This window comes from Salmo salar, chromosome 12 (assembly GCF_965601325.2).
Source record: "Salmo salar chromosome 12, fSalSal1, whole genome shotgun sequence".
In the NCBI taxonomy this organism is placed as follows: Eukaryota; Metazoa; Chordata; class Actinopteri; order Salmoniformes; family Salmonidae; genus Salmo; species Salmo salar.
This window is the reverse complement of record NC_138302.1, coordinates 27185001-27252500: the sequence shown is the minus strand read 5'-3', so window position 1 is coordinate 27252500 and position 67500 is coordinate 27185001. Positions and strand designations below refer to the sequence as shown.

At 42.5% G+C, this 67500-nt stretch overlaps 6 protein-coding genes across 15 annotated transcripts in view; 1 reads left to right on the top strand and 5 right to left on the bottom strand.

Annotated features, from left to right (window-relative positions):
• Window positions 1-17533, bottom strand: part of LOC106588706 (regulating synaptic membrane exocytosis protein 1) — a 203930-nt gene extending 186397 nt beyond the window's left edge. For all 8 annotated transcript variants that reach the window (XM_082958806.1, XM_082958799.1, XM_082958803.1 and 5 more), the window contains exon 1: window positions 17123-17533. In XM_082958806.1, coding sequence (XP_082814932.1) covers window positions 17123-17292 — 170 coding nt within the window. In that variant the 5' untranslated portion in view covers window positions 17293-17533. The remainder of the gene's footprint in view (window positions 1-17122) is intronic.
• A 2582-nt stretch (window positions 17534-20115) lies between these two features.
• Window positions 20116-22389, bottom strand: LOC106588700 (uncharacterized). Its single transcript, XM_082958798.1, has 3 exons — window positions 22175-22389; window positions 20480-21708; window positions 20116-20341 (listed from the first exon to the last, which is right to left on the bottom strand). The coding sequence occupies exons 1-3, from the start codon at window positions 22245-22247 to the stop codon at window positions 20252-20254; spliced, it is 1392 nt and encodes a 463-aa protein (XP_082814924.1). The 5' UTR covers window positions 22248-22389; the 3' UTR covers window positions 20116-20251.
• Window positions 22390-23966: 1577 nt separating this feature from the next.
• LOC100286439 (stromal membrane-associated protein 1) lies at window positions 23967-31365 on the bottom strand. Its single transcript, XM_014177993.3, has 10 exons — window positions 31077-31365; window positions 30428-30561; window positions 30079-30164; window positions 29844-29919; window positions 29355-29423; window positions 28292-28367; window positions 27734-27861; window positions 27190-27415; window positions 24748-25109; window positions 23967-24468 (listed from the first exon to the last, which is right to left on the bottom strand). Exons 1-10 carry the CDS (start codon window positions 31192-31194, stop codon window positions 24334-24336), a joined length of 1410 nt encoding a protein of 469 aa, XP_014033468.3. The 5' UTR covers window positions 31195-31365; the 3' UTR covers window positions 23967-24333.
• A 305-nt stretch (window positions 31366-31670) lies between these two features.
• On the bottom strand, window positions 31671-37479 carry cenpk (centromere protein K). Of its 3 annotated transcripts, none has more exons than XM_014177999.3 (11): window positions 37304-37479; window positions 36725-36760; window positions 36492-36629; window positions 36330-36386; window positions 35963-36026; window positions 35791-35837; window positions 33356-33438; window positions 33158-33256; window positions 32783-32918; window positions 32537-32590; window positions 31671-32231 (listed from the first exon to the last, which is right to left on the bottom strand). In XM_014177999.3, the coding sequence occupies exons 1-11, from the start codon at window positions 37304-37306 to the stop codon at window positions 32076-32078; spliced, it is 873 nt and encodes a 290-aa protein (XP_014033474.1). In that variant the 5' UTR covers window positions 37307-37479; the 3' UTR covers window positions 31671-32075. The 3 variants fall into 3 exon arrangements, with proteins under 3 accessions (XP_014033474.1, XP_014033488.1, XP_014033511.1); XM_014178013.3 differs by having other exon boundaries at window positions 36749-36760; window positions 37304-37478; XM_014178036.3 differs by lacking the exon at window positions 36725-36760.
• Window positions 37480-41289: 3810 nt separating this feature from the next.
• On the top strand, window positions 41290-43160 carry LOC106588801 (uncharacterized). The gene is made up of 3 exons (XM_014178240.3): window positions 41290-41375; window positions 41832-42994; window positions 43128-43160. The coding sequence occupies exons 1-3, from the start codon at window positions 41306-41308 to the stop codon at window positions 43158-43160; spliced, it is 1266 nt and encodes a 421-aa protein (XP_014033715.1). The 5' UTR covers window positions 41290-41305.
• An 8224-nt stretch (window positions 43161-51384) lies between these two features.
• Window positions 51385-54080, bottom strand: LOC106588738 (transcription factor LBX1). Its single transcript, XM_014178062.3, has 2 exons — window positions 53360-54080; window positions 51385-52869 (listed from the first exon to the last, which is right to left on the bottom strand). Exons 1-2 carry the CDS (start codon window positions 53685-53687, stop codon window positions 52370-52372), a joined length of 828 nt encoding a protein of 275 aa, XP_014033537.1. The 5' UTR covers window positions 53688-54080; the 3' UTR covers window positions 51385-52369.
• Between the last annotated feature and the right edge of the window lie 13420 nt (window positions 54081-67500).

The following is a 67500-nucleotide window of genomic DNA, read 5'->3' as shown; positions in this document are numbered from 1 at the left end:
CGCACGCACGCACACACACACACACACACACACACACACACACACACCTACCCTGATCTCCAACACCCCTCTGTCTGTGATGTAAACCATTAGTCTTTGTCGATCTGGAGTAATGACTGCCCAGCCCCTAATCCCCTCACTCTAACCCTGCCTCGGCCACAAACCATTTCCTCTTTCCTTCCTACTACACACTTCATTCTGAACTGTACACACTTCATTTCTGTGGCTGGGCCATACAGGAGTAAATCCGGGCTTTACAGGGGGGAAAGACTATAAAGCTGACTTGGGATCAGTGTATTGATGAAATGTATTCTAGTCCTCCATCACTATCCAGACAGACAGACTACACACACACATGTACAAACACACACACACACACACACACACACACACACACACACACACACACACACAAACACACATACAAACACACACACACACACAAGTAAAAATACACCCAGTATATACACTGAACGTACAAAACATTAATAACACCTTCCTAATATTGAGTTGCTGGATGTCCTTTGGGTGGTGGACCATTCTTAATACACACAGGAAACTGTTGAGCATGAAAAGCCCAGCAGTGTTGCAGTTCTTGTCACAAACTGGTGCGCCTGGTACCTACTACCATACCCCATTCAAAGGCACTTAAAATATTTTGTCTTGCCCATTCATTCACTCTCTGAATGGCACACATACACAGTCCATGTCTCAGTTGTCTCAAGGCTTAAAAACCCTATTTAACCTGTCTCCTCCCCTTCATCTACACTGATTGTAGTGGATTTAACAAGTGACATCAATAAGGGATCATAGCTTTCACCTGGATTCACCAGGTCAGTCTATGGCATGGAAAGAGCAGGTGTCCTTAATGTTTTGTGCACTCAGTGTATAGTACGTAATGCATAGTCAGAATACCCCTCATAAAGAATGAACACACGTGTTAAGAAATGCTGTTGGAATACATGTGGAAACATCCACACACACACCCACACCCACACAGAAACCAACACACACACAGAACTTGTGGGCAGCCCAAGCGGAATGCCTGCTCATTAAACGTTCATGCTGTTGAGTTCTGGGAGCACTAAACAGGATGCTCACCAGCTCTCTCTCTCTCTCTCTCTCTCGCGCTCTTTTTCTCTACCTCTCTCTCTCTCTTTCTCTCTACCTCTCTCTCTCTATCGCTCTGACTTCTACCTTTATCAGTCTCTAACTTTCTCTCACTCGCTCGTTGTTTCTCTGTCTTGCTCTCTCATCTCTCTGTAATCTTTCTCTCTTTCTCTCTCTCCCTTACGCTGTCTCTATCCCTATGACTCTCACCTTTATCCCCCTGCCTCTGTCTCTATCCCTATGACTCTCAGCTTTATTCCCCTGCCTCTGTCTCTATCCCTATGACTCTCACCTTTATCCCCTTGCCTCTGTCTCTATCCCTATGACTCTCACATTTATCCCCCTGCCTCTGTCTCTATCCCTATGACTCTCAGCTTTATCCCCCTGCCTCTGTCTCTATCCCTATGACTCTCACATTTATCCCCTTGCCTCTGTCTCTATCCCTATGACTCTCACCTTTATCCCCCTGCCTCTGTCTCTATCCCTATGACTCTCAGCTTTATTCCCCTGCCTCTGTCTCTATCCCTATGACTCTCACCTTTATCCCCCTGCCTCTGTCTCTATCCCTATGACTCTCACCTTTATCCCCCTGCCTCTGTCTCTATCCCTATGACTCTCAGCTTTATTCCCCTGCCTCTGTCTCTATCCCTATGACTCTCAGCTTTATTCCCCTGCCTCTGTCTCTATCCCTATGACTCTCAGCTTTATTCCCTGCCTCTGTCTCTATCCCTATGACTCTCAGCTTTATTCCCTGCCTCTGTCTCTATCCCCATGACTCTCACCTTTATCCCCTTGCCTCTGTCTCTTTCTCTGTCACATCCTCTCTTCCTCTTCGTGTCCCTCTTTCACCCCATCTTTCCATCTCCCCCATCTCTCCATCCCCTCCTCTCCCTCTTCAGTCACTCTCACATACTCCTCCCACCCATCCTATTCACTCTCTCTCACTCTCTCTCTCCCTCCCTCTCTCCATAATGTTGTGTTCTCGTCAGTGTGTTAAATAAATGAAGAGGGCTCTCTCCATATTTCACCATCTGCTCCAAGCCCATTCCTCTCCTCCCTCTTCTCCCTCTATTCTCTCTCCTCCCTCTCATACTTCACTTCACTCTCCTCCTTCTCCCTCTCCTCCCCCCTCTTCCCTCTATTCTCTCTCCTTGCCCTCTTCCTGTCTCTCCTCCCTCCCACTCTGGACACAGAGGAAAGGAGTCTGAGATGACAAATGGGAATGTAAAGGTCATATGGAATTGTCTTCATATCAATGCTGATCATCTACTGAAAATGGTCCATTATCTATGCATTATCTCTAGAACACACACACTGCTTATGTCAATAAGGTCCACTGTACTGGTAGTGAGGGAGAATATTAATTATTAGGTATGTTCAGGAAAATGGTTTGCTCATACAGACAGTGAGTCACGTGGCCGTGGCATACTATATAAAGCAGGCAGACAGGCATCAAGGCATTCAGTTACTGTTCGATTGAACGTTACAATGGGCAAAACAAGTGACCTAAGCAACTTTGAGCGCGGTATGATCATTGGTGCCAAGCACGCCGATTCCAATATCTCAGAAACGGCCGGCCTCCTGGGCTTTTCACGCACAACAGTGTCTAGTTTTTACCGAGAATGGTGCAGCAAACAAAAACATCCAGTCAGTGGCAGTCCTGTGGGCGAGAACAGCTCATTGATGAGAAGTCGAAAGAGAATGGCAAAAATTGTGCAAGCTAACAGGCGACCACAAACAGGCAAATACCGGTGCAGTACAACATTGGTATGCAGAACGGCACAAGCTAGAACTCGCACATTTTCATTTCACTGGTAGAATCGGGAAGTTTCAACTCCCTGTGTATTCGCCTGCTCATAGTGAACCACAAAGTCCGGCATTCATAGCAAATGCTTATACCGCACGCTAGGTAGAGGGGGCATGCCCACAAACCTGAATAATGGTGTTGTTTACTTGGAACGACAAACACACAGTAATCTCAGAACTAATCTAGGCCATATCTTTTTTGAAACGTTTGTTTTTCACTATTGTTGTCATCATGCCCATGTGGTGTGCATGGTTGTGCTATTTACAAACAAGCAATAAAATGTGGTACCTTTTACCATTCTACCTACCAGGGATTCACCCTGATTATGCAGCTGTCAAAAATTATGCGGTGACCAAAGATTATCAGAGGGATTTTCAGGCTGAACTGATGGGTAATCCATTTAGACGACAGCTGAGAAGTGATGCGATACCATACATTTTTTCCCTTCACAACAAAACGGAAGATTGTCAACTAGAGGTAACCTAATGTTAGCTAGCTTGCTAGCCTAGCTGGACTAGCTGGTAAGTTAGCTAGCTAGCTAGCTAAAGTTACAGTCCTGTATTGAACTCTGAAAGCCATCAGATAAATCATATAGCTATATTTCGGGTATACACAATGTCAATCAATTTAACTTATGCCATGGTAGTCACTGCTAGACTGGTAGCTTCCTTCAGTAAAGTAAACATGTTTGTTTGTTGTTTCTATCTTTGACTGACGTTAGCTGCTGTGAGCTAGCTAATGTTACTCTTATTTGGTATTTCAATTTGGTAGTCATCTATTCCAGACTTGTCTGGAAAGCACTCCGTTACTAAAAATAGAATTATCGATTTAGCTAACTCACTCTCTGTTTGTGTGTTGGTAGTAACGACGAACGTGTATAAATCGTCTATGGTTGGTTAGTTTGTTCTCAGCCCGTCTCAGCTGGCTAGTAATCTTGCTGCCAATTTAGTGACGCTAGTTAACTAACAGCAAGCTGACAACATTGAAATATCCATGTTAGGTATGCTTAGCTAGCCAGTCTAATAGAGATCAATACAATGTGTGTGGTGGTTAAATTGTGTATTGTTCTGTATTTTGTTGTAGGTGGTACAGAATCTGATTCCACCAACATGCGCTTCCAACCTCTAGCTCTGCACAAGGCTAATGTAAGTTGGCAAAAATATTTACAAGCTGACGGCTAAGATAGCTCAATTTACAGTATGCATGTTATAAACATGAACTGGGCAGTGTTTGTATGGTTTGTGTTTGTGTTATGGGGTTACAGGTGGTTAGAGGTAGCCTGAGGAGAGTACCTTCCAGACAGAGTACCTTCCAGACCATGTCATCAATTTAGTCCACCCCGCTTTTTACCTTTTCTTTTTGTAAAACTCAGGTTATCTGGAGTCATTCCACAGTGCCCTGCTGAAAAAATATCCCAAAGCAGGGGCATTGTGTGTACACAAGCATGAGGGAGCAGACACACTTTGCGGTTATGGAGAACAACAAGATTGTGGGACAGAAACCAACAAGGGACACTGACACAACCACCTCATTCTTCTCTGCAGATTCTCAAAACACAATACAAAGACATGTCTTCAAAATTCCTCTGCAAAGGGATACTATTGACAAGAATGATCTGTCATTGTCAATGGGATGGGGGAGGTTTACAGACAGTACTTTGAGATGAGAAAGGGTTTTTTGGTTGTGCTTAAGACAGTAAATGTATTGTTGTGTATGGGAGCGATTGAGGTGCCATTTCTCCTCAATCTCCCATACACAACCATTTATATTGTGTAAGAACTGCCTTCCTAGGACTTTTCACGGCCTTCTTTAGCCCCCCCAGCCCATTTACTTTGTTGACTGATCTTTCCTTTCAAAAGCAGCTCCCAATGTCCCCTCATTGTCCCTAAACAAGACTCTAGCCGGTCCCATTTGGTTGATACCTTTACCAACAAAGGCGTGTTGCCCTACATTCCATCCACAAAGAGTATAAAATGCAGTACCAGCAAATCTTCTGCAAGAGGACCAAACAGTTGGTGGTTAAGAGGCCCTACACCACTTTCGGCAGAGTCTAATCCAGCTGGCCATTCACCGCAGACAGGACAGGCCCATCACCATAAGCACAAAGAGTCTCAGCTTCCCCAGCTCCCAATGCCGAACACAATTGCCAGTGTACCTGAAGCCAATTAGTGGAAAAAAGGTCTGAATTGGGCTGCCTGTGTAAACACAGCCAGTGTGGCAAAGCATAAGACCATGTAGAACCCTGTTCCTGGAGATCTATCCTCCTGTAGGGTTTTTCGCTCCCACCCCAGTTGTAACTAACCTGGTTCACTTTATCAACCAGCTAATTATTAGAATCAGGTGTGCTAGATTAGAGTCGGAGTGAAAACCTACAGGACAGTGTCACACCAGTAATAGGTTTGGAGAGCCCTGATGTAGAACCACCATCAAATAAATATGTTTTTTTTCTATCAATCTTTGAAAATTGTCTGCCCTTCTGGATTCACAGAAGATATTTATATAAGCTGAACAGATATTAGACATTCAGATATCCCCCCAAAAATTGTTTATTTGTCCAATTCTAAAATGCAGGGGAGTGTACACTATTTAATGCTAACTCAAGAGAACTGGGTATTCAAGAAGAATGTTATATGTCCCTAGTGAAACACCATGGGAGAATGGAGGGATGTATTGCGAGAGGAAATGGTCGATTAATGATTTATTGGGAACGATCTGTGATTTATTGGGGTTGATCTGTGGCTGTCGGAAGGGTGGAATTGATGAGTGTTGAAGTAACTATATACAGAATTGTACAGGGTAAATGTTTGAGGTCCTCCAATCAGGGGTGAGGATGGGATTATTGTTATTATTTATTTATGTTTTGTGGTTTGGCTTCATGATGTGAGTGGTGTGTGTGCTGGTGCTAGTGGTTATGGGTAGTTTCATGCTGAGAGCGGTGTGTGTGCTGGTGCTGGTGGTTATGGGTAGTTTCATGCTGTGAGCGGTGTGTGTGCTGGTGGTTATGGGTAGTTTCATGCTGAGAGCGGTGTGTGTGCTGGTGCTGGTGGTTATGGGTAGTTTTATGCTGAGAGCGGTGTGTGTGCTGGTGCTGGTGGTTATGGGTAGTTTCATGCTGTGAGCGGTGTGTGTGCTGGTGCTGGTGGTTATGGGTAGTTTCATGCTGAGAGCGGTGTGTGTGCTGGTGCTGGTGGTTATGGGTAGTTTTATGCTGAGAGCGGTGTGTGTGCTGGTGCTGGTGGTTATGGGTAGTTTCATGCTGTGAGTGGTGTGTGCTGGTGGTTATGGGTAGTTTCATGCTGTGAGCGGTGTGTGTGCTGGTGCTGGTGGTTATGGGTAGTTTCATGCTGTGAGCGGTGTGTGTGCTGGTGCTGGTGGTTATGGGTAGTTTCATGCTGTGAGCGGTGTGTGTGCTGGTGCTGGTGGTTATGGGTAGTTTCATGCTGTGAGCGGTGTGTGTGCTGGTGCTGGTGGTTATGGGTAGTTTCATGCTGTGAGCGGTGTGTGTGCTGGTGCTGGTGGTTATGGGTAGTTTCATGCTGTGAGCGGTGTGTGTGCTGGTGCTGGTGGTTATGGGTAGTTTCATGCTGTGAGCGGTGTGTGTGCTGGTGCTGGTGGTTATGGGTAGTTTCATGCTGTGAGCGGTGTGTGTGCTGGTGCTGGTGGTTATGGGTAGTTTCATGCTGTGAGTGGTGTGTGCGCTGGTCCTGGTAGTTAGGGGTGGCAGATAGCCTAGTGGTTAGAGCGTTGGGCCAGTAACCGAAAGGTTGCTGGATTGAATCCGTGAGCTGGCAATGTTAGAAAAATCTGTCGTTCTTCCCCTGGACAAGGCAGTTAACCCACTGTTCCTTGGTAAGCCATCATTGTAAATAATAATTCGTTCTTACTGTAACTGTCTTGCCTATTTAAATAAAGGTTACATATTTTTTTTATGTATGGGTGCGCTCACTTCCATGCCCACCCAGGCATCATGCAGGGCTTGGTTTTTCCAGCCCTTGGAAAATGTATTTGGGCCGAGGGCGGGGCCTTACCTTGCCGCCGTCTCGGGCGGGTGGGGGTGAGCGCACCCTCTGACCAGAGCACCCACTGTGATTGCCATTCCAAAGAAACATACAGTAAGTTCTGGGAATACATGTAAAGCTGTGGGAGGAGTGTTGTTATGATCAAACTGCCGTTCAGCTCTTCATGAGTCATCTGCTTGAAATCCAGCATAATGTCTAATCCCTCAAGAGGGATACAGTACACGGGATACAGTTCTGCTACATTGACACACGCAGGCAAATGAATTATGCTTCTGTATCTAGAAGCCACAACAAGAAGAAGCCCAGGCACCACACGATATTGTCTTTAAGACAAAAAAACTAACTCAAATTATACTCCATTATACAGTTTGAACAACCATGTCAGCATAACATCACCATTATGGTAGACTAGTTGAACATGCAAACATATGCACAGGCACAGAGATCACATTTACAACAATATCTAGCCTAATAGAAAGAAATATGGCATATCACCCAATCTTTTCACAGTGACCCGACTTTACAAATGAGCCTACATAGGCAGACAGTATCTACCTTCAGCCATGTCTATCAAGCATGCTTAGGCAAATATTTTTTATAGTAAAACCAGCTTTGGTTTTAGAGATTTACAACAATAAATTGTTATATTATTGTTTCTCCTCACTGATGGCTAGTAAAGGTAGCTAGCTAGCTTGCTGGATATGAAATACTTGTTATTTACATCTGTTTGGAATCTTATCTGGCGTCATGCCTATTTGTGAGATTGAAATGCATCCACGGTCGTAATCATAACCAATTTCAACCCTCATTAATTATGTGACATAGTGTGAGAGTGAAATTACAAGATTATGTTATAATGTTGTTATTGCATCAAATGGTTGTTTTATGCAACAGAATAGGGGGTTCTTAGAACTATATTGTGTCTGTGTGAACTGAGAGTGGGCCTCTGGGGCTTCATGCTGACAAGTAGATTTGCAATGCCTTAGGCCACATTCCATTCATGTGAGGGAGATTGCTCCGGTTTGACTGGAGGGTACCAGGGAGCGATGGCTCGGGTATGGATAATTATGAGATGAAGCTTGTGTTGGGGGCCAGACCCTGGTTTCTACACAATGACAACAGTCTTACAGCAGATACTGTCTGCTGTGAATTATTAGTATCTTTCATACAGACCCTAACCTTGTGACTCATTCCACACATCTGCTGTTTGTCATGTAGACTAAGGGGGTGTATCTTTGCTATAAAAGGTGTTTGTATCCTTTGTGTCGGGGCTCTCAGCGAATCATCTAAGTGGTTCGTTGACCAGCCATTGTTATTGTAAAGCACTCACATCATTCACTTGTGTGGGTGTGGTGTGACCTGCTCTCCTTATTAATTAATAAGTGAATAAAGATTTCGTTTAAGTGTAACTCTGACTTGTGCGATAAGTTTGTCTGTCCTCATTTGATAATACCGAAATTAACCACCAGAATAGCTAGCTAGTAAAATTATTTTCAGTTGTCGAAGTTACTGAGATGCAGTGCCTTAGACCGCTGTGCCACTTGGGAGCTAAGCTTCTAACGTTAGCTAAATGCAACTCTTTGTTTCGAATCCTCCTTGCTATATCCAGTTGAAACTTGGTTGAATGTCACCATGAAGCTAATAGATGCTCCGACGTCGAATTCGTGTTGATGAGAGGAATCACTTGAAGCCATTGTGTTTGGTCAGTTCTTTCGGTTTTGCCCAAAGGATTGTTGTTACAGTAGTGTCTACCTCCTTTTCAAAAAGCCAGCATTTGTGGAGGACCGGGGCCAGAGCATGAAGTACCGCCCAACACAAGTTGTCGTTTTTCAGAGACTGAAATGTTGTTCTCTGCTTGTATATTTAGCAATGAATCCGCCAACAGGAACATCGCTGAAAGATGTCCAATGGCTCTTTCGAACAAGGACAACCATATCTATACCTACAGAAACGTATAGTGCGATCAGTATAACATGGAGCCTTTGTGAAATGCCACAAAGCGGGACTACGTTACTTTTTAGATCTCACGCCCCATCATCAACACACTTGAAGCCGTCATAGGGTGTATCATTCAGCGCGCGAAGCCCTGACCTGCCTTCCTCCTGGGAAATTATATGTGAAACACATCACACTTGCCTAGAAATGCCTCAGACATGCTGAAAACAAGCCCAGATCTCCCCAGGGTGAAGTTCTCCTTTAAGTTTAGGCATTAACTAAGAATTTTTAAAGGGTTAAATTTAGGCATAATCTTCGAAGTCTTAAGGTTAGGCCTTAACTCGGAATGGTTAAAGTAAATGTTGGGGACAATTTTCTAGCACTGGATTCGAACATGCAACCTTTGACACCAGAGGCAAGAAGAGGAAGCAGCTCCAGCGGACACACGATCTCCAACACTTGACTATTGAGGAGTGGAAAAACATTGTCTGGTCCAACGAATCCAGGTTTCTCTTGTGTAATGCTAATGGCAGAGTCAGGATTTGCCGTAAGCAGCATGAGTCTATGGCCCCATCCTGCCTGGTGTCAACGGTACAGGCTGGTGGTGTAATGGTGTGGGGAATGTTTTCCTGGCACACGTTAGGTCCCTTGATACCAATTGAGCAACGTTTCCATGCGCCGGAGAATTCAGGCAGTTCTGGAGACAAAGGGGGGAGGTCGAACCCAGTACTAGACGGGTGTACCTAATAAACTGGCCACTGATCAATTGTATCTCAACAACACACTCTATTCAAATATCAGGAGGAGTTGAGTACGAGGAACAGAAAATGATTAACCAGGATGCAGTGGAGCCCAGGTGTAACCACACAGTCAAAGGCAGGAGGCCTTTTCCCACCAGAGCTAGAGGGCACACACACTGAACTACTAATGACCCTAATAACGTACATAGTGTACACAAATAAATACATACCTTGAACTCTCTATGATCCTGATACATACATACACACACACACACCACAGTGAGTATGACTCTGGCAGTGCCAAAATTGCTCCACCAAACTTGCTGTGGAAACAAAATGTTGCAAGACAAAATGAACAGAATGGGCAGCTATTCTTTGACATGCAGCCGAGTTCCACCTGAGCTGCTTGCCGCATAGAGAAATTACACCCCACTGAGAAGACAGCCGTGCACACACACACACACACACACACACACACACACACACACACACACACACACACACACACACACACACTCTGACACAACTCACATAGACACACACTGACGCAACTCTCTCTCTCACTCACACACACATACTTTGTCCTTCCACACATGATCGTTCCTCCAGGTGTTTCAGTTACACCCAAGTGCCTCTGAGTTATTCTAATTAAAAGAAAAGATTGTGTGAGAGCCAACATCCACTAAATACAGACACATCAACCATAGTGTGTGTGCGTGCGTGTGTTTGTGTGTGTGTGTTAGCAGGGAGATGCACCGTTTTTTTGCAGCAAACCAGATGCTGGTGTGTATAATAAAAGTTGCTGACTATTTGAACAGGGCCCCAGTCTTCAAGAATGGAAGTTTCTATGAAGACGACTGGGGCCCTGTTCAAACAGCTCAGAAACGCATCAGGTAGACAGAACACCACATCAAGGTAGTTTTGATCTTCTCATAATAAGCGTTGAGGCATTGACAAGTTACACACACACATACATACACACACACACACAGACACACACACACAAACACACACACACGCACAACCACTGACGGATGCATGCAAGTACTCACACACACACACACACACACACACCACACACACACACACACACACACACACACACACACACACACACACACACACACACACACACACACACACACACACACACACACACACACACACAGACATAAACAAAGCCATGCCCAATAAATATACACTTCAAATTAGGAGAAATTCAACAGCGGAGGGGAAACTCAAACAGGTTAAAGATGTGGGACATCAACAGCACAGCCAGAGCAAGCAAACTGTATATTTAAATATTTCAGGAGGCCGCAGCTATTTCCAGAGCTGTTCCATAATTCAACATTAACATTTTCCTCCCGGAAACCTTGAAACCTTCAGCTCTCTGATTAAGAAAAAATAGCAGTTTGTGTTTATTTGAGCTGTGAGATATCAGAAGCGAGGGAATACTTTCATGTCTAGAGACAGAGGGTATTTATTTTCCCTCATGGGAACGATTTGGGGACGTGTTGTGACGCTGTGAAGTGTCTGGCCATATAAGTCTTTAGAACCTGGCTTCACATGACTTCCTGGACATGTATCCCTGAAGAGGTAAGGCTGTTTTTCTACCCAATTAATGTGTGACCCCATGTTTAATGGAAAAATCCCCAATTCACCAACCAGCTGTCACGGATGCCAACAATATTAAATAATATGAAATAGGATACAGTCTCTATAACTCACAGTTCTTGTGCCAGAAGAAATGTTAAAGGCAGAAACAGGAGACCTACATAAGTCAGGAAGAGTTCAGAGTTCATCACCAAGGACACATCCTCCCTCCTCACCATTCCCTCCAGCCGTGAGAATTAAACCACACAGAGAAATCTCCACGCTCATTCTCTCCATTTCCCCTATCGCGTTCTCCCTCCCCTCCCCCTTATCCCTCTCTCTCTCTCCACCTTCCCACAATGCCATCTTTCCTCCTCTCTCTTTCCTCTCTCCTCCCCTCCGCCTCTCTCTCCCCATTCATTCCCCCTCTCTCTCTCTCTCTCTCTCTCTCTGTGTATGTGTAAGCATCTTTGTGTGTGTGTGTGTGTGCGTGCGTGCGTGTGTGTGTGGCTATGGTCAGTTACCTCCCTCCAGCCTGCAGAGGAAGCTCCACAGCAGAACAGCACTAATTGCTGGGAAGAGGAGAGTAACCAGCCAGAAACATGAGGACATTGAGACACAGCAGGAGGGTGGAGGATGGAAAGAGTGGGGGGGTGGGTGAAAAGGGGTTATTTTGGGGGTAGACGGAGGCAGAAGTAACCAGCCAGGGACACTGAGACACAGCAGGGGGGAAAGGGAGGTGGGACGGAGAGATGAGAAAGCAGAAGGGAATAGGAGTTGACATGGACAAATAGTTACAACTGCAAGACTTGACGAGGGAACTCAGAGCCCAGGTCATTACCATTACATTTACATTTTAGCAGACGCTCTTATCCAGAGCAACTTACAGTAGTGAATGCATACATTTCATTACATGCATTTTTTCTTTTGAACATTTCTTTTTTTGTACTGGCCCCCCGTGGGAATCGAACCCACAACCCTGGCGTTGCACACACCATGCTGGCGTTGCAAACACCATGCTCTACCAACTGAGCCACAGGGAAGGCCATGGGGGGGGGGGGGTTACAGAACATACAGTATCTCGATAACAAATCATAAGCATTACTACTCATAATAAAATGCAGAGATGAATCTAAGCATTTGATATCATTACATCAGGGACCAGTCACAGGATGTGTCACAGCATCTATGTTAGTATAGTAGCTGAGTACGCAGTCTGGAACAAACACACCAGGTGTCTCAGTCCCATTGAAGCACTAGCTGTGTGTGTGTGTGTGTGTGTGTGTGTGTGTGTGTGTGTGTGTGTGTGTGTGTGTGTGTGTGTGTGTGTGTGTGTGTGTGTGTGTGTGTGTGTGTGTGCGTGTGTGCGTGTGTGTGTGTGTGCGTGCGTGTGTGCGTGTGTGTGTGTGTATGTGTATGCCAGTCAGAAGCTGACAAAAGCCAAAATATTCCCAGGGAGGACATAGCTAACCCCCAGCAGCCCCCAGGGTGCACCACCAAGTCTGACACCCGCTCCACGTCAACATCAACCACCGATCCTGTCTGTCAATCAATAATCACATCACAGCCCTCCCGGCTCTGCAGCTGACACAGCTGTGGATACACACATAGTGGGTTTGTGTGTTAGGTGGGTGGGACGGTGTACACAGAGCATGTGCATGTTTGAGAGACTTGTACATGTATGTGAATGTGTATTTATGTGTATTTGCAAGTGACTGTCTCCTACACAACAGTCTTCACGTCATAGTAGCCTCAACACAGAGGGGAAAAATAACTGGATATTCCAGACATCCATTCCCATCTCCTCCCTACAACCTCCACACTAACCTCAGCTACACGTCTTGCCCTTGTATACCTATCTAACAGTGACCTATGGCTGGGTGGTGATGTGGTGCCTGCATGGCCTTCTGATGCACTCTGTGCTCTGGGGGCCCTCGGGAGCCCTGTGAAGCAGAGATTGGCACAGTGTGTGTGTGTGTGTGTGTGTGTGTGTGTGTGTGTGTGTGTGTGTGTGTGTGTGTGTGTGTGTGTGTGTGTGTGTGTGTGTACACTCGCGCTCTCCCTGGTACCCCTCTAATCCTAAACCCTCCAAATCCTTCCATCCACTATACTCTAGGCTTCCTCTCTTCCGCCATCTTTGATGATGAGGGCTCTTCCTCTCTCTCTTCCTCTCTCTCCCTCTGCTTCATACACCCCTCTAAGAAACTCTACAACCTCTGTTAGCTCATCAATATTTGAAAGGGGTTTCTATATTTACTTTACGGAAACCACAAATGCTCTAAGGGGGAGATTTCCTGTTTAGTTAGCGGGTGTTGTTTCACCACATTGGGGCGGTAGCTAACGGCTAAATGCTAAATGCTGAAAATTCTTTGAGCATGCTAGTTCAGTGTTCAGTTCAGTCCTGCTCATTAGCGTGTTAGAATGGTGCTCAGCACTCCTACTGCACTCTCAACCATGTCTATAGTGTCCAGTAATACCATCTCTCTTAAGCCACGTGTCCAACACCCTGATTCAGAGGATAGTAATGGTCTTGCACGTCAACATAGTGTGAAGTTGCTCATTTCACACCTTCTTTGAAATCTTTTACATAGGACAGGATAGAGAAAGTCAATAGACCACATCCTCTTTCTTCACCTGCTGCATCTGCTGCAACAACACCTCCAGAGATGAGTCACCCATGGTACAGATACAGTAGCACCAGTACTAGGACCAGAAGCTCCAGGTGCTCTGTTCCCACAGGCTGACCTAAGGGGTAATCATTAGCCCAGGACGAGGCCTCTGGGCTGGGCAACAGACCTGGACACACTGGCCTCTCCCATGACGGAGGTGGAGGTGGTGAGATACAGGAACCTATCAGTTTATCACCAGCTGCTTAGCTCCCAGGTACCATAAGAACACCTGGGTCATATTCATTAGTGCAAACCGTAGCAAAAGGTTTTGCAACGGGAAACAAAAATGACAACTTCTTATTGGACAAGTTCAGGTAGCCCCTCTCCGTTTCGGTCCGATTGCTTCCATTTGGTGTCTAATGAATACCACCCAGAACAGTCGGGAGGGCCTGTGTGGCCATGTTATATCATTATCACGACAGACTAGCTTGATATCATCTATTGCACGCGTAATAATCATGTGCTACATTGCTCATTGTTCATCGGAAACGTTCACTGAGCTGAAGTGAATGGGGAAAGTCATTTGTTGGATGGCCGCATGCCAAGAACGTGGGCCCATAGGCCTAATGCTTGCCCTGTCTGTTGAAAAAACCTTGATCACAATGCCATACTACTAGACTGTATTAGAAGTTAAATGCTCAATGGAAATATATGAGTTTAGTAATGATGCGCAACAACCCACTGGGCACACCCTGTTGCATCAACGTTGTTTCCACATCATCTCAATTAAATGACATTGAACCAACGTGGAATAGACGTTGAATTGACGCCTGTGCCCAGTGCGAATGGTTCTGATGTTGCGTGTCTGAGTAATGTGCGTCTCCCCAATGCATCCCATGATGCACAGCAGGGGAGCAACTTTCACTGGGGACGGGGACATGTCCCTCCCCCACATTCTGAAATGGCATCCCACCCCCCAGTTTTATCATTAGAATGTGATACAAAACGAGGTGTACTTTAGGACCATGTGGACGCCTCCTAGCAGTCTGGTAGGCTGTTTGGAGTGTTTATCCGACTGGATAAAACAATATATATAATTAGGTCCCCCCCACTTCTAAAACCAAAGTTGCACCCCTGATGCACAGGAAGAATGGGAATGCCCGCAGAATCCATGGAAAGTTCACATACATCCCCAGTCTCTCTCTCTCTCTCTCATTCTCTTTCTTTTTTCTTTCTTACATTATTCATTTCTCTCTCTCTCTCTCTCTCTGTCTCTCTGTCACACACACACGCACACTCTCTCCATTCCCTATCCTCCCACATGCCATAAACATTCCAGACACAAGGCTATTGTGATTCTATACCATTTCTCTTGGAAGCACTGAACCACTACATACAGGCCATAACTTGAGAGCCGCCAACACATGACAGCTTCTCATATTCAAAGGGAATAGTGTGCAACTGTGCACACAGAGCCACAGCAACAGCACAGCAACTGGCCATGACCTTTGGGTGTGCATGGATCATCATATAAATGATTGGCTAAATGATGAGGGCATTATTTACAGAAGCTGTGGATGGCTCACGCCTCATGGAACATTAAATACATCACTTCCTCTCCTGAGGCACGAGACAGCTCCAGTCCTGGCTCCCCCATATTTCAACCAGGAAATGAAACAGTGCAATGTAATTGCAGCAAACAAGGATGTGATAAAGCACTTTGAATAGGCTAGATATCTTACATAGTGTATTGCTGTTGGAAATTCGACTTGATTGAGCCTTCGGTGAGGATGAGCAAAGTTAATATTTGTGACACAGCATGAGTCACGTAGTGCACTATGGATGTTCCCTATTACCATACGATCTCGTTACGATGCTCTTATGGAAAATTATACAAGTGACTTTAATTCACCTCATTGCATTGTGTTGGGAACCGACCGGTGGGAAAAACCAAAGAATAACCTATACATCAGTTCACGGGGGAAGGAGCACAGAATAGATATTTTAGGCCAACAGTGGACTAGAGGTGAACACGAGAGGCGCACGGTACCTTCACGCTGCATACACGTTTTCCGAATAAAATAGGCCCAATAACTGATTCATTCGATATCAGTTGAATTGATACTGGCTTGAGGCGTTTTAAAACCAGATATTGGCTATAACTGGTCGAGCTGCAATTCCCCCTATCATGCTTAGCTCGAATGCCCGGCTTTACATCACATGGTGAGATTTCCAACCAGTGTAACCACACCCACTCTCACTCATCGCCGAGGGAAGGGGAAAATGGCACCACACCGGTGTAACACGATTGTCGGGCATAAAATACGAATGGTTTGTGCCAGGCTCGCAATGAAGCATCATTAGAGTTTTAATGTCAGCATCATCTTGTTGGACTACGACGCTGTCATAAACAGCAACAGGTGGCATAAACAGCAACAGTTCGATATCTTGCACACCGTTGATGTTGTGTTAAGGACAGCTACCAAGCCTTGCCAGCCACCAAGCTGCTTCGGTAAGGTGGTGATGTCGGTTGTGTATGCGGCCGTGTCAAAGCAACGAAACAAAAAAAAATACTTTGGGAGAGGAGAAAGAGATGGAAAGATTCAGGGAGGGAGGGGGGCACGCAGTCCTGTGGTATGATTCATCCAGTGCTCCCCCACTGGTACACCCCGTCTCCCCTCATCCGCGCGAGGCTACACCTGGATCTCGTTTAACCCGATTTCCCCGTTCTTATCAATGACTACCTGCATCACCATCGACTGTCACGGCGAGGATACCTTGATTATCTATTCACCTTGTAGGCTCGGTCCACACTAGGATGAATTTCAATCTTATAGGCTAAGCTACACCTGCCGTTCCTTATGGGGGCTTTGGAGAAGAGCGCATAGCCTACAATGGATTTGAGTAAAGCTAAAGCATTGACAGGCCTATAAACTGTGATTTTTTTCCCCACTCATGAATAGCCGAATCCCAAAACGAACCCCAGTATCCAACCTGGTGTGAATTATTCATACAGTGGCAAGCAAGGGAACACCGTTAGCGTGGGCTATAACATCTGTAGGCTATACGGAAATTATAGTCCAGTATTAGTGAACAATGGGGGATGCAACGGGTTGTGGTGGTTGAATGGGTGTGAAAGGTGACTACAATGGTAAACGACAGGCATATTGGTAACATACTGGGACTAATAGGTGGCGGATGGCCGCTCGTGCGTCTGCCTTCTGGACACAGACACCTCACTCGTGAATGGGGGTGTTGCGTTCGGGGTTCCACCGACCACCGTTCAGGGAAAGGAAATGTAGCCCTTACTTTAACACGGCTTCCTCTTTCTCCTCTTCCTCCTTCTGCCGATCCATCACGGCCATGATTATTTTCCTCTCCTCCTCGGTGAGATGGCTGAGGTCCGGCAGTTCGGGAACCGTCGGCGGCGCAGTGGGTGGGCGAGGGCCGCCCTGGGGCCCCACCGAGGCGGACGACATCTTTTCCACCAGAACCACCCCTCCTTGGCTTGCTACTGTCGTTTCGACTGACAGAATCCCTGCTGCTTAGCGTTGCGAGCCACACCTCACGACATAGTCCACGGGTAGAGCAGCAGCTCTGGTGAATAGGGCAAGCCGCCGCTGCTCATGGTTGTTGCAGGCACCCACGGTTGTGCTTTTGTTTCTCGTCCTCCTCGGCTTTTTTTCTCTCCACCTCCTCACTCTCTAGTCTTTCGCTTCTCCCCACCCCCCACCCCCGCCGGCCCGCCTCTCCCCTCCACCACCGCCGGTTTTACGGGAAGCCCATCTCCACGCCAAGAGATGACACAAGCAAGCCGAGGGACCCTCTGGATGGACTGGCTTTGAGCTGTGATGCCCTCGCGCCACCGGACACGGGCTCGGTGAGGTTGGACCGTGGTAAAGTTAGGCGGAGTCTGTGTGTTGCGTTTCTCTCTCTCTCTCTCTCTCTCTCTCTCTCTCTCTCTCTCTCTCTCTCTCTCTCTCTCTCTCTCTCTCTCTCTCTCTCTCTCTCTCTCTCTCTGTGTGTGCTGCCACCGCCTCGGCACTGCTAATGTTGCTGCCACTGACAGGGAGATGGAACAGTCAATGAGAATGCAGCCCCCTAGAGCTCGCGTCTTCCTTCCTTATGGTTGTGCACGCGCTTTTACGAATTTGAGAATGGGTCTCTGTCTCTCTCTCTCTCTCGCCACATGCAAGAACAACACTTTTTCCCAACCTCACTTATTTCAGGAGTCACGCCACCCTGGCTGGCACCACACACACACACCTGCAAATATGACCCAAAAATAGTGCGCGTTCCCGTCGTTATAGCTCCAACATTAATTGACCGTTAAGACCGTAAAATATTGATCCACAGGAAAGGCTAAACTGGGTTCTGTCTGAGAGTTCAACGTCCTAGACTTTAATCAACGTTCAGTTTGATTCCTGAAAGTTGCGTCAGAGATGCAAATGACAATCACTCTTACCAGCTATATTTCAAACAATATTCAACATAACATATAGCTGGATGAACATACAGTGTGTATCAGTAGAATCGAATAACATCTTTGATTGTCAATAAAATAGGATCAGTACAATGAACATCCTGCAATGCGTTTCTCAGTCACGATAAAGAAAAAACATTTCAGCACCATGGACAGAGACATTTACGCACAACTCATAAGTATCATAATTGCAACAGTTTTACATCAGCTAATGCTAGTTTTTGCTATCTATCCATTCACTTCATTGTCGAGCCCTTGTCTTTTGAAATATATTGGTACTGGCTAGTCTATACAGCAGAATTTACATACACGTCAATGAACTGAAGACAAAACCCCTACGCTGTTTTGCTGACTGTGCAACTATTTTCTCATTACCAATGAAGCACACTCAATTAATTTGAAACATTCTTAGTCACAAGGTTCCCCAAAACTCTCCAGAAAACGCCTGAAGCATATTGAGTACTTATTTAAGAATTTACTGTAGCCTAAATGCGTATTAATTGTAGCTCAGGTTCTTACTGTCGAGTATCAGTTCTAATGGTCGGCTATTCATCTCTTTGTATTCAAACCTAGACCCAAACACTGGCATCGGTTCCTTTCCAGTGACGTAATGTTACGGGGCTCGAGTCGGAGTCCATCCAGCAGATGGCAATGCTACCGATCGAGTCCGTTCGATTACGTCACCGAGGAAGTGACTGTACTGTATTGACGTCAACTACCAGTGGTGCAGAATTTTGTCATAATTTAGGTCGTGACTACTACCAGTCAGAACTGGATATTTTTAGCCTCTTGCTGTAACCTAAATAATGGAGATGGCTATTGGTATCAGGTTTCATTCTCATAACATTGTTTTGTAGAAGAGCCCTCAGAAATGGAATGGAATAGTGAATGTAATTGAGAACAGGGTTGGAATTTGTTGGTGGTGGTTTGAAAAATGAGGGAAAACGTAAACTATAGCCATGTCACACCATCTGTTATATATCTTAATCTGACAAAGAACAAACGGAAAACACACTTACATTACATAAACACCTTGTCTACATTATGCCTGTGCTTAAACTCCTACACACACATGGGTTATTTCATGATGCATCAACGTGATGTAATAGATTTCAATACCATGAGTCAGTCATGTCTAAGGAGACAACTGCAATGTGAACCTCATCATAACAGAATCATAACCTAGGCTACAATCATATGATGGAAATACTCGGTAGCCATAGACAATCCATGCACAATGTCCAATTATCATACTTATTCACGGTATAAATCTCCCACAGGAATTCCTAATATGGGAATATCCTCACATCCAACAGCTGATAAAAGCATCATTATGAGGGGAACCATTATAATTGTGCTTACTACTCCATCTTGAGGCGCTGAGCGAGAACGCCTGTTATTCTCCGGGAAATGTGGACAGAACTGATCGCATTAGCGTTGTTACATGGTTACAAACTTTTCACCTAATTGCATATTTCTGAAGGTCACAGTTGCCCTCCTGCTGACGTCTTTGCCTCGGTTGTCTCAATTCGGAGTTTGAAGGTTAACCAGTGATTTATTGACAAGTAGTTGAACTACGAAACCCCTTCTCTTTTCAATGACAGTGATCCCAATGAAAGACAAACGCAATCGAATGCAATGACAAAAGGTTTACTGAAGATAAAACGGGTGGGGTGGGGGAAAGGGATTGGGGATGAAGACAAAGTGTGATAAAAAAAATAGGAACACCATTGTGGGTGCCTGCATCAGTGATCTCCCTGTGTAGTGTTGTGGTGGGTGTGCCTGCATCAGTGATCTCCCTGTGTAGTGTTGTGGTGGGTGTGCCTGCATCAGTGATCTCCCTGTGTAGTGTTGTGGTGGGTGTGCCTGCATCAGTGATCTCCCTGTGTAGTGTTGTGGTGGGTGTGCCTGCATCAGTGATCTCCCTGTGTAGTGTTGTGGTGGGTGTGCCTGCATCAGTGATCTCCCTGTGTAGTGTTGTGGTGGCAGGTGAGGCTGCTCACATCCTTGTTGATTTCATCCTCTTTCTTGGAAGACACTTTAGCCTGAAAAAAACAAAAGGTAGAAAATATAGAAAACCTATTTCACAGACAGCCATTAACACTGGATATTAGTATCAAAATAGTTGATAAATGATTATATTAAGTACAAAAGAGACTAAGAGTATATGAGTTAGTACTTACAGGCTTCTTGTTCTTCCCCCTGAGAGCTCTCCAGAGAGATGAGAATAATCCACACCTCTTCTTCTTCTTGGCAGCAGTTGAGATGTTGTTGACATAAGTGGTAGAGGTAGACATTTTCTCAGCAGATTGCTCCAGGCTTGTAGCACTAGCATCAACTTCATGTAGAGCAACAAGGCAACTCTTGGTTGAAACCATAGAAATAGTGATGGTTAGACTACTTCTCTTGGTTGAGACATCAGCCACGTGGATCTCAGGTTGGTTGGAGTCTCTCAGTGTGGAGTCATCATCCTGAGACATTAGGTTTGTAGCAGACTGGATCAGGTCGTTTTCCACAATGGCAACACTGGTGGACAGAACCTGAGATACTAGGCCTGCAGCAGACTGGATCAGGTCATTCTCCACAATAGCAACACTGGTGGACAGGACCAGGGAACCTAGGCTTGCAGCAGACTGGATCAGGTCATTCTCCACAATGGCAACACTGGTGGACAGAACCAGAGACACTAGGCCTGCAGCAGACTGGATCAGGTCATTTTCCACGATGGCAACACTGGTGGACAGAACCTGAGACACTAGGCCTGCAGCAGACTGGATCAGGTCATTCTCCATGATGGTAACACTGGTGGACAGAACCTGAGACACTAGGCCTGCAGCAGACTGGATCAGGTCATTCTCCATGATGGTAACACTGGTGGACAGAACCTGAGACACTAGACCTGCAGCAGACTGGATCAGGTCATTCTCCATGATGGTAACACTGGTGGACAGAACCTGAGACACTAGGCATGCAGAAGACTGGATCAGGTCATTTTCCATGATGGAAACACTGGTGGACAGAACCTGAGATACTAGGCCTGCAGCAGACTGGATCAGGTTGTCTTCCTCGATGGAAACACTGGTGGACAGAACCTGAGACACTAGGCCTGCAGCAGACTGGATCAGGTTGTGTTCCTCGATGGAAACACTGGTGGACAGAACCTGAGGAGTCTGCAGGAGTGTCAGTGGCTCCCACTCATCCAGGAAGAAGCTCTCGACAGAGGGGAAGCTTCTTCCTTTCAGAGCTGGGGGAATGTAGGGGGTGTACCCAATAGTCCAGAGCAGAGAGCTGTCAATGGCATTCGCGTAGTGGTACTTGTCACCAAGTTCCTCTGCAAAGCTCAGACGGATGTTCTGACTCTTTGACTCTGGACCTTCAAGGGTGTTGAGTTGGGTCACCATTGAGATCCACCCTGAAAGAAACGCCATGACAGCACAGGGTAAACAAAATAGATTTTTTGCATTTTAAGGAAGGGATATTCTCCTTTTCACTCACTGCAAATAATGTGTGCCTTCCAATAATATCTCAAATTTCCTTAAAGTGTGCACTCATTCACTAGTTCCCCGACATCTTAAAACATTGGATTGGTGGAGGCATGGGCTAGTGGGATTTTCAACCATATTTATTATACCAGTAATTTCCCTTCAATTCAGTGAAGTGAACAAGTGCGCACTTTGGGAGGAAGGAGAGATAATTGGGACATTGCGTAACATAATTTACAGCTTAAAATATTCATTTTGCATGGTTACCATGCTTGGTAACTAACAACAAAAGCCTATACAGCCATCTTCTCTTAAGTTTTATTAGATTTCCTTTTCATAATAATTAAATCAATTAATATTTGAGTTTTAAGACTGAAATAATTTAATTGTTCTAACCTGAGTTAACGTCGTTGTCCTTAAAAGAACAATGTCCGTCTTCAGGGAGAATGAATGAAAAGCTCGCCATCATGCTGTCTCTCTCGCTAATGCTGTATCTCTCGTTGTTTGTCTATCAAGAACTGGAGATTTCTTGAGAGTTCTGAACATAACTCTCTGGTTCTGGAGTTCGATTTGAACCGTCGGCATTGTGACCCTCCCGGTCGCATAGAGATGGGATTCTTTATGACCCATATCTGCAGAACGACATTATGCAGGTTTTAGAATGGAATTAGGTAACACTTTATTTGGATAGTCCCAAGTAGATGGTTTGTAGATGTTCAATAACTGTCAACATTTCAACTAACTACCGCCATCCACTAACCCTAAGCCATACCCGTATCCTAACCGAGCCATAAACGTAACCCTTACCCGAATTCTAAACGAACCCTAATCTTAGCAAGCAGTTGCTTATCAACAGATCGTTGGTTCAACGTATGCCTATCTGTAAATCATTTATTTGGAACTAACCAAATAAAGTGTGACCTGGAACTCTATTTCTGTTTAATAATAGTACATTTATTTTAGATACCGCTTTTCATTAAAGATCATCTCAAATACTATTTAAAAACAAAACAAATGTAGGATTGTGACATTAGCTGGTCTTGACTTCGGGTACGGTCTTCCACAGCTGACCGTGTTGAGGAAGTTCAGAAAGGTAGTAGTAGCGCAGGGAGCTTCGATGGTACAGGGAGGGAGAAACGTCAGTCGGATAAACGGGCCCGGAGCTCTTCATCGGGCACCTTCGCCGTATCCTCCTCCTCATGTTGATAATCAACAGTCGAATGTGTGGCCATTACCAAAATGTTAATATGTCGTCCTCAAATACTTGTAATTGATTGTAGAATATCGAGTAAGCTAGGGTCAACACCCTCACACTGTTTATGCACTCAAGAGATCATGCTAAAACCACGTCCCGCGTTTTTCCTCACCTGGGAATTCGTTAATTCTTCCTAGCTCTCCAGTTCAGTGCTTCTTCATTCAGTTATTTTTCAGAAAACAGTTAAATGTAGTTGTTTTTTTTACCATGTTGCACAATCAACAGAATTCTGTTAAATATTTAGCCTGCTTAAAAGGGAGCTCTTGGCTCTCCGTGTCTATATTCCCTCTTATATGATACTGTAGTGGCGTATTTAACCTGCCAGCTCTGCAAAGGATGGTTCAAGAATGATACCACCCTGATATTTGCATGTGTGTAGCCTAGCCCCTGAAAAAATAAATACATGGGGGAGTAGACATGTTTTAAATGCAAACTTCTGTAGCTTCTTAGGTGTTCTGGTAGAATTGACATTGAATGTTGTTAACGGCAAAATCTAGAACTCAAAAAAGTCTAGAATCTGGAACACACAAGACATTGGTTTATCATACTTTATTTTGTAGGGGAACCACAGGTAGTTTAAAATGTTATACAGAGCTGTACATAGGAGAGCAGTATTCACAGAAATGATAGCCATGTCTCCTCCAAAAGTTTAAATACTTTTCTTTAATTCTCTATAATAATTTTTAGAATGATACAATAAAAGCTTGTGTAAGTGGTCCTGCAGCTTTTCCGATATGTTGTCGATGTCTTTGTTGTTGTATTTGTTTACCTTGTTGTGGTTGCCGTTTGTTTCTTTCCAAAAAAGGAAAATTAAAAGAGTTATGATATCCACAACATGTAACAGGCACTGACTGCCAGCCTGCGTATGATGGTGTATGTATGAGGACTCCCAATTTACTCACAAAAGAGAGACGGAAAGATGGATAGAAAGTGACAGAAAGAGAGAAATGTGCCCCGTTTGAATACTTCAGAAATGCTTCCTTCCTTCCTTGAAGTAATCACTGATCCGATTGGGTCGGTCAGGCTAATAAGACGGTGAACCTTGCTTTCACCTGTCCAATCACCAATGGATCTGTGATTACCTGAAGGAAACAAGGAAGGAAGGCTGCATCTCTTCAGTATGCAAACAGAGCCAGATAAGCTCGATGTTGGAGAGTGGTCAGTAACAATTGGAGAACGGGCATCAGTTCATAGTAAGGTTGCTGGGAGGGTTGGATGTTGGATTTCGGACCCCCTGGTTGCGACCCCCTCTGCCGCTGCCCTGACCCCCAATCCCTGACCTTTGACCTCCATATGGGGGTCACTTCCAGAGCTGGTTGCTGAGGGTCTGACCGGAGGGTGCTGCGGCCCAGCCTCCCATGCTGGAGGCAGGCTGACCGAAGGCCATGGCCCCCCCGGCACCGTTCAGACTCATCCCTGACATCTGCTGGTTCATCTGGGGAAGACAGTAGGAGAGATGAATAGTAAGGTGTCAGGGAAACACAATATTGCCTAATACTAAATCAAACCCAAGCCCTGACCCCAATGCATTTATATAGATCTGAGAAAATGTGATAATTAGGTAATGTTACCATATTGCCATACCTAAGTTACCTCCTAAAGACACTTGATATTGTATTCTTATAAAACCATCTTATACTTCAAATGCAAAGTTTACTCTCAGGAGAAAATCCACAATATAGCAAAGAACATGACATTAAAAGAACTAACATACCTGTCCCATGTTCCAGTGGCCCTGCTGCCCAGGCTGGACGGCATACATCCCCTGCATGCCCTGAGCGGGCACCATACCCGCGGGCATCCCCCCCTGTGGTACCCCCATCATCCTCGGCGCCATGCCAACCATCCCGGCCGCGGGCGCTTGTCCCATGAAACCGTTGGGCATCGTCATGCCAACCATCATGCCTGTGTTGGGTCCCATCATGGCAGCTCCGTTCTGAGCCATCATGGCACCCATGACGGTGGTGGGGGGCATGCCTGTGCCCATGCCAGGGAAGGCCTGGTAACCAGCAGGGACCTGCTGCTGGGGGATGCCTAATGGAAACTGCATCTGGGCGTGGTTCATGTATATACCAGCTGGAAGGGAGAAAGAGGAGAAATACTGAGAACAGGGGTTCTTTCAAAATATAATTTTCTGTTAACCTTTATGACTGCTTGCCATAGATATACTGAGAGAGTGGGAAAGTGACTGAACAACTTGGTTGGTGACTTGCTACTTTAGAAGTGTTTGGTATTTACCAGCATGTATTTATATAGCCCAGAGCCAGTTGGAGACCATTTCCAACCTCTGTGTTATTGGTTGGTGTGTGTGCCTGCACTTGTGTGTCATGACTCTCCTGGTCAAGGATCCAAGGCCTCAGACCACAGGAGAGGAGAGGGGGCTGGGCCGGTTATGCCACCTCATGCCAATCGTAAATCTTGTGCAGCAGAGAACCCTCTCCTGCTCTTCAGTACCAACCAAAGGAATGCCTTTGTTCTCCAGAATATTTTTTGCCGCCAAAACTATAAACACCCAAAAAATGTATATTGGAACAATATTTCTAAGATAGGAATGTTAAGAATGGTCAGTGGGACTTAAAAAAATAATCATGTCATATTGCTTTTCATTTTGTGATGTTTTTTAAAAACTGTATGAACCAAATACTGTACTTTCGGCTGTTAAGTTTCCATCCTATATGATGTTAATACAATATGAAGAACGATTAAACTATTTTTGTTAAGATAGGAATGTGATTTTAGTTTTCTAACGAGATCATCATTTTCATGTCCGTTTCACATTAACTAAGCCACGCCCCGAATGAGCTCAGACGAACGCGTCAGTGTGATGGAACTGCCCTTTATGACCAGAGTGCTTAAAAGGACTCGCTAAGAACTAACATATTCAGACCAGCAGACGTGAAGCGTGAGCTGAACATTACGAATGGCTGGAAACTCTGAAACTCAACACGAGTTGAAGAAGATAAACTCACTAGACTAAAACATTGACAGTCTGCAGCTGTGCATGTAAAGGGATCTAGAACTTTGACTATCTACCCGAGAAAGGAAGGAGAGGATCCCATCTCAGAGAATCATTGGTGCATCTGAAGATCATTTCAGAACAAACACTCCACTCCAAGCCAGGACAACTAAGAAGGATATTGTGACCTCTGGTGGGCAATCAGAGCCTTACACAAAGCCATTCCCCATAGAAGGATTGATTGGTTTCAACAGAAAGACAATGAACAAAGACATCTAACTTACACATAAATACATTGCATTTCTTACCCAAACGGGGGGCAGTTAATGTACAAGGTATAGAATTAATGTGAGAACAGTCCTGGAATGTATCCACAATAAATGTCCCTTTCTCAATCCCTCTCTTTCCCCATCCCCTCTCCATTGTGTAACAAGCCATCATATCTTGTTAGTCCACTAGAGACTTTTGTCTCATGTAAATGTGTATTCTGTGTTATTATTTAGCTAGTTAGTAAATAAATAATTAAATCAATTTGTGTAGAACTGAATAATCAGAAAAGGCTGGGGTTCTTGAGGATTCAAGACGTCTGCAATGTTCAGAATGAGAGTGATATGAGGTAATGATTAATAAATGACTTATCGATATATCTTATATATTTCTTCTAGAGTTTAATTCTGGAGATGGTAACTCATTAAACAACTTCTTCCGTGGTGCCCCAAATTCCTAATTAGTTAATTGTTACATGATTAATTTAATCGAGTAACAATTAACATAGTTGATTCGATAAATAACATTCAACACAATCAAAGTCACATCACGATGTGTGCACATGCCCACACTTATGTATGACAAGGCTCTACAGTGCAACCATTTTACTCACATATGCGCCTAAATATTTAGTTGCACGACCTGGAATTTTAATATAGGAGCACAAGTGCTGATGATAATTGTTGAAATGATTACTTCACTGTACCGCAGCCCTGGAGTGCCATGGTGAATACACTGAGTGCAGATTCATGACCGTCATGCTTGCACCATTATTACAAAGAAAACATCTTGTTACCTCAAATATTTGTCATTGTGCTCCTACATTTCTTTGGGTGCTCCTACATGTACTCCTTGTAAAAAAAGGTCAGTGTAGAGCCCTGCATGAGTGTACATACTGTGCATGTGTAGGCTTGTGTCTGTATTTCTCCTTACCAGGCTGGGCCTGCTGGTGCTGGGGCATCTGAGGCATACTGGTGTTCCCATAGAGGGACAGGATCGAGTCCTTGGAGAGGGGTTTCTTGGCCCCTGTGTCCTCCCCCTTAATGCCCCCTCCACCACCAGTCTCACTGAACAGGTCCAGGTCTCCCTGGGCAGAGCCCGAGGATGGGGTTGCTGCTGGGGGTTGTGTTGGGGTGCTGGCTGGGGTACTGGAGCTAGCCTGGAAGAAGGAAGCAAAAGAAAGAATGACGTAAGAAAAGTCACTAACTCTATTCAGTGTGTTGAGTCTCTTGCTCTTCAAACTTCTCTCGCTAGCATGCATTGGCCTGCATGGATGTGTGTGAGACAATGGGTAAACAGCAAATTACTCACTGCATTGCAAGCACAATGCTCTACCAACTGAGCCATCGTTCAGATGTAGATGTACAGGTAATGTGTGTGTGCATGTAAATATAGAAGTTCAATATGTGTCTTTATGTTTGTGGGGCTGGGTGTCCATAGGGTCCAGGGAAGTGGTGAGGTCATCAGATTGTGTTACCTGAGAGAACTGAGCAGCAGCATTAGATGAGGGGAGGGGGTTGGACACCATGGGGCCAAAGATATCCAAGTCGCTGCTTGCTGTGCTAGCAGCACTACCGTTGTTAGCAGGGGCAGGTGTTGGAGCATCTAGAGAGATGGGAGAGACAGAGAGAGCAACATAGAGGAGTTAAAAACAGAGATGTGTAAAACAGGTTATACAGGGGTGGAAAAAATGTACATAAGATGAACCTGTGTATTGTTCAGGACTCAGCATTTCTGAATAACTGACTGGTTTAGTACATTTTACATTCGAGTCATTTAGCAGACGCTCTTATCCAGAGCGACATACAGGAGCAATTAGGGTTAAGTGCCTTGCTCAAGGGCACATCGACAAATTTCACCTAGTTAGCTCTTAACTGCTAGGCTACCACCCAGGGTTGTATTCATCAAGGCAAAGCAGGGTCATATTCAATAGGCACAAAACGAAAGAAAACGGGCTGAAACCAGGAAGGACCATCTGAACTTGTCCAATAAGAAACTCATTTTCGTTTTGGAAAACTGACTGGTTTAGTCTTACCAAGGCCAAGTAGGTTAACGGGAGGTTCTGCTGTCTTCACAGGACTAGCTTTGGGGGCTTGCCGGGTCTCTTCACTCTTCAGGGGTTGAGTCCAAGAGAAAAGGCATAATGATTGTGAAAAAAGAATAATGTAGTCTTGGAAGTAATAATGAAGTTGATGTGTTAAGCTTCTTCCAGACTAATGGCTAAATATGCAGGGCTTCGGTTGAGCATAGATTTAGTTCACAATGAAAGCAAAGATCCTGAGGAGGTGTACTTCAGATAAGACATGCAAGGGATATTTCAAACCCTCAGCAGTCAAGCCTTCTTAGAGGTTAAAGGTTAGGTGCATCCTCAGCTTTGGGTTACTTGACTACATTCAATGCTTTGTCTAGGAACCAACATGCCGGGAGCTCGACGCCCAGCATTCTAACCCTAAACCCAAAGATGGCCTATTTTTAAATATCAACACGTAAAGAAAAAGAATTCCACCACTTTTCAACCTCATTTTCATTATCTCCAGCACAATACCAGTGTCGACATGTGAAAACCATGCATTTCTTGTTTTTGTAGAAAAAAAATGATGAAGTTAAAAAGTTCTACCCGATGACATCATGAAAAGCTAAAACATTGAAAAAAACAAACACTAGGAGATTGGTGACATGGGTAGCAAGAAAATACCCTCCCTCTGGCAAAAATAAATAAATCACAGTCGTTCTTGATTTTAAATCCTACCCTGTAATGTTACAGGGAAGCAATTTGATCTTTTTAACCACAGATCATAGAAACGCGCTGTTTTCACATGTAGACAATGGTATGGTGCTGGAAAATGAATAGGAGATTGAAAAGCGGCAGAATTGCCCTTTAAGTCTGCTCCCAGCAAACCACTAAAACCTGACCGCTATAGCATGGAGTGTCATGAGTAGAACTGTTATAAACAAAATAAACATGTCATTCTGACTGCAAAGTTCAAAAGAGACAAACAGGGTGTACAGTGTGATTGCCGAAAAAGGAATATGGGTTGGGTTGAGACAGATATGTTATATAAGGAGTCTATAGATGTATCCATTCAAAACCACCGTACTTTGGCATTGTATGACAGCTTGGTTCCTCTATCAGTTTCCTTCTCTCTCTTGCTCTCCTTGTCTTTTGGCTGTAGAGGAACATCATAAGAGGAAATTAGAAGAAAACAAATCAATGGAGGAAGAGAGATAAAGGCCTAATCTCGTTTGAATTATGTTCCAAAATGGTTAGGCCATATGCACAATAAAACAGTACCCCAGCAGCAACATAACCACCTGTGGAAATGCATGCTAGCAGATAGCATTAGCTAGTGAAACTACCTCTAACTTCCTTCATACCGGACCCAGAGACATACAAATGGTATCCAAGAGTTCATCTGATTTTAGGGAAGTACATAAAGGGCCTCATTGCCATAACCCCAAACTATCCCTGTAACCTAACACATAACAAACAACACTTTGGAGAGTCTACATACAAATAAGACAGTGTAACACATTCTAGTACTATCCGCAAACCAGTTTGAGTGTGGCATCAGAGGTGAGATACATACACTGTGTCCATTGGTCACATTTTTGCTGTAGTATTTCTTCTTCTCATACTTGTCCCTGATGAAGAACTCCACTGCTCTGGGGTCAGGGGTTAAGGGGAAAAAAAGGTAGCAATATTATAAAGGGGCAAGTACATGTGTTATGGGAAGCTTTTTGGGAACTGCAGCGTGTGTGTGTGTGTGTGTGTGTGTGTGTGTGTGTGTGTGTGTGTGTGTGTGTGTGTAGTTGTAAGGATACTGGTCTGTCTGAGGCCTTCTGTAGTTGTCTGGAAGGTTGGCCTCATAAAGCTGCCTGGACTTGGAGTTGCCCATATCTACTATGCTCTGTTAGAGAAGAGAGGGAGAGATGGAGAGAAAGAGGGTGGGAGAAAGAGAGAAAGAGGAGCACAGAGATAGAGAGAAAGAGGGGTGGAGGGTGGATAGTGAAACAGCAGGGGGGACATGATAAGTATGGGTTAAAAAAAGGCAACTTTGTATTCAGCCAGTAGGATATACAAGAAAGAGAGGTGCCTGTGTAAATAAATATAGGTGAATACATGACACTTCTAATTTATGAATATTGTAAATCCTGGACATCAGCTAATTACCTGTATTTGTGCTGCTGTCCATTGGTCCAGATTGACAGATTTGACCCGTGATATGTGAACCCCAAGGTTCCTGTGGATGCCAGCACATCGGATACAGATAAACACTCCCAGGTTCCATGATGCCCATCTTGGACCTGGCAGGCAGAGACAGGGTCGTACTCATTAGTGCACCGGTTCAGTCTGTTCTCTTCTGTTAGGTGTCTAATGAACACAGCCCAGGTAAGGGAAGATTCAACTTATCAAAACATGTCTGTACCTGTGGTGCAGGTGTCACAATAGGACCTCAGATTGGCAGGTCTTCCATGTGCATTATTTTAGAGTGACATGTTGTGACATTTAGGGATAGTTTCCCAGTGGTGACTTTCATGGTGCAAGGGTGTCGAAACTTGCATTTACTTGTATGACTAAAGTTTGGATCATGGTTCAAGGTGTGGTGGGAGACAAAATGCTATCTAGCATAACTAAGCTAGCCTAGTAGCTACCGGATAAATGCTAAAGAGGAAGGAAGGTGTCAGCAGAGTAGCTGCTACTTACAGTTAGCATAGCTAGCTAACAACTCAGTCGGAGTCTGGCTAGACGAATAACTGAAACAGTTATATAACATCAAATGACACAATTTAACGAAGTCTACATTATGTTATATAGTTACCTTTCGCCTCACAATCGGCGCAGTATTTGTTGTCGTCCTCTCTCAGCATTTTGGACAGAATGGCCTGATGCTGCTCGTTGAGTTTCAGGGCCTTCTCTCTTTCTGATCGGGTTGTCATCTTTGCTGATGTTCTGTTTGTTCTTTCAATAAAACTGTTCTCTACCTTGAATGTTCGTGAACTTTTTTAACTTTATGATTTAAGACCATAATCAGACAAATTAACGCCTTCGAGAGAAGTGTAAAAACACCCGGAACCGAAATTTGTTCTCCGCCCACAAGAATGCACGAACTCGCGGGAGGCGTGTGAACATACCTGAACGGCTCTCGGGATTGGATGATGGAGATGACGTAGTCTGCTGACGCATGTCAGGGTTTCTTAATTTTATTTTTTGCATTTTTCAATGTTTAAAATATGTTGTTGGTACAGATTCTGTCCTTGAGAATTTCTGTATTTGCAAAAATATTATACAAGTTCTTGTGTACTTGAGTTATAAATTGACTGCTGTGAATCAAGTACTGATGTATGAAGATGTTTTCTGTTCTTCGGATTAGAACAAAGTGCTAGAGTGAATGACGAATGTCTGTATATTTTGTTGATTTTTCATTTTATTAAGAACAAATCTGGCATACATTGATACATGGAAATATATACATAGTAACAATTTAAGGTTTCACCAAAGTATGCAAATTGTGTTCCAGTAGCCAGAGAGAGCAACATACATAGATATTTAACATATAAAAAAAAACATTCAAAAAGGTTAACCTATTGTGAAACATACAGGAAATAACACTATAAACAAGTGCCCTATCAAGCCACTATCTCAATACATACTCATGATATTACCATACACCAAGCCTGGTCCCAGATCTGTTTGTACTGTATAACCAAAGCTTATGATTGATGGCATGACAATGAGACGACAAGACAGCACAAACATCTGGGACCAGGCTGCTATACACGCTGACAAAACTAGAACCAAAATGTCTGACCAGTTACTGTTAATAAAAGGTTTCCAGGCGGATCTTGAAACAGTCCTCTGGGTGTCTCTGTGCAATGCCATGGCGCAGCAGCATCTCTGTGTACGGGGGCCAGAACGTCTCGTCTATCGATACGTAGGGATCGTGAGGCGTCTCCAGAGTCTTGTTCATCAGCAGCTGCAAATTGTAACAATGGAAGATAAGGTTTAAGGTAAGGGTTTAAGATGATTATTTATGTTGTTGTTCAATTGGAGCAAGAGGTGAGTAGGGATGTTTTTATGCCATTTGTTCTGTGATCAAGTTGATCTACATTACAAAGATGTGAGTGTAATGTAAGTGTAAAATATAGTCATAGGGTCATAAAACGCTAGACTATAAAGCTGCTACTGGTTCAAGCATGTAGTAATAAAGTAATACAAAATTAAACCAGAGCACCAGGTTGAATAATAAAACACAAACAATGCATGCAAACAGAGACTTACCTCCAGGACTTCATTGAGTGAAATTAGATTCTCGTTCAGCTCTTGAGGAATGTTCTGAAAATGGAAACAAAAATGATAGCATCTAGGCTGGTCCCAGATCTGTTTGTGCTCTCTTGCCCAACAAAACATAAAAGTTAGCTACACAGCACAAACAGATGAGACCAAGCTAGATGCAACCGTAAAAACAATGTGACCATTGAGGAACACCTCCATCAGAGCCACATAATACATCACTTAGACTACCACCTTTTTCTTCTTGTCAGCGTTGGTCTCCTGCGTAGGAAGTGGGAAGTGTTCCGCCAGTACGTCTGCCAGGGTCTCCATCAGTCTGTTCTGGTAATCCTTCATCTTCTGGATCTTCTTCTTGGTGTCCTGCAACACACTGAACAACAGCAGCAATACTTCCATATTAAACTCAAGATAGTTTTTAATGTGTTGGTTTGTGTGTCATTTTCTATTATTCAGGATTATATTCATAGGCAGGAAACCGAAGAAAACGCTGTGAAACGGGGAGGTACAATCTGAACTTGTTCAATAAAAAAACATTTGTTTTTGTTAAGCCTTGTAAAAATGTAATTTACAGTGTGCCCTAACAAACGTGACCCAGTTGTTGTACCTTACCTGTGTTCTGATAACCTTTCGTTTTCCAGTCGCTGTTTGACCACATGTTCAGTGCCTGCCCTCAACACTTCCTTCTTTTCCTCCAACCACTTCTGTTCACTGAAATAGGAACACAGATGTATACTGTCAAATCTACTGTCTCCATATCAACATTCAAAGGGTTGGAGATTTAGAATAACAATCACATTCAAAGAAAACCTTTTTAAAGTCTCTCTCAGTGTGTCTCTCTTGGCTTGTGCGCAAGAGAGGACCAACTCCAGTTGTGAATTCAGCTTCTGTAACTGTGGAAGTAGGAAAGAAACTTATTTTTTAAATACATTTGTTAAACATGAATATGGTTACTTTTCATAAGCATAAGGCTCTGTATAACTATAAAATAGCTGATATTTGAAATGTGTACAGAACCATTCAAAAGTTTAGACACACCGACTCATTCAAGGGTTGTTCTTTATTTTGACTATTTTCTACATTGTAGAATAATAGTGAAGGCATCAAAACTGTGAAGGCATCAAAACTATGAAATAGCACATGTGGAATCATGTAACCAAAAAAGTGTTAAATGAATGAAAATATATTTTAATATTTGAGATTCTTCAAAGTAGCCACCCTTTGCCTCGATGACAGCTTTGCACACTTTTGGCATTCTCTCAAAAAGCTTCATGAGGTAGTCAGCTGGAATGCATTTCAATTAACAGGTGTGGCTTGATAAAAAGTTAATTTGTGGAATTTCTTTCCTTCTTAATGTGTTTAAAGAACATGGCTGAGGTTGTACATTATCCCAACCAATTGTGCTATTTTGTTAGTTGTTTTACGTTTTGTGTAACTTATTTTTTTTTTAAACTTATTTTGTACATAATGTTGCTGCTACCGTCTCTTATGACCGAAAATAACTTCTGGACATCAGAACAGCGATTACCGCGGACTGGAAGAAACGAGTCCGACAAGAAGCATATATTGCTTCACTGGAACAGGCCCAGATCCCTGTAATTTGCTTGAAGAAAAGACGCAGGGAAAGGGGCCGCAGATCAGGCAGCCTTCTGAGAATCCGTAGGTGAGCGAGTAAACTCCCACTGCCATCCGTTCTTTTTGCTAATGTGCAATCATTGGAAAAAAAGAATTGATGAGCTACGATTAAGATTACCCTACCAACGGGACATAAAAACTGTAATATCTTATGTTTCACCGAGACGTGGCTGAACGATGACACAGATAATATAGAGCTGGCGGGATTTTCCATGCATCGGCAGAACAGAGAAGCTACGTCTGGTAAGACGAGGGGTGGGGGTGTGTCTATTTGTCAATAACAGCTGGTGCGCGAAGTCTAATAAAGAAGTCTCGAGGTATTGCTCGCCTGAGGTAGAGTACCTTATGATAAGCTGTAGACCACTCTATCAACCAAGAGAGTTCTCAACTATATTATTCGTAGCCGTCTATTTACCACCACATAACGAAGCTGGCTCTAAGACCGCTCTCAACCAACTCTATAAGGCCATAAGCAAAGAAGAAAATGCTCACCCAGAAGCGGCGCCCCTAGTGGCCGGGGACTTTAATGCAGGCAAACCAATCAGTTTCACCAAATTTTTACCAGCATGTAACATGTGCAACCAGAGAAAAATAAATCCTAGACCACCTTTCTCCCCCAACCTCCATTTGGCAAATCTGACCACAATTCTATCCTCCTGATTCCTGCTTACAAGAAAAAACTAAAGCAGGAAGTACCAGTGCCTCGCTCAATACGGAAGTGGTCAGATGACGCAGATGCAACACTACAGCACTGTTTTGCTAGCACAGACTGGAATATGTTCCGGGATTCATCCAATGGCATTGAGGAGTACACCACCTCAGTCACTAGCTTCATCAATAAGTGCATTGACAACATCATCCCCACAGTGACCGTACGCACATATCCCAACCAGAAGCCATGGATTACAGGCAACAACCGCATCGAGCTAAAGGCGCTTTCAAGGAGCGGGAGACTATCCGGACGCTTATAAGAAACCATCAAACAAGCAAAGCGTCAATACAGGATTAAGATTAAAAATTACTACTACGTACAGTCACTGTGGGGACGACGTCCTCGATGCACTTATTGATAAAGCCAGTGACTGATGTGGTGTACTCCTCAATAGCATCGGAAGAATCCCGGAACGTATTCCAGTCTGTGCTAGCAAAACAGAAGACCTGGCCTCCACAATCACCCAACCTCAATCCAATTGAGATGGTTTGGGATGAGTTGGACACAAGAGTGAAGGAAAAGCAGCCAACAAGTGCTCAGCATATTTGGGAACTCCTTCAAGACAGTTGGAAAAGCATTCCAGGTGACAACCTCATGAAGCTTGAGAAAATGGCAAGATTGTGCAATGCTGTCATCAAGGCAAAGGGTGGCTACTTTGAAGAATCTCAAATATAACATTTTTGATTTGTTTAACACTTCATTTCATAGTTTTGATTTATTCACATTCTACAATGTAGAAAATATAAAAAATAAAGAAAAACCCTTGAATGAGTAGGTGTCCAAATTGTTGACTGGTACTGTACATTAAAAAAGGTAACCGCATCGAAATATATATATTTTTGAAAATGTTCCAATAGTAACTACTACTGTGGAAGGCAACATCCACATGTGAATTTACCTCCTCTGCTCCAACGACGAGTAACACCTCTGGATTTGTGGACAACACTATGGATAGAAAGTAAACCAACCATTCTGATGGTACATATCATGCTTATGTCTCAGTCATACAGTATAAGTACAATCAATTAGTTATAAAGGAATGATATTCAGAGTAGAAACGAGACACTCACGTTCTGGCCGTCTTGTCTGCCACTGCTTCAGCTCAGCTGCTACAGCTGTCAATCTATTCACAGACTGTTGGACAAATAACAGATATGCAGCAGATAAGGCAAGATAATGTAAAAAGTACATGCATCACACATACATTCAGCTATAGGGATTTTTTTTTAACCTTTATTTAACTAGGCAAGTCAGTTAAGAACAAATTCTTATTTTCAATGATGGCCTAGGAACAGTGGGTTAACTGTCTTGTTCAGGCGCAGAACGACAGATTTGTACCTTGTCAGCTCAGGGATTCAAACTTGCAACCTTTCGGTTACTAGCCCAACGCTCTAACCACTAGGCTACCCTGCCGCCCCATGTAGGGCCATCTCTGACCTGTTCTTGTGGGTTTTCATCTGAGTCTGGCTCTGCAAGAATGATCTCGTTCTGAAGCTGAAAAACAAAACAGAATATTACATTTTAACATGAACACAATAACATCACATCATCCAAAGTTGTCTGTGCAGGACCAAGCTGTCATCGTAAACAGATCAGTACCATCTCTAGCTGGGCAAACTGCGCCTCACACTCGTTAAACAGTTCTGCCTGTGCAGCTTCCGAGCACTCTGTGTAGAAAGGAATGGCAGGTGGTGCTGGAGTATCCTGGACCTCTGACTCTGTGTCCAGTGGCTGTCCCTGTGACAAAAATGTCAGAATTATTAGGACATGCATGTTGAATGGATAACTTACTGTAATTTCAGTAAAGCTTACAAAGGCTCATATTTGGCTACCGTACTTTCCTGTCGCAACGTTACCTCGTTGGAACTCTGAAAACAAGAAATTCACAATATTGTTATCAACAAGTGGGTAACTACCGAGCTCTGGTCCACGCCCATGCATTGGATCTGCACTCTATAGCGTGGACCAGTGAGTCTGGCGGAACATTTTCAAAGGTCGTTTGAATCATGTTTTGGGAAGAAAATACACCAGGCGCATACAAAGAAATGTTTGTCAGCACTCTACCAACATCGTTACTTTGGTGAGTTACGAAAATACCTTGAAGTCATACTAGCAAGTCAGATTAAGTTAGTTAGATTAGTAAATTAGCCAGCTTCAATTCTAGTGAAAATGTCAGATAATGTATTTTTATTTTTTTACATAAAAGCAGTTACTCTTGGAAGAAACATTACAGCTCCTAGGTAGCTACCAAAACTTCAAAAACAAGCAAGCAAACGTTAGCAGTGATGAAAAAGATTAGCATATCCGACTGAAAACAAGTTAACGTTGTATCATTAACGTTACAAATAGGAGAACATTCATCAATTGGAAATCGACTGTTTTTCACTTTGTCAAACAACGTGTCCACCTACCATATTTGAAATAGTTAGCTGGCTTATTTTCTTAAAACGTATAATATTTCACTATATCACTCAGCCACATATAGATGCGATACAGCTGTCAACTTCACGGCTAGCTAGTTCCTTTTCAAAAATACCGCCAGCATTGATGACGTACGTCTGGACGGAAGTACTTCGTTTGAGAGCGTTAGGTCTGCGTACTGATACGCATATCACTGAGAACGGCGCAATAAGGCAATCGTGTGCAACTACAGCCCGCATTCGAGCCCCCATTAGTTATTGCATGAACGCAGTTGCACCCTTCTCAAATTAGGGCTCGTGGGGAATTTAAACCTTGAGCGATGCCTGACAGTCAGCACTGTTTTACAGAATGCGTGCCGCCCCCAAGACCAGAGGAAATCGCAGCAGGGCTGCTTTGCAAGCTAGTTTTAGCCATACTCTACATCTACATCACCCGGTGTCAAGGGAGGCCAAGAGGATCTTTAGGGGCCTCAGCCACCCGGCATGTTTACTCATGTCCCCATAAAAATAAATGTTGGAAGACTGGACGAGGTGACTGGCTTCTACCCCTGCAGTAGTTCAACAGAAAATACCTTGAAGTCATACTAGCAAGTCAGATTAAGTTAGTTAGATTAGTAAATTAGCCAGCTTCCTCATCAATTCTAGTGAAAATGTCAGACAATGTATATATATATTTTTTTACATAAAAGCGGGAAGTAACGTTACTCTTACTCTTGGAAGAAACATTACAGCTCCTAGGTAGCTACCAAAACCTCAAAAACAAGCAAAAGAACGTTAGCTAGCTAGCAAACGTTAGCAGTGATGAAAAAGATTAGCATATCCGACTGAAAAGTAGGGGATTCCTGTAAAAAAAAAAAAAGGTGAGCGTATTCAGCAGCTCTGCAACTGGTAAACAATACACTATCAAACAGTTCCTCACATGTAGCTCATCTGTCTTAAACCTGATCTCCTGTCCATGTAATATGTGGGCAAAACCAGTAGACTGATAAGAACATTTATTATAGTACTCAAGAGTGCTGTAAAGAGAAATGACCGCAAATTCCCTATTGCACTTAATTTCTCTGAGGCCGGTGTCTAATTTCCTTAATTTTGTGGCTAGATTCAAATACTCTCTGTGACACACATCAGAGTCAAATACTTTGTATAGAACAAACTTCACGTCAGGATAGGCAACCAAAATTAATAATTAATGTATGTGTGTTATATTAAACATAGAGGAAGGAGTAAAATGTTGGCAAGCAATAAACATTTCAGAACAATTATGACTGAATTATTATCCTTACACTTTCAAAAATACGAGTCGAATAAGACATGGAGAGATGAAGAATTTTGGAAAAGAGATTTATTTATAGACTGATACAAAATCAGTAGCGTATTTAGGTATGGGCGGCATCTTGCCGGGGGCGCTGAAAGGGGGTTCGCCCAGGGCGCCATACAAGCTAGAACTGCCACATACACTTGAATCAAATAGTCAAACCGAAAACTGCTGACGAATGCTTTCTTCTACTAAGATCAGTGAAATGTAGGCTAAACTGACAATGGAGTGAAGAGCATAAATCTCAACTAGCAAGCAAGTCGCAGCAATGAAGAACGCGAAAGGGGGAGAGAATTCTGTCGGGGGAGAATGTCCGCACAACACCTGTCACCCGGTCTCTTCCATGTCCTGTGCTATACAGCAGATAAAACGTTCACGTAGGGGTGGTAATCTTGAACTTAGTCTCCTCCAGAGATAATGCAGGTGGATGGTATATTTAAAAACTCTCCACCCATCAGGCATGAATTAAAAGTTGTTATTGAAGTGTTTTCTGCAAATGGTATTTTGCCTGTTTTTGGTGTTCTGTTCTCTAATCTAGTGGTATTTATAGCTTCCTGCTCTTACAATCCTGTGTTATTTATTCTGAGGAAATGTTCACATGATATAGTAAAAGCAATAATTTATGAATCCTAGAGGAAAACCTGGTTCAGTCTACTTTCCAACAGACACTGGGAGACAAATTCACCTAACCTAAAACACAAGGCCAAGTATACACTGGAGTTGCTTACCAAGATGACATTGAATGTTCCTGAGTGGCCTACAGTTTTGACTTAAATCGTCTTGAAAATCTATGGCAAGACTTGAAAATGTCTGTCTAGCAATGATCAACAACCAACTTGACAAAGCTTCATCCATTTATTAAAGAATAATGGGCAAATATTGTACAATCCAGGTGTGCAAAGCTCTTAGAGTTACCCAGAAAGACTAACAGATGTAATCGCTGCCAAAGGTGATTCTAACATGTTTTGACTAAGGGGTTTGAATACTTATCTAATCAAGATATATTACTGTTTTATTTTCCATTAATAAAAAATAAATAATTTTTCTTCCACATTTTGTGTAGATTGTTGACAAAAAAATTACAATTACATCCATTTTAATCCCACTTTGTAACACAACAAAAGGTGGAAAAAGTCAAGGGGTGTGAATACTTTCTGAAGGCACTGCATGTGAGAATGTTGTTTATTGTGCCTTTTGGCAAACTCCAAGCGGGCTGTCATGTGCCTTTTACTGAGGGGTGGCTTCTGTCTGGCAACCCTACCATAAAGGCCTAATTGGTGGAGTGAAGCAGAGATGATTGTCCTTCTGGAAGGTTCTCCCATCTTCACAGAGGAACTCTGGAGTTCTGTCAGAGTGACCATTGGGTTCCTGACCAAGGCCGTTCTGCCCCAATTGCTCAGTTTGGCTGGGCAGCCAGCACTGGGCAGCCAGAGTATTGGTGGTTCCAAACTTCTTCCGTTTAAGAGTGATGGAGGCCACCGTGTTCTTGGGAACCTTCAATGCTGCAGACATTTTTTGGTACCCTTCCCCAGATCTGTGCCTCGACACAATCTTGTCTCAGAGCTCTACAGACAATTCCTTCGACCTCATGGATTGGTTTTTGCTCTGACATGCACTGTCAACTGTGGGACCTTATATAGACAGGTGTGTGCCTTTCCAAATCATGTCCAATCAATTGATTTTACCACAGGTGGACTCCAGTCAAGTTGTAGAAACATCTCAAGGATGATCAATGGACACAGGATGCACCTGAGCTCAATTTTGAGTCTCATAGCAAGGGTTCTGAAGATAAGTGAGGTATTTATATTTTATTTTAAATTTGCAAACATTTCTAAAAACATGTTTTCACTTTGTTATTATGGGGTATTGTGTGTAGATTGATCAGGGGGGAAATGAATTTAATCCATTTTAGAATAAGGCTGTAACGTAACAAAATGTGGAAAAAGGGAATGGGTCTGAATACTTTCCGAATGCACTGTTTGTGCACATTGGCCAGGTGAGGAAAAGCATGTGGCACGCATCTATGTGCTGCTTTTACGCATGGTTGCAGTAATGCATAAACATTCAATATTGGATAATACATTTCAAATTAATCAATGTTGAGGTATTCTTTGCATATTGTGTCATGACTTCCGCCGAAGTCGGTCCCTCTCCTTGTTCGGGCGGCATTTGGCGGTCGACGTCACCGGCCTTCTAGCCATCGCCAATCCACTTTTCATTTTCCATTTGTTTTGTCTTTGTTTTACACACCTGGTTTTATTCCCCAGTTACATGTTCATTATTTAACCCTCTGTTTTCCCGATGGTTTTTGTGCGTGATTGTTTTATGTATGTTCGGTCCGTTATTGTGGGCTCGGTATTACGACATGTTATTGGAATATTTGAGTAAAGTTACTTGTGTTACTCATCTCTGCTGTCCTGCGCCTGACTCCTCTGCACCAGCTACACCCAGACCACTACAGATTGTTTATGGCCAGAGTGTCTGGTAAACAGAATCTAATTTCCATTCCGATTCCAAACACGGCATAATGCCATTCTGTGTAAAGAATACCATCTCAATGCGCCCGAGTTTGTCACAATGCTGACGCATCACATGGAACTCCAGAACCCAAGAGATAAGTTCAGAAATGTCAAGAATTCAACAGTTCTTGCTTGACAAACAATGAGAGAGACAGCATTATGGCAAGCTTTTCATTCATCGTCCTTGAAGACAGACATTGTTCCATTAAGGACAACGAAGTCAATTCAGGTAGAAACAATTCAATTAATTTACATCTTGAAACTTCAATATTAATTGAAGGTTGAATTATTAGTTGAAAGGAAATATAAAATAAAATGTAGGTTAAGATGACTTGGGGCATTTGTTGTTAGTTACCAATCAATGTAAACATGCAAAATTAAGTTATAAACGTAAACTATGTCCAATTATCTCTCCTTTGTACCAAAGTGTGCATTTGTTCACTTCACTGATTTCAAAGGAAATTACTGGTATAATAAATATAGTTAGACTCCCACTAGCCCATGACTCCACCAATCCAATGTTTTAGATTTGTGGGAAGTAATGAACAAGTACACAATTCAGGAGAAATTAGATATTATTGGGACACACTTGTAATTTACCTTTAGTAAAAAGGAGAATATTCCTTGTTTATAATACAACAAATCAGTTATGTTTACCCTGTTGTTACCATATTGTTTCTTTCAGGGTGGATCTCAATGGTGACCCAACTCAACGCCCTTGACAGTCCAGAGTCAGAGAGTCAGAACGTCCATCAGAGCTTTCCAGAGTTACTTGGCGACAAGTACCACTACACGAATGCCATTGACAGCTCTCTGCTCTGGACTATTGGGTACACCCCCTACATTCCCCCAGCTCTGAAAGGAAGAAGCTTCCCCTCTGTCAAGAGCTTCTTCCTGGATGAGTGGGAGCCACTGACACTCCTGCAGACTCCTCAGGTTCTGTCCACCAGTGTTTCCATCGAGGAAGACAACCTGATCCAGCCTGCTGCAGGCCTAGTGTCTCAGGTTCTGTCCACTAATGTTGCCATCGTGGAGAATGACTTGATCCAGTCTGCTGCAGGCCTAGTGTCTCAGGTTCTGTCCACCAGTGTTTCCATCGTGGAGAATGACCTGATCCAGTCTGCTGCAGGCCTAGTGTCTCAGGTTCTGTCCACCAGTGTTGCCATCGTGGAGAATGACCTGATCCAGTCTGCTGCAGGCCTAGTGTCTCAGGATCTGTCCACCAGTGTTTCCATTGTGGAAAATGACCTGATCCAGTCTGCTGCATGCCTAGTGTCTCAGGTTCTGTCCACCAGTGTTACCATCATAGAGAATGACCTGATCCAGTCTGCTGCAGGCCTAGTGTCTCAGGTTCTGTCCACCAGTGTTACCATCATGGAGAATGACTTGATCCAGTCTGCTGCAGGCCTAGTGTCACAGGTGCTGTCCACCAGCATTTCCATTGTGGAGAATGACCTAATCCAGTTTGCTGCAGGTCTAGTGTCTCAGGACCTGTCTACCAGTGTTGTCATCATGGAGAAAGACCCCATCCAGTCTGCTACAAACCTAATGTCTCAGGATGATGACTCCACCCTGAGAGCCTCCAACCAACCTGAGGTCCTTGTGGCTGATGTCTCAACCAAGAGAAGTAGACTAGTCATGACTATTTCTATGGTTTCAACCAAGAGTTGCCTTGTTGCTTTACATGAAGTTGATGCTAGTGCTACAAGCCTGGAGCAATCTGCTGAGAAAATGTCTACCTCTACTACTGATGTCAACGACATCTCAACTGCTGCTTCCAAGAAGAAGAAGAGGTGTGGATTATTCTCATCTCTCTGGAGAGCTCTCAGGTGGAAGAACAAGAAGCCTGTAAGTACTAAGTCATACGGTTATACTCTGTTGTACTGTTATACTTATTAACTTATCAACTGTTTTGATACTGATATCCAGTGTAGTGCCTTTTATTTATTTTGTCTCTATTTTCTATCTTTCCTTTCTTTAGGCTAAAGTGGCTTCCAAGAAGGAGGACATCTAGGTGAGGACACTCACTGCTGAAGGCACCCACAATGATGCTTCTGTTTCTCCTCACCCCCCCCCCCACCCCCCCCCCCCCACCCCCCCACCACCACCACCACCACCACGCCAACCTATACATTTTAATAGTCAGTAAACCTTTTTGTGTTGCATTTGAATGTGTTTGGAATCTTAATTCATCTTAACATCTCTAATGAGAGTCATTTTCATAGTCATGTTACACATATGGATTTATCATCAAATGTCATAGAATACAACCACCGCTGCAGGGGTTTAGCAGTTCAACTTCAGTACTCAATTAATCACTGATTGACTTTCAACTCAGAATTGAGAAAACTGAGGCAAAGATGGAAGAAAACGGTGTCTTTTAGAAACATGTAAGTCGCTCTGGATAAAAGTGTCTGCTAAATCACTAAAATGTAAATGTAACAATGTGGAAAGATTGAAAACAACAATTGACATTCTGTTTCAATATAACTGCAATCACTTGTCAGCGCCATTTTTTATTTATTATTACATGCATTCTTGCTCGTAACCTCTAGATGGAGTAGCAAGCAAAGTTATGATGATTCACCCTCACTTATAATTATGCTTTTATTAGCGGTTGGATGTGAGGGCATGCTCATATTAGGAATTCCTGTAGGAGTTCCTACCCTATTCCATGAATAAGCATGATATTTTTATATTTCATGAGTTGTCTACGGCAGGGGGTCTCAAAGTGGGGTCTGCAGGGGGTCCATGGTCAGACCAAAAATAAATAAATAATAAATCATTTTTTAAGTAAATATTAGCAACATAGCTAAACAGATTAAACTAATTTTGGTCAAGGGATCTGTGAAATTAGTTTAGAGGGTGTAATCCAATACAATGCAATATTATTCATATACAAATTACGTTATTAACCATGGGCAACATGGGCCTGGGAGGCTCACAGGGATATTGGTATCCACAGTACACCAGCATTATATATTTTTCTACTAAATACTTATTGTATTTTTTTTTTTTTACATAAAAGCACTGTAATGTAAACTTTAAAACTGCATAATTTTCTCTCTGATAAGAAGAGGGCCCGAGGTGCTTGAGACTTAGTTCATCCGGCCATGCCCTGCCAAAGTCATAGTAAAACTCCTTGTATTCTTTTTTAAAGTTGTGTTCTGATTACAAGGGGATCCCTGATGAATTTGCTATCAGAAAAGGGGTCCCCAGTCCCATAAAGTTTGACAACCCCTGGTCTACGACCCTGAGAGCCTCCAACCAAACTGATTTCCATGTGGGTGATGCTTCAACCAAGAGAAAGCGAAAGACCATTACTATTGATGCTACCAGCCTGGATCAGTCTGCAGAGATGTCTACCTCTACCACTGATGACAACATAATGTCTTCACCTGACACCAAGCAGAAGAAAAATAAAACCGGATCCTTCACAGCTCTCCAGAGAGTTTTTAGAAGGAAGAACAAGAAGCCTGTCAGTAATACTCATACTATCATACTCTGTAATACTGTTAATCATTAAACTAGGTTGATACTAGCTATTTTCAGAGCTTTTTCTCTATTTTCTACCTTTCCTTTTTCAGGCTAAAGTGACTTCCATGAAAGTGGAAAACATCCAGAAGGATGAGAACATCACCTCTTGCGATGCTCACGGCTGCTGTTTCTCTTCTTTTTTCCCCATCCCTCCTTTCACTCTAACCCCACTCCCCCCTGTTTTATCTTTAGTAAATGTATTTTTTTTTTGCTATTTCAGTTTGAATGTGTTTTGTTTATCATTGAAACCACAGTCAATTTCAAAAGAGTGTCATACCGCAACTCTCTTCATTTATGAATCTCTAAATCTAGAACCAAACCAGGAACACAGGGGTTACTTGACTTTTTAGTCATAGACCTACGTTGATATCACAGTTACATTCTAGCCTACAGTGATAACAATATTGTCAAGGGGAAAGTGAACAGTATAGACATACAGATAACTGCCAAAATAAGAGAAACACCAACATAAAGTTTCTTAATAGGGTGTTAGGCCACCACAAGCCAAAACAGCTTCAATGCACCTTGGCATAGATTCTACAAGTGTCTGGAACTCTGTTGGAGGGACACAACACCATTTTTCCATGAGAAATTCCATAATTTGATGTTTTGCTGATTGTGGTGGAAAACAGCTCCAGAATCTCCCATAAGTGTTCAATTGGGTTGAGATCTGACAGATTTACGTTTACTATGTTAGGTCTAGTCTATGAAACCAGGCTGGATCTGGTGACTGAGACGGCCATGGCATATGGTTTACATCATGTTCATGCTCATCAAACCATTTAGTGACCACTCGTGCCCTGTGGATGGGGGCATTGTCATCCTATGGGGGGCATAGCCATGGTAGCCAAAATAATGGCCTACCCAGCATTTTTATACCAGCCATGTCGTTCAAGGTTAACGTTGAAAATTGGACGTCTATCCATGTCCTGAGGATGGGAAATGCCTTCATAACCGGCTACTAGGGGCAACAGTGAGTGCTACTACGATCAAATAGGTGGTGGACCCCATGACTTAGGATCTGAAGGTTGTATGTTTGATCACATTCGTGGAAACTGTACTTTTTATTTCGGGTTTTGGGTTTTAACGCTCAACCAAACCTTAACCATTTGTAAAGAGTGCCTGAACTTTACTTAACCCTTAACTTCAAAATTTGACATTTGGAGCAACTTCAAAATTGTAAGTTTGGAGAACTAATTCTGTGAGAGCTTGTTGTTTTACACATGCATGACCCTAAGCATAATGGGATGTTAAATGCTTAATTAACTCAGAAACCACACCTGTGAGGAAGCACCTGCTTTCAATATACTTTGTATCCTTCATTTACTCAAGTGTTTGCATTATTTTGGCAGTTACTTGTACACATTGAATTGTAAGGCTACCAAATATGTACAGTGGCTTGCGAAAATATTCACCCCCTTGGCATTTTTCCTATTTTGTTGCCTTACAACCTGGAAGTAAAAATTTTTTGGGGGGGTTTGTATCATTTGATTTACACAACATGCCTACCACTTTGAAGATACAAAATATTTTTTATTGTGAAACAAACAAGAATAAGACAAAAAACTGAAAACTTGAGCGTGCATAACTATTCATCCCCCCAATGTCAATACTTTGTAGAGCCACCTTTTGCAGCAATTACAGCTGCAAGTCTCTTGGGATATGTCTCTTTAAGCTTGGCACATTTAGCCACTGGGATTTTTGCCCATTCTTCAAGGCAAAACTGCTCCAGCTCCTTCAAGTTGGATGGGTTCCGCTGGTATACAGCAATCTTTAAGTCATACCACCGATTCTCAATTGGATTGAGGTCTGAGCTTTGACTAGGCCATTCCAAGACATTTAAATGTTTCCCCTTAAACCACTCAAGTGTTGTTTTAGTAGTATGCTTAGGGTCATTGTCCTGCTGGAAGGTGAACCTCCGTCCCACTCTCAAATCTCTGGAAGACTGAAACACGTTTCCTTCAAGAATTTCCCTGTATTTAGCAACATCCATCATTCCTTCAATTCTGACCAGTTTCCCAGTCCCTGCTGATGAAAAACATCCCCACAGCATGATGCTGCCACCACCATGTCTCACTGTGGGGCTGGTGTTCTCGGTGTGATGAGAGGTGTTGGGTTTGCGCCAGACATAGCGTTTTCCTCGATGGCCAAAAAGCTCAATTTTAGTCTCATCTGACCAGAGTACCTTCTTCCATATGTTTGGGGAGTCTCCTACATGCCTTTTGGCGAACACTAAACGTGTTTGCTTATTTTTTCTTTAAGCAATGGCTTTTTTCTGGCCACTCTTCCTTAAAGCCCAGCTCTGTAGAGTGTATGGCTTAAAGTGGTCCTATGGACAAATACGCCAATCTCTACTGTGGAGCTTTGCAGCTCCTTCAGGGTTATCTTTGGTCTTTTTGTTGCCTCTCTGATTAATGCCCTCCTTGCCTGGTCCGTGAGTTTTGGTGGGCGGCCCTCTCTTGGGAGGTTTCTTGTGGTGCCATATTCTTTCCATTTTTTTTTATAATGGATTTAATGGTGCTCCGTGGGATGTTCAAAGTTTCAGATATTTTTTTATAACCCAACCCTGATCTGTACTTCTCCACAACTTTGACCCTGACCTGTTTGGAGAGCTCCTTGGTCTTCATGGTGCCGCTTAGTGGTATTGCAGACTCTGGGGCCTTTCAGAACAGGTGTATATATATATATATATATATATATATATATATATTGAGATCATGTGACAGATCATGTGACACTTAGATTGAACACAGGTGGACTTTATTTAGCTAGTTATGTGACTTCTGAAGGTAATTGGTCGCACCAGATCTTATTTAGGGGCTTCATGGCAAAGGCGGTGAATACATATGCACACACCACTTTTCCGTTAGAATTTTTTTTTTAAGTAATTTTTTTCATTTCACTTCAGCAATTTGGACTATTTTGTGCATGTCCATTACATGAAATCCAAATAAAAATCAATTTAAATTACAGGTTGTAATGCAACAAAATAGGAAAAACGCCAAGGGGGATGAATACTTTTCCAAGGCACTGTAAGACCACTCTGAGATGATTGATAGAATCCGACCACTAGGTGGCAGTGGCACCATACTTACAGGAGTAGGGAAACTTCCAATTTATATAGGAGAGCTTTTGGGCGAGCGAGTGAGTGAGTGTTTAACCAGAAGATGGCAGCCTTTGAAAATGTGTATATTTTTTACTAATCTAATTCAACCCATCAGACGTCATACATTACATTTTCACATGAAACCTCTCAGAATGAGCAACAGCCTCAAGACACGCACGCATACACACACTCACACACACATAGAGAATATATTTGACATTTCTTTATTATTTTGGAACTTTTGTGAGTCTAATGTATACTGTATACTGTTTACTATCTATTTCACTTGCTTTGGCAATGTAAACATATGTTTACCATGCCAATAAAGCCCCTTGAATTGAAATTGAAATTGAGAGAGAAAGAGAGCGAGAGAGAGAACGAGAGAGCAAGAGAGCAAGAGAGCAAGAGATAGAGAAATTAGGTTTTGTGTAGTGGTAAAGCTCCCGGTTTAAATCGGTGACATTTTGAGATCATTAAGATCTGTCTGCTCAGCGGTGTGCCATCAGAAAACTGGACAGGCAATTTCTGTTTGCTGGAAATAGCTAAGCTAACTCGTTCTGCGTCTTTGGTTTTAATACAGTGCAGGCAAGTCAGCGGCAGCAGAGGAGAGAAAATATTTCCAAGGTTGGGGTATATATTTTTTACCAAACCTATATGCTCCCCTCCTAAATCACATGCCTCGTGCGAATGATCATCTACAATTTGATTAATATGCAAATGAGAAGCAAACAGTTCCATTTGAGCCTTCAGCGTGGACTAATTAATCAACAGTTAAAGGAAATTAATACATACATCAATTCTGTCAGGAACATGCTTAGTTCAATCGCCCGTAAAATTGAAGTTTGAAGTATTAACTGGTTCTCAAGGAACGGTATGATTAAAACTTTGGTATTCATCCCTATTTAGAGACTTTCACTGACAACTCCATACCTGAGTATTTTGTACGATTTTGACTTTTGGTGCAGCTAACGATTTATGTAGGTTATTCTCATGATTTATGTAGGTTATTCATAGAATAGACACATAACACATGTGTAGATAATGTGCATTATATCTTCAGATAAAATATAAAAGTCTAAAAAGATTGCTTGTACCTGTGGCTATGACAATTTTCTAGTTTGATATAAATTGGCCTATAAAAAATGGAACATGGGTTGATATCAGTTTAGATTGAAAACTTTGCTAACATATACTTCTCCTTATTAGGCTACATTTATCATGAGCTTCAGAGATAAGTTATTCCTGCTTTTCTTGTAATAAATGTTTGCACAATGAGAAAAAAAAAGAAATAGACAGATAAATGAAGGGACCACAGAAAGGGAGGAAAAATAGATGAAAAGAGAGAGAGTTTGGTGGCCAGCCCCATTGTTTCAGCAGGGACTCATGCATCAAACTTCAATTTTCCGGACGATTGAATTAGTGATTTTTTTCCATCTTCAACTGAAATACACTTAAGACCAAGGGATTAATTACCAAGAACTGGTCCTACTGACTGTCGTATTAGTTATCGCCTTGACAACCGCTCATAAAATAAGCAAGTGAAATCCATAAACTTAGCCTGCCTTAACACTCTCCTCTCTCCCCGACCATAAATATGCTTTATTCAGAATAGGCGTGAGTGATATAAGGAGGTGGGGAGAATTCGAGCACGTTTATTTTTTTCTTCATCAAAAAAGCAGGGGGTTTATTTGGCGACCACGCGCGCAGTCAAGTCAAGTAGCCCATCAATGCTCGCGCCGTTGTTTGTGTGGGTAGCCTTAACCTTTGTGTGTGTTGGTGTGGTCATATAGCCTACCCATATCCAAATATTATTGGAGAATCCTACAGTAGCCTAACATTGTCATCGGAATAAAATTGTATGTGGTTGTCCAGCTAATTAATTACGGCTTTGAGAATAGTCTGCTGCGTATTATTCAATTCTTGTCAAACCGTCAGTGTTAGCTAAAAGAATCGACCCTCATCCAAATAAATTCAACAATTTTGTTGGTTGTGTTGATAGTTTCTCCCACATTATTTCAGTCAATAATTTACTTTATATAAGTAGCTTACGTGCTCCCATTGTAATAACAGTGTTATTGAATATTGTAACGATTTATGAATATTTTTATTTACATTTTTTAGGGAAGCTTAATTTGAAATTCAGATCAAAGTCCAGACACAGGTAGGTTTTCAATGTTAGTAAGGCTAATATAATTATAAAAAGGCTAATTGAAAAATAACAAATATAGAAATTCTTATTATTCTTATTATTAGCATTAGCCTTTTAGGCCTACTACCTATTTATTTTAGTATAGATGAGAAGCTATAGGCCTACAAATTGTATATATCACACGTTATAGGCTATAATAGAGTTGGATGATAAAACTCATGCGAACAGCTTCCAAAAGGTATTGAAAAGAAAATCCCCTCCTTAAAAGGACGGAGGGTTAAACAAGGCTCTTCTAGATCAAAAAGAAAGCTTTTCTTTATGACTTTTTCTCACATCACCATGTTTTCAGCTTCATTAAACTCCGCAAAGACAAAGGAAATAAAGTGAGAAGAAGAAAAAGACATGAGAAGAAAAGCAACGAAAGACTCCTTTAACTAGACTTTGGCATAAATGTCACACTCTAAACTCTTTATGACTCGGGCTACTTAACATGAAAAACACTCTCACACAAAATGTGCCGCATTTTGTTGTTTAGAAAAACGTTCCTGGACAAAAGTCAAACATATTATTTCAGGGCCTAAAAAGGGAAGAAAGACAAGTGGCTGGACAAAAAAAGAGCCATTTTCATTGTAATTCATTGACTTGTTCCAAATGCCAGGCTAAAAAGGCAAAGAAAGGAGGCTAGACATTAATGGTCGCAGATGCCCTCGCGAAGAGAAGGGCCTGTGTATGCATTGCGGCCTTTGTTCGCTGGGAGTTAAACAGTTTAAAAGGAGGGTTAAGTCAATCCATCAAATTGTCTGAAATTGTGAGGAAAATTCAAAAACCATATGGCCTCCAAACGTTTGAGTCCTTTTTGTGCGGTGGGACACACTTGTCTCAGCATTGCTGCCTGCGGGAGACCGGGCGGGCTCCATTGTGACTTGTCACATCGGGGAAGGCATCTCATTTGTCCCCAGTTTTCATGCTTTGCGCTCAAAATTATGGCCTCGTCCCGCAGCCCCGCAGAACAAAAAAACACCCATAAAGGCTCAGGAAAACTGGCCCAAAACTTTGTGTTTTTGTGGCATCCCAGACCCTCTTTTCTCCCCCAGCACCAGATTTGCGATTCTCACATAAATTTCGTCCCGAATGGGGAAACACGTTGCCGGGTCAAGAAGCCAAGACACGCATTTAGCAGTTTGAAAGAGAGTGAGATGGCTGAGCCACAAAATGTTTCGAGTATCCTCACAAATGGGATACAATGGAACAAAAAATATTGAAGTATTATAAGGGATCATGGTTGCTAAATAGGCTACTCTAAACGTCCATAATATAGGCCTGCATTGAATTAGCTTCATAAAGGATTTCAGTCCTCCCCCTTGATTCTACATATAGTCACCATTTTTACTAGGACTAAATATCGAAATTATAATCTATCAGTATAATAATGACATAAACAGCGTGTTGAGAAAAGCCATTTTATTTCCATAGTATATACATTACCGAATGTGCATTGGTTTTCAAATATTGTCCTGATTTTAGAAAGGCACTTACAGGTGTACAAAACATAACAAACCTATTCAACCATAGAGTACTCTATTGTATCCAAACAAATGAATATATTCCTACGGTCCAGTAACTGTAGCTCCATGTCGAAATATCACCGCAGTATTTTGCATTTTTATAACCTTTGTTTGATCATTTCTCTATAAAACGCATAACTTGGTTTTCGATCCTTTGAATTTGCCTTTCGTATCATGCAATGCAGCATAAGGATTATGGTTGGTGTAAATATGACTAGCTAATTATGTAAACGCTGTATACAAACGGGATGAACTAGACCTATATGTATGATAAGGTATGTCTCAAAAAATAAACAAGCGATATAATTTAAAAGGAAAAATAAATAGATATGATCAACAAAACAAAACATGCATTTCAACATGCAAAACCTATCGAAAATATTTCATAACTGACATACTTTAAGCATATGACATGGTGTTACATAAATATGAACAAGGATCAATGTGTGCGCGCGGGCGCGCGTGTGTGTGTGTGTGAGAGAGAGAGAGAGAGAGAGAGAGAGAGAGAGAGAGAAAGAAAATAACTCAAAGAGGTGTGTGTGTGTCTGATAAACAATTACATGTTTCAAAATAATAGCATTATCTTTAGTTCTGATTATGAAACCTATATTGCTTTCATTGACATTTGAAGACAAAGAGGAAACTGTCCGACTGCTGATGAATACAATTGAATATAGCACTGCGTAGGCTATTTGTTGTACTGTTCATGCTTACTATGAATATCTGTGTGCCGATACAAAAGTCACAGCAGATTAGTAAATGTTCTGAGATGTTGTACGGATATCAGCAGGGAAAAGTTACAATCGTAGTAAGGATTGTTACTGCTTTTTGTCGTAATTTTTGTATTTCATTATCCCACTGCGCAATCAGTCATCCACATCAATTTCTAGGTCTTCGTCGTCCTCTGAGCATTCTTTACTTGTTGTGTGGTCTGAAAATGGCGACAGGGGGGACATCCGCAGTTTGCGAGCGAGCTCGTACTCTTGTCCGCCACTCTGCGCGGGAGAATCGGCTCGCGGGTGATGTCCGAGCGTTCCATTGGCGCATTTCTCGAGGTCAGCGAGCTTGGCGAGTTTCTCCAGAGGTACAATACCGTCACCTATAGTTTTGGCCGACTCCACGTCGGCCTTCATCTCCTCCAGATCTCGCTTTAGTTTGGCTCTCCTGTTCTGGAACCACGTGATGACTTGGGCGTTCGTTAGACCCAATTGTTGGGCGATTTGGTCTCGGTCAGCGGGAGACAAATATTTCTGATACAGGAATCTTTTCTCTAATTCGTAGATTTGGTGGTTGGTGAAGGCAGTCCTGGACTTCCTTCGCTTCTTCGGGGTGTTTCTTTGCCCAAAGAGTGTCATTCCGTCTCTCCCTGCACAAACAAAGATAAAATGTTAAGTCAGTGATATTTTGGTGTCATTCTCATGCTGCTAAGGCATTGGCTCTGCAGGGCGTTGAACCCGGAATTAAAAATTTTAAACATATTTTGAGACATTTGACCCCAAATCAATGATCATTTTTAAAATAAGTTATATTAGCCTATATACCAAATATAAACGTAGACGAAATGTTATGCATTCATCATAAAGAGAACAATTGCACAATTCCAGCTGGTAAATTCATGAATAGCCTCTTTTTCACCTTTCCAAATTACGCACAAAAGAGATACAATGTAACATTTTCTGGCAAACAATCTTGTTTAAAACCTAATGTTCAATGCCTATTTTTAGATACAATATTACTTCATTATATTTTCACAGATCAAATGAAAAATAATACATTCCCTTTAAATTGTGCATTGCACTGTTATGAAAGTAATATCGATATAATGATTATAAGGCCATAAATACCATCATATTTACCTTCAGCTGCTTGTAGCACGCTAACTTCGAGCCCCTTGAAGGTTTTGCTAGCTAGTTCTTCCAGGGCGCAGAGTGGTGAGGTTTGTGTGAGCAGTGCCCGGTTGGACAGAGCAGAGATGCTGGACGAACGGTGCTTCTCAGCCGATGAAATCAGGTGTGCTGTCCCACAAATGGTGTAACTTCGTTTCACGGAGGGTTTGTTGAGAATGTCTTGGATACTGAACGGTGTCAGTGGCTTATTCGAGTTTGCAGGCGGAGGAAGATGGTCCAACGGACTTCGCCTCCTATTCTCGACCGCATCACATTTGGCGACTTCTTTGGATGTCATTATTAGTGCCTTAGTCGTTACGCAAGCTAACTTAAGTTTTTTTTTGAATTGCTAACAACGAAAACAACAAACACAGATATCAAATAATATCGAAACTTATCGAAAAAACTGTCACATTACAGTCACCAAATGCACGCCATGGCTGCAAACTTTCTTGCAAAAAGAAACATAAAAAAGCCCTCCTAATTCCAAACCGGGATATCTTCTTGAAAGTATTATTCCACAAAAATACGTACAGACAATCCGAAGGAGAACTGTGCTTCCCTGAAAATGGCAAGGTCCAAAGAAGTTGCAGCAACAACTGACTAACAAGTTAATATTGATTAGGACGTAATCAATTATGTCCCCACTGGCACTTTCGCCCTCTCCCTTTCACTCTCTGACTTTGTTGCAGTCCAGTGCAGGGCTTTTGCGAGTGGGATGCTTCCAATAATTACAAGGCATGGCTTGAAGGAGGAGGAGCCGGTTGGAATTATAACGGGTTGCGCTCTTATCATCTTTGGGTCTAAATTAGTCGTTGGGTGAGATATCAGAATAGGCCTTACGGTAAATGAGCAAGAGAGAGTGTGCAGTCAATGGGGGATTAAATCGCATTGCGTATTTAAGTATAGTATTACAGTAATAAAGTATGTGCGATTTTTTTTTGAAAATAGATAATTTGAACGTTTCCAATGTGAATATTGGAAATTATTTCAATGATTCTGAAATTGGTAAAATTATGCTATGCTGTGGATTAAGAAGTAATTACTAGTTAGTACAGAAAGGGCATTTTCCTCCACCAAAAGCGATGGTTTTGGATGAGCCTTTATTTTCTGAAGGCAATATGGATCTAGGCAATATATCAGGACTGATGATACACTCCTTCAGGGCGGGGGAGTGAGGTGAGGAGGAGAGGGGGAGAGGAGGAGAGGGGAGGAGAGGGGGAGAGAGGAGCAGCATGCATCCCTCTCAGCCTAGCCAAATCCGGGTCATAACTCACGCGAAAGGGACCTTTTACATCATCAGCTAGATATTTCATCTCGAATCAAATCTCTCTTCGGGTCCTCCCGGTCCTCGAGCTAGCGGTGGCATGATGCTTTATTTTGCTTCCGTTCTGAAAGACAGCCGACGGGTCATCTGCATACAGGAACGAACGATACATAATATATTTCGGTGACGTAGCCTACTTCTGCATTTCGTTTTTTTTAAATGATCAACTCTTAGGTTATTTTTCAGTCTGAATATCAAACTATTTCCGTATAATATGTGGGACGTTGTGGAATAATATGATAACTCAACATGAATGCAATAAATAAGATTATAATACATTTAAATTACTATTAATATTATTTTAAGGTTAGTATTAGTATTCGTATTATAAGTCATATTATATAAGGCCTATTATAATAGTTATGCATACTATTACAACGTTATTATCAATTTGTGAATTCTGTAACTGTACAATAACAATAGCATAAGCTGCCTGCACAACTGCATAGTAAGCTAGGCTACATATACGTTATAATAAAGTCTACATAGTTCTTCAATATTTCAATCCTGACAGACTGCGGTCTGCAATGTTCCAGATATAACTGATACATACTGTTATGTTTCTGAAGACTGATACATCAAAAAGAGGAGGCGTCACTAAACACTTTGATGGCTCATTCTGCACGCTCTGATGTAACGCCAGGGGAAATAAAATATCAACATAATGATAATACGTCAGAGAGAGAGAGAGAGAGAGAGAGAGAGAGAGAGAGAGAGAGAGAGAGAGAGAGAGAGAGAGAGAGAGAGAGTTTTGATTCTGGTGCATAAGGGACGTCTCCCACTCCATCAACAACCATAGTGTATTATTATGTCAAAGACCCAGAGCAAAAACAGACTGGTGATAAATATTGTTGTTTTGAAAAACGTTGGGTTGAAGTCTATTTATTATACTGTATTCCGGGTTTGATATCACCAATATTTTACCTCACGCCTCAAATATGCTACAAATGTAATTTGCAGCTGAATGCAAAATCATTCATGTGGCCCTATAGCAAAGGATTAAAAACAACATTGAAACGAAAAAGTAAAAAATGAGGCATTATGGAAGTGAAGAATGATGCCACGTGCAATTCTGAGTTTTAACTATATATTTGAAATATTTGGTTCAGAACGAAACATTTGGAACGAAATATTGTCTCTGAACTAAATATATTGTGATTAATCTTTCGGCTACACTGGTTATGAAATGTAGGCTACAAAGGGATTTTCTGTATTATCGTTCTGTCAACTTCAAAAATGGTTTCTGCGTGCATGGGTAAACTGCGTTCCTGGTAACTTAATCACATTTGGAAGTTCTTGCTACCCCACAGCCAAAACTCAAGACAGTTTTATTCCAGAATTTATATTTGCTTGTCGGGGGTAATATCTGATTTCAGAGTCGATGTTAGATCTTTTACATGCCCCATTTTGTATGAAACGCGCCCCATTTCTCAGGATTTAGGTGTAAAACACCACATCAAACATGACAGCAAAATAATTGACAAAGAGTTTTTTTAAGTTAAAATACTCAAATCCGTAATTGTGTAGCAATCAATTGGCAGCTAATGTCCTTCCTATATGGGTTTATTTTTGTAACAGCAGAGTAATACGAGTAGGCTACATACAATATAATAGTTGTCTATAACAACATTAGGCTAATAGGCAATTAAACATAGTACCAGTAGCTCCAGTAAGTAGTAATTATTATAGGAATATTGATGTACACATTCGATGTATTATTATCGAATTTGCACCATCAAAGGTTACATTCCTGACAGACAAAATACTAGCTAAATAGACCACAGATATGTGGACTCAATTTTGGTCTGCAACGAATAATAAATGCATAACACTCCCAATTTACACATTTCATACTGCATTCTTCCCTTTTTTTGCCAACTTTTTGTTACATCCGATCAAGAATAACAAAGAAACAACGCACATTTTTGTCATAAATTCATTTAATAAAGTGTCAACAGCTGGGAACAGCCTTTCGTGTAATGCTTCATTACCAAAATAAGACTTCTGTGTATGCGGTTACATGTAAAACACGAATAAAACACAGAACGCTTTCGTTTATGGCAATCATATGATATGATATTCTCGAAGTAGGGCCAATACTTGTGAAGAGCCAAGCCTTCATAACTCTTGTCATTTAGCCGCCTGTCACACTTGATTGTGATGGACATGTCTATTGCATGTTGGAATCCGCCACTATAAGCCAACGCAGATTTTGTTCAAAGGGCTGGACTACTGCTATGATACAGCGCCTGCTTTATTAAAGATAGATATTTGCGGCGGTTTGTCGTCATACTCTGTCCCCCCCCTTGCCAAGGTCGTCAACATGCCTACTTCTCAGCTCTCCCTTAGCAAGGGAACTGTATCTGGCTAGCTATTACCAGACGGCGATGAGAAAGCGACATTCTCTGGCAACGCACCCGACATGTCGTTCAAATGTCAAATGCTTTTATTGCAACCAGTAGTCCTGCGGTCAAGTAAAATCACAAAAATATTTGGGCGAACTGTATAAATAGCCACCCCTCAAGTAGAGGCTCTTCGTTTTCTGAATAACATATGCATGGTATCCGCGGGCAGTAGGGCTTAGTTTGTAAACAACATAACCTCATAAACATTATGGGGTGTACAAAAGAATCAATCTTTCAACGCTATGCTGATGCATGATGGACCCCCACAACTGGAGACACACAGCAATCACCATGGATTAGACACTGGTTAGACAGCTGGTCTGAACTATCCACATTGTAGCCACTTTGTGAGGCCCCAAGGATGGCCTATAGCCTACCCCCATAGACATGTTATCTGAAATAACATCAGCTCAAGATAGAGGCTCAGATATGTCTCACAGTTAATAAATAAATCATATGTCATTACCAGGGGTAATTTGCACACTGGCATTGGACAATTCTTGAGGAAAGCCTTGAGCCTTCTATACCAAACTCCTAGAAGAGGTGGCTATGCCACACTGTGCTGTGGAATCATAGAGTATTCATTTGGGACCATACATGTGATTAAGAGTTGTACTGCATGACAAGTCAACTACATAGGCTGTATATATTTTAGCATATTATCCCAATACATTCAATGGGAACCAAACCTTGAAATGCATAGAACATATCAACATTGAAGTCAACAGTCAATACACCAAAACAGCTTGCAATACTCTCACAGTTAATGTGGTAACAGGATAAATAAACCAAACAGGTGCAGGAACACCCCAGTCTCTGAGTAACCACAGGGATCCTCCCACTACACCAGTATCATTACAGCCCAATCCAACACTAACAGTTGGTTCCCCCAGGTTGTTACTGACCCAGCCAACTGGCTGGAGCCCAGTCCTGGGTTCAAATACTATTTGAAACCTTTCAAATACTTTAAGCATTTGCTTTAGCCTGCCTAGAGTGCCAGGTGGTCGGGGTTGGCACTTTTGGGACTTTCTAATTTGTTCTATCGCAGCAGGCAGGCTCAAACAAGCACAGCTAAAGTATTTGAAAAAATGTCAAATTGTATTTGAACCCAGGTCTGCTCAACCAACGCAGAGTGATTGGGGGGGGGGGGATATAAACATAGCTGGTACAGCCCAGACACAAGCGTTTCTAATCGCGGAATGCACACTTTTCCACCCCAAAAACGATGAAAACCCATGAAACGGCACATATGTTTGGTTGGAGATTTCGGGAAAGGGGGCTCACCAGCCCCGCCACCCACCCCAACGTGAGGGTGGAGGGGCCTCCCGCCGCACACGGAACCAGATGTTTCATCTAGTCTGCTCAGAGATTTCAACCAGCGCCCTTTCGGTTACTGGCCCAACGTCCTTAACTGCTAGGCTACCTGCCACAACCGGCGTCAGTATCACTGACTGGGTAGAGAGTGGCATGGTGCTTAACTGGAGGACCTTTCTATAACTACTAAAGGATTACTATTGATGAAGGTTGTGACTTTTTAATAATGTCTATCTAAATCAAAGCATATAGTCGTTGTTGTTTTCTATGGAGGGAGTTTCAGTGTCAATGGGTGCAAGACATAACCCTACTACTCTTAACCTGAATCCTTCTTAGTACATTCTGCAATATTTGCTTCTGTTCAATGGTCAGTCAATGGTCAAGATGTTGAAATGGCAGATTGTGGCTTTAAATGGCAACTCCACCACTTTTCAACCTTATTTTCATTACCTCCAGCACAATACCAGTGTCAGCATTATGTGAAAACTGTGCATGTCTACGTTTTGACGGGAAAAAAAGAGAAAGTAAAAAAGTTATACGCGATGACATCATCAAAGGTTAAAACATTTAAACCAGTGATTGTCTAACGCAATGAGATTCATGGAGCAACAAAATACCCTCCAGTAAGCAAGAAACTCGTTGCAGGATTTGAAAATCACCGTTTTTTAAAACTTTTAATCCACAGAAAAGCATTTTTTAGGACCTTTCCTCTCTTTTTAACCACAGATCATAGAAATGCGCAGTTTTTCACATACAGTATGTAGACACTGGTATGGTGCTGGAGATGATGAATATGAAAAGTGGCGGAATTGCCCTCATAAGAGCATAGGTGTAATGCGTGCGTACTGGCGGCAGAGAAGTCAGGCACAGGAGAGCAAAGACTGTTACAACGGTGCAGTTAAATAATAAAAATCACCGTGAACAAAAACAACAAATAAATACAATGGGACGAAACCCTTCGCACGCCAGACATAACGTGCACAAAGGACATGGGGGGGAACAGAGGGTTAAATACACAACATGTAATTGATGGAATTGAAACCAGGTGTGAGGGAAGACAAGACAAAACCAATGGAAAATGAAAGGTGGATCGGCGATGGCTAGAAGGCCGGTGACGTCGACCGCCGAACGCCGCCCGAACTAGGAGAGGGACCGACTTCGGCGGAAGTCATGACAATAGGCTAACATTTTTCAATGGAAAGAGTGCTACACATTCCATCTGCATTCATACTACCATGGATTCCTCTATACCAGCAGCATACTTCACTTGAATGAGTTTTCTCCCTCATATACATCTCTCAATTCAGTAATGCTGTAAACTATAGCGTTGAAGGGCTTGGGAGAGTTAACCGGCTGTGTCCTGTATAGTTTATATTGTTTATATTCATACTCATTGGGTTTTGATAATGTAAACTGTCAGAGGAGACCTGGGCAGAAATTATGACGGCAATCCTTAGTTTTCATTTGATTTTCATTAGATTCGGTTTATTTGATGTAATGGAATTACAATTACAGGAGAGTATAAACAGATATGGATGAAGGGGAGACAGTGGTGAAACCAATCCTCTCACAATAAACAACACTGTAAACTTTGGATTCAAATGAGAGTTTTAAAATAGAGTGTACAATTCTTCACAGAAGTCAATAAAGAACTCGATGGGTTGAGAGCAATGTGTTCAACGAATTTCAATCCATACAGCGCATTCATATTTGTACTGTGCCTAGTGAAAGTCTACTCACCCCTTGAGCAGTTGTCACATTTGTTCTGCCTTAGAAGAACATCTTAAAAGGGATTGAAGTCGATGTTTGTCCCACAGATCTGCACATCCTGATCCACATTTTCAAAAGTGAAAGAAAAAGTGTAGAACATTTTCTAAATGAATAGAACATAAAAAAATAAATTTTATTGATTGCCTATATCTTCAAACCCCAGAGTTAATACTTGGTGGAAACACCTTTAGCAGCAATTATAGCTGTAAATCCTGTTCAATTAGATTCTACCAACTCTGCACAACTCTCAGGGCAACAGACAGTGGATTCAAAAAGTATTCAGACCCCTTGACGTTTTCCACGTTTTGTTACGTTACAGCCTTATTCTAAAATGGATTAAATACATTTTTTCCTCATCAATCTACAAACGATACCCAATATTGACAAAGCAAAAACTTTTTTTGTGTGTGTGTGTGTACATTTATATATATATATATATATATATATATATATATATATATATATATATATATATATATATATATATATATATATATATACTGCTCAAAAAAATAAAGGGAACACTTAAACAACACATCCTAGATCTGAATGAAAGAAATAATCTTATTAAATACGTTTTTCTTTACATAGTTGAATGTGCTGACAACAAAATCACATAAAAATAAATAATCAATGGAAATCCAATGTATCAACCCAGGGAGGTCTGGATTTGGAGTCACACTCAAAATTAAAGTGGAAAACCACACTACAGACTGATCCAACTTTGATGTAATGTCCTTAAAACAAGTCAAAATGAGGCTCAGTAGTGTGTGTGGCCTCCACGTGCCTGTATGACCTCCCTACAACACCTGGGCATGCTCCTGATGAGGTGGCGGATGGTCTCCTGAGGGATCTCCTCCCAGACCTGGACTAAAGCATCCGCCAACTCCTGGACAGTCTGTGGTGCAACGTGGCGTTGGTGGATGGAGCGAGACATGATGTCCCAGATGTGCTCAATTGGATTCAGGTCTGGGGAACGGGCGGGCCAGTCCATAGCATCAATGCCTTCCTCTTGCAGGAACTGCTGACACACTCCAGCCACATGAGGTCTAGCATTGTCTTGCATTAAGAGGAACCCAGGGCCAACTGCACCAGCATATGGTCTCACAAGGGGTCTGAGGATCTCATCTCGGTACCTAATGGCAGTCAGGCTACCTCTGGCGAGCACATGGAGGGCTGTGCGGCCCCCCCAAAAACTGCCACTGAGAAGTGGTCTGTGGTCCCCACCTGCAGAACCACTCCTTTATTTGGGGTGTCTTGCTAATTGCCTATAATTTCCACCTGTTGTCTATTCCATTTGCACAACAGCATGTGAAATGTATTGTCAATCAGTGTTGCTTCCTAAGTGGACAGTTTGATTTCACAGAAGTGTGATTGACTTGGAGTTACATTGTGTTGTTTAAGTGTTCCCTTTATTTTTTTGAGCAGTGTATATATATATATATATATATATATAAAAAACGGAAATATCACATTTACATAAGTATTCAGACCCTATACTCAGTACTTTGTTGAAGCACCTTTGGCAGGGATTACAGCCTCGAGTCTTCTTGGGTCTGAATCTACAAGCTTGGCATACCTGTATTTGGGGAGTTTCTCCCATTCTCTCAAGTTCTGTCAGATTGGATGGGGAGCGTTACTGCACAGCTATTTTCAGGTCTCTCCAAGGATGTTCAATCAGGTTCAAGTCCGGGCTCTGGTTGGGCCACTCAAGGATATTCAGGGACTTGTCCCGAAGCCATTTCTGTGTTGTCTTGGTTGTGTACTTAGGGTCATTATCCTGTTGGAAGGTCAACCTTCCCCCCAGTCTGAGGTCCTGCGTGCTCTGGAGCAGGTTTTCATCCAGGATCTCTTTGTACTTTGCTCCGTTCATCTTTCCCTCGATCCTGACTAGTCTCCCAGTCCCTGAAAAACATCCCCACAGCATGATGCTGCCACCACCGTGCTTCACCGTAGGGATGGTGCCAGGTTTCCTCCAGACTTGATGCTTGGCATTCAGGCCAAAGAGTTGAATCTTGGTTTCATCAGACCAGAGAATCTTGTTTCTCATGTTCTGAGAGTCTTTAGGTGCCTTTTGGCAAACTCCAAGTGGGCTGTCATGTGCCTTTTACTGAGGAGTGGCTTCCGTCTGGCCACTCTACCATAAAGGCCTGATTGGTGGAATGATGCAGAGATGGTTGTCCTTCTGGAGCTCTGTCAGAGTGACCATCAGGTTCTTGGTCAACTCCCTGACCAAGGCCCTTCTCCCCCGATTGCTCAGCTCTAGGAAGAGTCTCGGTGGTTCTAAACTTCTTCCATTTAAGAATGATGGAGGCCACTGTGTTCTTGTGCACCTTCAATGCTGCAGAAATGTTTTGGTACCCTTCCCCAGATCTGTGCTTTGACACAATCCTGTCTCGGAGCTCTACAGACAATTTCTTCGACCTCATGTCTTGGTTTTTTCTCTGACATGCACTGTCAACTGTGGGACCTTAAATAGACAGGTGTATGCCTTTCCAAATCATGTCCAATCAATTGAATCAAGTTGTAGAAACATCTCAATGATGATCAATGGAAACAGGACGCACCTGAGCTCAATTTTGAGTCTCAAAGCAAAGGGTCTGAATACTTATGTAAATAAGGTATTTATTTTATTTGTATTTTATAAATGTGCAAACATTTATAAAAACCTGTTTTCGCTTTGTCATTATGGGGTATTGTGTGTAGATTGATGAGGTAAAAAAAAATATTTTAATCCATTTTAGAATAAGGCTGTAACGTAAACAAATGTGGAAAAAGTCAAGGGGTCTGAGTGGTCCAGTCTCAGTCCTGACAATAAAACTGCTTGAATCAGAGATAAGGTTTGAATATTGTTGTCCATCAGTGATTCCCAACCAAATTTACTGAGCTTGAGCAATTTTGAAAAAAGAAATATGGGTATATGTTGCCCTAAAAGTTATGCAGAGTTCATAGAATCATATTCAAAATGAATTACAGCTGTAATTGTTGCCAAAGGTGCTTCCACCAAGTATTAACTCTGGGTTGTGAAGACATACTTAATAAATACACTTTCTTTTTTGTCTTTTATACATTTAGAAAATGTTCAATAACCTACTTTATCTTTCACTTTGAAAATGTGCAACAGGTGGTGTAGATCTGAAGGGAAAAAATCTAATTGAATCCCTTTTTAGATGTTATTTTAAGGTAGCAAAATGTGACAGTTGTGAAAGGGGTGTGTAGACTTTCAGTAGGGTCTGTATGAATTTATATATCAGTGAAATCCAGTGTAAATTTCCTTCCAAAAGTTATTATGAGAACCATAGGTCATGACAGTTGTCTCGATAGCCAGAACCAAATCTTGAACTGGCAAGCTACTTTGTATCATCTGTCACAAGTGACCATGTAGAGAGCAACATGTTAAATGTATCCGACCCACACCAATCATTCCATTTAGTTAAATCGTACAAAACCCAAAGGTCCCCAATAATTATCTGACGAGTGTTAGATCTGTGAATGAGCTGCCCAGACGGGCTAGAACAACATGGCTGGACCACCACAGGTCAGCTGTTCCTGAGAGGGAAGATGGAATGACACTCTCTCTCTCTGTCTGTCTGTCTGTCTGTCTGTCTGTCTGTCTGTCTGTCTGTCTGTCTGTCTGTCTGTCTGTCTGTCTGTCTGTCTGTCTGTCTGTCTGTCTGTCTGTCTGTCTGTCTGTCTGTCTGTCTGTCTGTCTGTCTGTCTGTCTGTCTGTCTGTCTGTCTGTCTGTCTGTCTCTCTCTCTCTCTCTCTCTCTGTCTCTCGCTCTCTCTAGCTCTGTCTCTGTCTCTCTATCTCTATCTCTGTCTCGCTCTGTTTCTCTCTCTCTCTCTCTCTCTCTCTCTCTCTCTCTCTCTCTCTCTCTGTCTCTCTCTCTCTCTCTCTCTCTCTCTCTCTCTCTCTCTCTCTCTCTCTCTCTCTCTGTGTCTCTCTCTCTCTCTCTTGTTCTCTGTCTCTGTCTCTAGCTCTGTCTCTGTCTCTCTCTCTGACTCTGTCTCTGTCTCTCTACCCCTCTCCCTCTCTCCTGCCACAACAGTCTTTCAATTAGCTAGCAATGGCCCTCTTACAAGACGAGCGTCTGGCGAGGTTGGCCCGCAGCAGATGCCAAGGAGGATTGGGCTGTTCATTTAGAATAGGGGGAGTTTATTGAATTGCCATTAGGGTGGAGCTGCCTATTCATGACAGAGAGAGCTCTTTGTGTGGAAGGGGCTGCTAGATTGGAGTCTATAGTGCTGCAGGTTAGTTCTTTCTGTTGAGGGATGGGTGAAGGATGGGTGAAGGATGTTAGGGTCATCTGGTTTGGAATGAATATGTTGTTTTTTTATTCAAAGGGTTAGCTAGGTGGTATTGTAATTGAGATGTAATAAGAAATGTCAAAATCAGTTTTTCCATTTTAATGCTTAGCCTATAAGAAAATCCACTTCCCTACTTTTTTTAATGTGAAATTATTATTTCCCCCGATAAATAAAGTTAGGCACAAACACAACCCCCTGTTTCACATGGTCATACAGTGCAGCCAGTGTGTTTTCCTCTTTCCCAAGCCCAGTCAGTCAGTCCTACATGACAGTGAAAGAGAGATGAACCCCGTTGGGTTGTGTAGGCTGAGCCATCAGCAGATGATTTGTCCACTCTCAGTGGGTGTAGTCATATGGCACCTGGCTTCCCTACGCTGAGGAATATGGTTGCTGCCACCGCCATAAACTAACATACACACAACCATATGCCCCCTTTGTTATTGTAATGAGTTCCAATGAGCTCTGAGAGGACAACATTCACTTTTCCTCTTTTCATTTGGCGACACAGGGGCCGTCAAAGCAAACCCCATGTGGTGAGGGCCGGGGTCAAGTGGGAGACACTGCAGACTGAGAGAGATACACAAACACACACACACACACACACACACACACACACACACACACACACACACACACACACACACACACACACACACACACACACACACACACACGCACACACGCACACACGCACGCACGCACGCACGCACGCGTGTGCACGTACATGCACAGACATCCCATTCCCTTCCATACCTCCTCTCCCCCTCCCACCCATCCCCTCTTTCCTTCCATTGCTCCTCTCCTCCTCCTCCTCCTCCATCCCCTTCCCTTCCATCCCTTCTTTCCTCCTCCTACTTTTAACCCCTGTGGGCTGAACTGAGGAAATGTGAATTAGCTTCGTCAATGCAGGGGTTAACATTGTGCAAAGACGCCGGTGACCTCTCGTTGTATTCTTGGTTTGATGTCTTTCTTAAGGCCAAATACTTATGAATAAAAATGTGGAAGGGGGAGAGGGGTTTGACAAAGAGATTTGTCTGACTAATGCAAAAGCACAGCCCCTGAGGGAAAGATGGGTGCTTGTTTAAGCCCTGACACCATTGAATCAACCCCCCCCCCCTAATATTATCAATCATGAAGAGACTCACAGAGTCTGTTAATGTTATTATGCCATAGTTGTTTGACAATAGTCTTAATTTGTCTCTAATGAAAAGTGCCTGTTTTTATCATAATAAAGCAACGATGTCTTTAATATTAATATGACACTACATATGTTATGGTTTTACGTTGAAGATGTACAAGGAAAATGTATGTTTATTGTATGTTGAGCGTGTAGAAATAATAGCTTGTGTTTTACCACGATGAGTACAAATAACTGGAAGCTGTTTTCGCATATTCAGCATTTTGTTGTTGTATAGTTGTAATATTTTGTAAGTTTAGAATGACACAGGTTTGAGGCTATCTGACTGAGCTCTCCGTAAAGCTGCTTTGGAAATAAAATTAAATAAATAAAACCTGCGGCGCTAAGGGGTGAGACAGGTCTTAACCTTTAACCTTTAATATAATTGAAAAACATGTCGCTGTTTCTTCCCACAATAGGTCACCTTCGGACGAAAATTCAGGGGTTTTGTTGAGCAACTGAAATTCAGGTTACAGTTAAAGATAATGTTTTCTATTTGAATTAGAGAAGAACTCAAATTGAAATGTTTTTGATAATTTAACCAATCAGCTGCATTGATGACGCATCTGGATTACGTTGTAATAATGTCAATTGTAAAGTTTGGTTGACTGAACTTGAAGGAAATGGAAACAGGTCAACAACAGTATGCCGATTTCTTTGCAGTGCACTGTACAACCCAGACAACACAAACAAACCCTCTCTCTCATCCTTGTTTCCTAGTGTGTGTAAACAAATGAAGACTACACACTCCCACACACAGATGACATGCTCCGCGGCTTCTGTGTTGTGTTTAGGACTTTATTAGAAGCTTCTTGTTTCATACCATGCTCTTACAGTGAGGAGTCACATCCCCAATATATCACGTCAATATTGTAGGTAATTAACTTTAGCACATGGTGTTACAGGGCGCCTAGTGTGCTAAGCAAAATGGACTGGTTTAATTGCGGAGGAAATACAGTAATATTCAAGTAGTGCTCATCTCATGTAGAAAGGTATGCAGGGATGAATAATTCAGGGTTTAGCATAGATAATCTAGAACAACAGTACTGCAGTTTATTATGACGACCCCTTGAATAGCAACCTCTGTCTTACGGTTTTACAGTAATGCAGGTACTAATTGCATTTGCAACATCTGAACCACAATTCTGCATAGACTTAAGCTCATTTTACGTAACGACTTGATGCATAGGACATTACAACGATGACCGTATCCAAGATGCAGAGAATACAAGTCAAGTCCAGAAAAATTCACCCGCGCTAATTACTCTGATAGTCTGAGATTTACACTGTGATATCGACTTCTGCTGCCTGCTTCACCTTTTTACAGTAGAATAGAAATATCCCTCCATCATCATAATCACTACCGTTCTCATTTCTCCCTCCTCATTCTATCTCTCGCTCCCATTCTCCCCCCCATCTCTCTCCCTCGTTGGTCCCCTCTCTTCCCTCCCTCCATCCCTATTTCCTGTAATGTGCAATCGCTCACAGGCGAGCAGCAGCAATAACCTCTCTCTTCCGAGAAAGAAGAGAGAGAGAGAGAGATTTTGAAGGGAAAGGCCCTAAGGAGGAGGGTGGCCATTCATCCAGATCTGTGTCTGCTGCATGGTGTTTAAGCTGCCCGAGCAGCAGAGCGGCTTCAACTAATGCCCTACTCGCCTCGTCACCATCACCGCTACAGAGCTGCTTTATGGGCTCAGCGGCACGAAGTGCCTTATTTCTTTCTCTCTCTCTCTCTCTCTCTCTCTCTCTCTCTCTCTCTCTCTCTCTCTGTCGATGGAGTTGTTCCTCTCTCTCTTTCTCATTTCCCT

Coding starts and splice junctions, on each gene's coding strand:
- LOC106588700 (XM_082958798.1), bottom strand. CDS start 22,247: ATGATGGCGAGCTTTTCATTCATTCTCCCTGAAGACGGACATTGTTCT. Junction 21,709..22,174: donor GGACAACGACGTTAACTCAG/GTTAGAACAATT, acceptor CGTTTCTTTCAG/GGTGGATCTCAATGGTGACC. Junction 20,342..20,479: donor GGGGGAAGAACAAGAAGCCT/GTAAGTACTAAC, acceptor TGTTTTTTTCAG/GCTAAAGTGTCTTCCAAGAA.
- LOC100286439 (XM_014177993.3), bottom strand. CDS start 31,194: ATGACAACCCGATCAGAAAGAGAGAAGGCCCTGAAACTCAACGAGCAG. Junction 29,424..29,843: donor ATGTGACCAATGGACACAGT/GTATGTATCTCA, acceptor GTTCCTCTACAG/CCAAAAGACAAGGAGAGCAA. Junction 27,862..28,291: donor CGTTAACCTACTTGGCCTTG/GTAAGACTAAAC, acceptor CCATCTCTCTAG/ATGCTCCAACACCTGCCCCT.
- cenpk (XM_014177999.3), bottom strand. Junction 32,591..32,782: donor ACGCTGACAAGAAGAAAAAG/GTGGTAGTCTAA, acceptor TTCCATTTTCAG/AACATTCCTCAAGAGCTGAA. Junction 32,232..32,536: donor CACTCAATGAAGTCCTGGAG/GTAAGTCTCTGT, acceptor TACAATTTGCAG/CTGCTGATGAACAAGACTCT.
- LOC106588801 (XM_014178240.3), top strand. CDS start 41,306: ATGGCAAGCTTTTCATTCATCGTCCTTGAAGACAGACATTGTTCCATT. Junction 41,376..41,831: donor GGACAACGAAGTCAATTCAG/GTAGAAACAATT, acceptor TGTTTCTTTCAG/GGTGGATCTCAATGGTGACC. Junction 42,995..43,127: donor GGTGGAAGAACAAGAAGCCT/GTAAGTACTAAG, acceptor TCCTTTCTTTAG/GCTAAAGTGGCTTCCAAGAA.
- LOC106588738 (XM_014178062.3), bottom strand. CDS start 53,687: ATGACATCCAAAGAAGTCGCCAAATGTGATGCGGTCGAGAATAGGAGG. Junction 52,870..53,359: donor CGTGCTACAAGCAGCTGAAG/GTAAATATGATG, acceptor TTGTTTGTGCAG/GGAGAGACGGAATGACACTC.